The 60948-nt window shown below is 37.2% G+C and overlaps 2 protein-coding genes across 2 annotated transcripts in view; both read right to left on the bottom strand.

Moving 5' to 3' along the window:
- Positions 1–20089, bottom strand: part of LOC136248569 (E-selectin-like) — a 21859-nt gene extending 1770 nt beyond the window's left edge. Inside the window, exons 1-5 of the mRNA XM_066040337.1 lie at positions 19966–20089; positions 13429–13559; positions 9382–9873; positions 8736–8930; positions 6782–6967 (exon numbers count right to left, since the gene is read on the bottom strand). Coding sequence (XP_065896409.1) covers positions 6782–6967; positions 8736–8930; positions 9382–9873; positions 13429–13498 — 943 coding nt within the window. The 5' untranslated portion in view covers positions 13499–13559; positions 19966–20089. The remainder of the gene's footprint in view (positions 1–6781; positions 6968–8735; positions 8931–9381; positions 9874–13428; positions 13560–19965) is intronic.
- Positions 20090–25757: 5668 nt separating this feature from the next.
- Positions 25758–60677, bottom strand: LOC136248570 (P-selectin-like). Its single transcript, XM_066040338.1, has 11 exons — positions 60557–60677; positions 50536–51024; positions 49777–49971; positions 49544–49729; positions 49298–49486; positions 42052–42435; positions 41617–41988; positions 41198–41560; positions 40958–41146; positions 31667–31834; positions 25758–26404 (listed from the first exon to the last, which is right to left on the bottom strand). Exons 1-11 carry the CDS (start codon positions 60675–60677, stop codon positions 25911–25913), a joined length of 3150 nt encoding a protein of 1049 aa, XP_065896410.1. The 3' UTR covers positions 25758–25910.
- Positions 60678–60948: the final 271 nt, after the last annotated feature.

Here is a 60948-nt window from a genome sequence, read left to right on the forward strand (position 1 = left end):
GGTCTTGGCACCAAATTCACCTGAATTGTTGTTGTTAAATTTTTTTATCATTAACCTACCATCACAGCCATTTCTTGGCTGCCACCTTTGATTTCACATCTTTTTTCATCCTGGCCTTTTTGGGGGCTGCACCTTTTTTTACAGCTTAGCTGTTTTTTATTAGATATCACTTCTTTTTGTATTTGCATACACCTAAGACATCTTATGGCCGGTATCGGAGTTATTTTAACCTGTGTCTTTGTCTTTACTACAGAGAAAGAAGAAAGACATTCAAGAGTACTTTTTTGTATTAACTATTTTTAATTTTATCAGTAATTATAAAAATTTTGAATTATTATACGTGACCTAATTTTAGTGAATTGACACTCCAGTGGATAAATCCTGGGCATTATCGTGTTCCCCTATTCATAGGGAGTTCACACATCCTTGTTTCATCTTCATACACAGGTGGGTTTCTGAGTTATGGACATTTGTTTACGTTGTGGTGACAAAAGAGTTTACAATGATTTTTCTTGAATGAATTTGCCTTCCTTCCGGATCACAGAAGAATACCTCTGGCAAAAACTATACCTTGGTGGATTCACAAATTCACAGCAAATACAATGAGCAAAGATTCAACTTCGTACACCATTGTATCAGTAAGTTATGAAGGTTTATGTAAGCGCCTGTAGATTATTTTCTCGATGGCTTCTGTACATATTGATTTATTCGTTCGTCTGGCTGTCTACTGCTGTATTTCCCACACTGCATATCTTATGAAGCTGAAACTTGGCCAATCCATTCCTCTGTTCCTGTAGACAACCCATTCCTTTGTCCCTGTAGACAACAAAGAACCAATAAAATGAATTTTGATAAATGTGTGTATATCAACGGTTTTCTAAAATTAGGTCACATATGCCATTTCTTTTCTACAGGATAACTTGTTTGTAGCTGATCTCCACTGCGTGACTTGAAATGTAGCTAACTATCTACGGGATGATTTGTTTGTAGCTGAACTCTCTACACGATAACTTATTCAGCTGATTTCTCTACAGGATGACTTGTTTAAAGCTGAACTCTCTACACGGTGACTAGTCATTCTATCTGATCTCTCTACAGGGTGACTTGTTTCTGACTAATCTTTCAACAGGGTGATTTGTTTCAAGCTGATCTTTTTACAGGGTGGTTTGTTTCTAGCTGATCTCTCTACAGGGTGACTTGTTTCTAACTGATCCTTCTATAGGGTGATTTGTTTCAAGCTGATCTTTTTACAGGGTGATTGAAATGTAGCTAATTTCACCACAGGGTGACTTGTTTCTAGCAGGTGATTTTTTCTCTACAGGGTGACTTCTTACTGGCTGAAATCTCTACAGGGTGACTTATTTCTACCAGATCTCTCTACAGGGTGATTTGTTTCGAGCTGATCTCTCTACAGGGTGACTTCAAATGTAGTTGAACCCTTTGCAGGATAACTTGCTTCTAGCTGATCTCTCTACTGAAAGAGTTTGTTTGTAGCTGAACTCTCTACAGGGTTGCTTATTTCTATAGTATGTTCACATTGAGCTGAATCCTCAAAAACATTTAATAACTCATGGATGCAATTACTCATGATCTTGAAATTTGGCTCATTTGTAGTACTGCTTGACCCGCTAAAAATATTTCAAATCTTTTTGTTCAAATGTTTGACATAACATTTACGGCCAATCAAAATTTTCACAACACATTTCCTATGGGGAGGCCATATATGTACAGTGTCCATTACAGCCCTTTCCCGAACTTGTAATGGAGTCAAACCGTATTTGTCTGTTGTTGACACCTTTGCTGTTACCAATAATCATCTGGTTGGCTGAAATGTTAACTCTGTCGAGAAAAAATCCACATTAATTTTTAGCTGTTTTTCAGGATTCAGCTCAACGTGAACATACTATAGCTGAACCACTCTATGAAATGTAGCTGAATTCTCTTTAGGTGGTTTGCTTTTAGCTGATCTCTCTACGGGTGACTTTTTTCCAGCTGAACTGTCTACAGGGTAACTTATTTCTAGCTGATTTCTCTACAGAATGGTTTATTTCTAGCTGATCTCTACAGGGTGAATTGTTTCTAGCTAATTTCTTTACAGGGTGACTTTTTTTCTTCCAGATCTCTCTACAGGGTAATTTGTGTTGAGCTGATCTCCCCACAGAGTGATTTGTTTCTAGCTAATCTGTACAGGGTGAAATTTTTCTAGCCGATTTCTCAACAGTTTCCAGCTGAACTCTCTACAGGGTGACTTGTTTCTGGCTGATCTCTCTACAGGGTGATTTGAAATGTAGCTTATCTCTTTACAAGGTTACCTGATCTCTCTACATGGTGACTTCTAATGGATTTGAACTCTTTGCAGGATAATTGGCTTCTAGCTGATCTTTCTACTAAAAGAGTTTGTTTGTAGCTGAATTCTCCACAGGATTGCTTATTTCTAGGGTTGCTTATTAGCCTGTGGCCAGCTTTGTAGTTCTTTTACTTGTCTTTTTCTGTAGAAAGGAGAGACATCAAGACCTGGAATTCTATGGATACTTTTTTATAATGATGCATTTTTACAAAAATCACATGTCCTCTCTCCTACAGGTAGACTACTTTGTAGCAGAAATCTCCATAAGGTAACGTGTTTGTAGCTGAGTCTACAGGGTGATTTGTTTGTAGCTGAACTCTCTATAGGTTGACTTGTTTGTAGTTGAACTCTCTCCAGGGTGACTTATTTGTAACTGAACTCTCTTTACAGGGTGATTGTTTGTAGCTGAACTCTCTCCAGGGTGACTTATTTGTAACTGAACTCACTACAGGGTGACTTGTTTGTAGTTGAACTCTCTACAGGGTGACTTATTTCTAACTGAACTCTGATTTGTTTGTAACTAAACTCTCTCCAGGGTGACTTGTTTGTAGCTGAACTCTCTCCAGGGTGACTTATTTGTAACTGAACTCACTACAGGGTGACTTGTTTGTAGTTGAACTCTCACCAGGGTGACTTGTTTGTAGCTGAACTCTGTGACTATTTTTGTAACTGAACTCACTACAGGGTGACTTGTTCATAGTTTAACTCTCTCCAGGGTGACTTATTTGTAACTGAACTCACTACAGGGTGACTTGTTTGTAGGTGAACTATCTACAGGGTGACTAGTTTCTACCAGATCTCTCTACAGGGTGATATGTTTCGAGCTGATCTCTCTACAGGGTGATTTTAAATGTAGCTTATCTCTTTACAAGGTTACTTGATCTCTCTACAGGGTGACTTCAAATGTATTTGAACTCTTTGCAATGATAACTTGCTTCCAGCTGATCTTTCTACTGATAGAGTTTACTGTAGCTGAGCTCTCCACAGGGTTGCTTATTTCTAGCTGAAACACTCTACGAAATGTAGCTGAATTCTCTATGGGTGACTTGTTTCTAGCTGATCTTTCTACGGGTGGCTTGTTTCCGGCTGAACTCTCTACAGGGTGACTTGAGTCTACCTGATCTCTCTACAGGGAGATATGTTTCTAGCTGATCTAGTTGAAGGGTGACTTGTTGTTAGCTGAACTCTCTACATGGTGACTTTACTGTAGATGAACGTTCTAATAGAGTGACTTATTGTGCAACTGAATGTTCTATTAGGGTGACTGCACTATTAGAGTATTTCGATCGTGCACTTCTTACACCTATTTCACTTTCATAGTGTAGCTCAGTGGATTTTTAATCTGATTCCTTGTAAACCACTGAAAGGTCATTCTAAAATGATTTGTCTACCTCTCTACCTGATTTCAGCTGATTCCGTTAACTAGTTTACCTGGTAGTTTACCTGGTAGGTGTGGCAAGTATTACATTTTTATTAACAAAACTCGATCGTAGTCTCGCGTGGCCAGACCGCTATTTCAGTGCAGGGGCTTATCGATTAGAGATTATAAGCGCCCGTGCAGAAAAGGGTCTGGTCCAGTTTGCATAGGCAAGTCGTCCTCAGCACCTTCGTCAACACTTGGAGTGCTGATCATAGGTACGTCATCTGACATTCACAATTATCCATATACGGCATTCAAACGAGTAGGCCAATGACGTAGTGACCAATGGGATGACGTGGCCCCAATCAACACCCAACACCACGTTGTTGATTCTGTGAATGACTTGCCTATATGAACTGGACCAGACCCTTTTCTGCGTGGGCGCTTATAATCTCTAATCGATAAGCCCCTGCACTGAAATAGCGGCCTGGCCACGCAAGACTAACTCGATCGCGCGCATTTAACATATGGTTGGTGTTTTTATTATAACTTCATGACTATTAGTGCGATTTCTTTCAAACCACAAAAGGTTTGCACTATGAAGGTTACTCCATGTACAGACCGATTTTCAAGTCATTCCTTCAAATGGTTTACCCTGTGGTTGTGACAAAAAATCCCTATCAAATTTTTCGAAAATTGCGTATAACTCCCTTGTTCTTTATCCGATGTGTATGAAAATTGGACTGTAAACGTGCTTTACTACGTTCTTACAGCCCTCCAAATTTGAGAAAAATCGACTAAAAACATTCTGGAGTTATAGCGATTTTTCTAAGTGTTGCAAAAAGAATAATAAGAAGAAAAATATTAAGAAACTAAGACGAACGTTGAAGGCACATATCTCAGTGATGGCTTGGCAGATTCAGTTCAAATTTGAAACTGGAGGTGTCCCACACCGAGAGAATTACCACAGCAGAAATGGTTAATTTCCGGTCAGGCACTATCGAGCTACAGATGCATGAAAACAGCATATTCCTGGTTCCTGTAAAATACACACTTGCCTGTAGTCTACTTGGCCGCACGACACACGATACGTGTGTCTTGATTGTAATGCTGATGCATTGTCATGTATGCCCAGTGATATGTGTATGATGAGTGTCCAGTGTCTCATATTCTTCCTACAGTTGTGGTAGGTAGTCGATCACAGGAATATATTAAGAACTGTCAGATGAACGAGGAATTGGTTGGCCCAATTTATCAGGCAAAGATTGCAGAAGTTAAACCCAGTGAGCAGAGCACTAAAGGAAGAGATCCCAAGTATTCTAGGTTGTTGCAGATATGGAATCAGCTTGTCATTGAGAATGAATTACTGTGGAGGGTGTTTGAGGATAATGATGGCACTGGGTGCATATATCAACTGGTAATTCCTGGTATTTTGAAGTCTGGAGTGCTGCTTGATATTCATGAAGGTATCTTGGGTGGTAATTTAGGGATAGATAAGTCACTGGGGAAATTGAGGGAAAGGTTTTATTGGCCTGGGCAATATAATGATGTGAAAAAATGGTGTTCTACGTGTGTGAGTTGTGCTACTAGGAAGTCAGGCAGGCCAACTAGGAGAGGTCCACTCCAGCCTGTTGTTGTGGGGTACCCATTGCAGTTAGTGGCGGTGGATATTTTAGGACCCTGCCAGAGACGAGTGGGGGTAACTCTTATATCTTGGTGGCTGAAGATTATTTTGCTAGGTGGTTAGAAGCCTGGCCAATTCCTAATCAAGAGACAAAGACTATAGCTGAGAAATTGTTAAATGAAACGTTCTTTCATTTTTCATTACCTGACCAGATTCTATCCAATCAAGGACGACAATTTGAAAGTGGAGTGATGCAGGAATTGTGTTAATCTTTGCAATGATTGATTCAAACTAATTTAGTGCCACATAGCTATACTTCTTTACCAACCTATCTGAACATGTTTACTACTGTTTTTAAAGCTTTGAGTTACCTCAGTGTGACAATTATGTAGCTACACTACTGAGTACTGAATAGCAGTAACTAAAGCTATTCATAAGTGCAATGTCCTCCATCATATTATGTAACCTTTTATTTTGTATGTGAATGGTGAATGTACACAGTATGCCTTTAAATTGGTTTACCAGATGTCTACAATACTGCAAATGTTTGTACAGTTTAGTTATAGTCATGGATTGGACACTGTGTATAATTTGACCCTGAAGCAGTCAGATGTCCCTTGAATGGAATGGGTGATGGTGACAAATCAAATGTTATTGCTTTTTTTGACGAATTTAAGTAAAGAATGAAACTGAAACCATGCAATTTTGTAGATGAAAGTACTTGTGGCATGTCAAGCCAAGTAGCACAAGTCGTGCTACCTAAAATTGAATGTCAAAGAGTAAAAAAAGAGAGTGCAATGAAAACACTGACAGTGAAAATACAAAACACAGAAATGATCAAGACACATGGTAGTGTGTCGTGCAGCCAAGAAAGCTGATGCACCACACTGTGAGTATATTGACAGGAAGAAGCATTTTTCATGCGTGCATAGCTCCATGACCCCTTCTCCAAAACACACCATTTTTGCATTATAGCTGTCCGCCAGGTAGGGGACGCCACACAGCAAATTGATTAAGATATGGGCTTTCAAAATTTTGATTTAATTTTCTTCAATTTTTTCTTCCTAAACTGTAGGGGGCCGGCTATGAGAAATTTGATTTATTTTTGCACACTTAGCAAAAATTGATATAAAAATGCAAATATGTCATAAATATACATAATTACCATAAATCAGTGACCTTAAACTTGCCAATTCTACTAAAAATGGGACTACTGTTTTCATCAATGTCTAACTAATTTAGGCCATAGCTAGCTGTTTCATCTTGAAAGCTGTTTGTTACATGGTAACAATAAGGAATACAGCATTATTCCCATATGCTGCCAGTATGTAATTGCATGCTTTTGTTTCACTCCATGCAGAGATACAGATCTATTATGATGACAACATGGGATTTTATTGTGGTAAGCAGCCAATTAAATAGGTTATATAAGAATGAACACTTTACATACCTCTTCTACACACATCCTCACTACCACTCCAGCTCCCATTACTCTGACAGGTCCTAGGGTTACTACTAGTTAGCTCATAACCAGGGTTACATACAAGATGACAAATATCTTCATAAGAGGTTACTCCATGACTTCCTGAATTACACCTGTATGTTCCATTGGGACTTGTAAGTGAAGGACATTGAACTAGAATATATACAACATGTATCATTTACACCATGTATCCATATTCTTTCTCAGGGCCGTAACCAGGATTTCTCAAGGCGTGGGGGGGAGTTTCACTTTGATACAGTAGGAAATCACAGCAGCGGTGGTCTGGAAGCAACCCCCAGATACTGACAATGCCATAATATTACATTTCTCTCAACTGAATGTACACACTAATGATGCCAATGAGCTAGTGTGTGTGTGTGTGTGTGTGTGTGTGTGTGTGTGTGTGTGTGTGTGTGTGTGTGTGTGTGTGTGTGTGTGTGTGTGTGTGTGTGTGTGTGTGTGTGTGTGTGTGTGTGTGTGTGTGTGTGTGTGTGTGTGTGTGTGTGTGTGTGTGTGTGTGTGTGTGTGTGTGTGTGTGTGTGTGTGTGTGTGTGTGTGTGTGTGTGTGTGTGTGTGTGTGTGTGTGTGTGTGTGTGTGTGTGTGTGTGTGTGTGTGTGTGTGTGTGTGTGTGTGTGTGTGTGTGTGTGTGTGTGTGTGTGTGTGTGTGTGTGTGTGTGTGTGTGTGTGTGTGTGTGTGTGTGTGTGTGTGACTTCTGGCACCCTTTCCATTCCCACGCAAGTTCTTTCATACAACCATACCAGCGGTCACATGTGTCTGAGGGTACACATGCATTACTAACTAAAATAGTGGGTATAAAATAATGATAAAAGTAGTCAGATCCACCCACACTTCATAATTCCTAGCCATAAATATCCTCTTGGAAGCTAGGATACTTTGGTAGGTAGCATCATCTAAACATTTTCTTACAGATGACTTGAAGATATGTAGTTATGGCAGAAATATAAAATTCAGGAAATTTCCAATAGAGGCCAGTTGGTATGATTGATTTTTATTTGGTTTTATCTTGAAGCTGAGACCATATGTGACCGGATCTGCAAAAGCCCTACAGAATTGTGCAAGCCAAAATTTAAATACTTGCATATTAAATTTAAAAATGTTGAATTTTTTTTGAATACTTTGTTCTTACTGAAGAAGGGTCTAACAATAAAAACCTGGATATTATCTTCTTTGTCTACTCAAGAGGAACTCAAAAATCTTTGTTTCATTACAGTAGACACAAGGACACGTAAGTTATGGATGTTTGTTTACATCATGTTGAAACAGTAGTACTTTCTGCACTAATTTCGCCTTTGTATGCAGCGAAAAAAAGTGACACAAGGAAGAACTTACAAGTAATCGATCCCCCATACTCATGGAAAATATGATGGAGCAAATTTCAACTCTGTGTGTTCTTCTGCTCATAAGTTACGACCATTTTAGCAAGCACCTGTAATTTATTTTCCCTATACTTGCTGTACAAATCGATTTTTCTGTTGTTGCTACTTTGTAGGGCTGTAACTCCCAAAGTTATTTGCATATGAGGTTGAAACATTGCCCTTGGCTAAACAGATTATAAACATAATACAATGAACAAGAATTGGAAAATGAGTGATTGTGTCAGGTTTTCACAGATCCAGTCACATATTATAGTATAATACATTGGATTGTTCTATTAGAGTATAACAATAGTTTATAAGCAGCATTTTAGCTCCATCAGATTTTAAGGCACATAGGGATAAAATTGGCCCTACTCAAGTTAGCCAATTGAGAGTACATAGCTTTAGTGCCCAACTGCACCTCTTTTTTCTGCAAATAAGCATGCCTCATCTGTCAGCTTGTCAAATGCTGTTTGTAACCTTAAGCCAGAAGGGGGTCATCCAAATGCCTCAAAACCCCTAGTCACAGCCCTAATTTCTTACCTCTTCTACACACATCATCACTACCACTCCAACTCCCATTACTCTGACAGATCCTAGTGTCACTATCAGTTAGCTCATAACCAGTGTTACATATGAAACTACAAGTGTCTCCCTCATAACCCACTCCTATTCTACCAGAACTACATGATGTTATCTCTCCATTGGATGGTGTTGATAGGTTGTCACATCGGATGTCTACGTACAATAAACCAAAAGAAAATTAATATCATTACGATATAATTATTAAGGTCTGATCCACCAGTGCAATAATAACAGTGAAATATTATTTGGCAAATATGCTAGTTTCTCATACCAAGAGTACATAATAAAAATAGGAAGGGAGAGTGTCTAACTGCCAATACAGCCTGTACAAAATCACTGCGTATTATTGAAAAGACCATGATCTTTGAACAAATCAACACTTTTACTGACTATAGAGATCTGTTGATAGGTGTTGAGTGCTGTTGATAGGTGTTGAATAAAGTAAAGCCTTTGCTCTACCAATGTGTGGATGCTCTATAATACGCAGTGATTTTGGCTGAAGGTGTCCTAGTTAGACACTCTCCCTCCCTATTTTTATTATGTACTCTTGCTCATACTAATGACTTTCTGTTAAACAAAATATTATTACAATGTATGTACTTACCAAATTGCAGTTCAAATAGTGGTTGTCTATTAGCTTCTACATAATCCACATTATTTATATCAATTGTAGTCTCAGGACCTGTGGCATTGTTACTGTAAGATGTGTATTCACTGTTCTCAATATCCCATATAATGCGGTTAGGAGTTGATGATTGGTAATATCCTATCACATCTCCAGGTTGAAAGTCAGCTGGATGACTAACTGTAAAGTTGGTAAGATAGTAACCGCTATGGCCACCAATTAAGGATCCATCTGAAAGTTGAACTTGAACAACTCTATTGTACACACTTGATCCAGGTGAAATAGGACGCCATATTTGAAATAGTGGTAAATTATCAGAGAGAAAACCACCAAAGTTCATACTGACTGTGACACCAGTTATTCTAACAACACAATTAATGTTAGCATTGGGGACAATTACTTGTCTACCAAATTTACTAGTATGACTTCCTCGCTGATTAACATCAGGATTGTCAACACATCTCTGTCCTCCTGAAAAAGAATTATCATAAAATATCACATGAGATTGAAACTATATGTAGTACAATAAACAATATTAATTTAAAAATGAAGTAGGGTTCTGGCGGTAAAAAGTAGTGAAACAAGAGAAGATGGTAACTATGAAGGAAAATCCCTATTTGGCTTTGTAGCAATGTGTGAAATGCCAAAGTAGGCCACACCGTTACAATGATTTTCCCTCATAGCTACCGTCGTCTCTTGTTTCACTACTTTTTATTGCTGGAACCCTACTTCATTTTTAAATTAACTATAGTTTGTTAACTTTTGTGACTGCTGTATTAGAGTATCTTGATCTAGCTACTCAGCTATGCAGTAAATTATCTGATTGTTTAAGGGAGCATGCCCTATTGCAATTGTTTTATATTAACTGCTACCTGATACTAGTAGGGATACTAAGGGATCCCCTTGAAAATTTCATGCTCCGCCAAAAATTCTGCCTTTAAAAATCATCCTAGAGACATTTTACGCCACGAAAATCACCTTTACGGAATAGCACTAATCAATATAATATATAATACAGCATTAAATATAACAAAACACTTACAGGTGGCTGGATCCAAAGCTCAAATTTTAGTCTGCCTCACTGCTTGACTGCCTGCTGGCCTGCCAGCCTGACCACAGTCGCAAGGCTAGCGGCTAAATGAAGCAGCGCACAGCCACCATTTTGCACCACAATACCAAACTCATCAGTGGAATGTGCCTTTTGGGGTTCCAACGAGTGTAGGCTCTCTGTACCTTATCTTTTCTTTTATCTTCAATCAGGCTGCTTGTCTTCTTCTTCATCCAACGAAACCATATCAAGGCGTTAATTTTCAATATCAACACTTTCTTTCAGCAACATAATTATATAGACACCACAGAATTATTTCAGAGCTGGATTTCAGAAGTGCTTCAGTCCTGGCGCTACTATAAGACTAGATATGTGCAAGTTCACGATTGGGATCCCGTTCATGATAGATTTGCCACCACGCCCATCAATTAAAATCTAGGTGGACTAATAGTGATAGAGTACAGAGACCACACCTCTTAACAATCTAGCTGTTTACTTAACAGTAAACAGAATGACTCCACCCCCTTATAGCTGCACACCTCTTGGCGTCATTGTTACTCTAATACAACAGTCACTCTAATACAACAGTCGCTCTAATACAACAGAAATATATGATATTCTAATAGAACAGTCACAAGCTACATTGTAGCTAGCTGTGCCACAACAAAAACCTAGTATTTTTTAATGAAATAGGGATCTATGCAACAAAAGTAGTGAAACAAGAGATGAATGATGATATTACAACATAGCTCAGTGGGAAAGTCCCTACTGTGGCATTGAGCAAAATCTATTTATTTATTAAGGCTTTATAGCACAAGTGCTAAAGGTCTGTAGGACACCTGGTCCTACAGCCTGTTTAATTGTTATGTGCCAAAGTAGGGACTTTCCCACTGAGCTATGCTGTGATACCATCGCACATAGATCCCTACTTCATTTTTAAATTTACAATTATTAAAGAAATATTTATGAATATGCTCCTTCAAAGAAATTATCAATACAGAAAATTGTCACCTTTGTATGGTTTCTTGACATGAAGAAGATGAGAATTTAATTGAAGATGAAAGGAATAGCAAAATATGCACAGAAGGTAAACATTTGTCCGAACTACAAAAGGCACATCCCACCCATGAGTTTGTTGTTGTGGTGTAAAATGGTGGCCATGCACTGCTTTGTTTGGCCTCTAGCCTTGCCACTGTGATCAGTGAGGCAGGCAGGCAGGCAGGCAGGCAGGCAGGCAGGCAGGCAGGCAGGCAGGCAGGCAGGCAGGCAGGCAGGCAGGCAGGCAGGCAGGCAGGCAGGCAGGCAGGCAGGCAGGCAGGCAGGCAGGCAGGCAGGCAGGCAGGCAGGCAGGCAGGCAGGCAGGCAGGCAGGCAGGCAGGCAGGCAGGCAGGCAGGCAGGCAGGCAGGCAGGCAGGCAGGCAGGCAGGCAGGCAGGCAGGCAGGCAGGCAGGCAGGCAGGCAGGCAGGCAGGCAGGCAGGCAGGCAGGCAGGCAGGCAGGCAGGCAGGCAGGCAGTTGTAACAGGCTGTGGCCAGCAGATTATTAGTCTATTCAGCTTCAGCAGCTGCAGTACCACTGGAGGGCTGGTGTCAAAGGCTGTAGTATGTACTTGGGTAATATGATTATGTTTTGTGGTAACCACTAAGATAAACAGTGATGGATCAGGCCCTAGCCCACTTGTCTGACTAGCAACTTTGATTGAGATCAGTGTACAATTTCACAGAATTGGCTTTACTAGCTCTACTTTTAATGGAGTATGCACAAGTATAATTGTAGAGACCTACAATCGGGTATCGGTTAACTATTGGTAAAACAGGGTAAAAATATATCGGATATCGGTTTTCCCTAAAAAGTGGGAATTGGTACAACTCTAGTAATTTTATTCCGAAGTTATGATAATAGGAATTCAAGAGTAGTACAAAGGATCATAACTTTGGGCTGACTTCAAATAAAACCAAGTTGTTTCTTTCAACAAGACCTTTACCTTGGTACTGTGATTTAGCAAGTTAAGTAATCCCCTCAGGGAATAAAGACAGAAATAATATTTTCTGTGAAAAAATGGCCATAAAAGTCACCAAAAGTCAAATCTGTGATGGTACTAAAGTATGTCATGTAGTTTCGTGTTTCCCAACCCCAAAAAAAGAGTCTGGGGAAACTGTATACAAAAGGTTTGAGCTCTGGAATGTTTCTGAGTTACGTTACTGCTATGTTTACATCATGATAACATTGATTTAACCAGATCTACTTACAGCAACAAGCTACTTTATTTGTACAAGATTAAAATGAACCCAATAGAAATGATGGGTTTGTATGGCCGTTTTTACCATAATTTTAAGCAGTAAAGTTGATGGAAGTGATTACCATTAGCCATGAATCCTTTGAAATGTATGCATTACATAATCAATGTGACATGGAATGATCTGATTGGATCTGCCAACATTCTGGCAATGTTAAACATAGATCAGCACATCTATAGTTGGTTCACATTCACCTGACCTGGCTCTTGTTTTTCATGCTACATGTGTCAGCTGCCCAAACATTCAGTATTACAGTGAAGCCCTTTAAACACTGGAACGGAATTTTTAGTAAAAAAAAAAATGCTTTGATATAAGCAAGAGCAAGTGAGTTATGAGTTTTTAGGTGTGCAAACATGTTTACAACATAAAAACATGTTTGTAACCATTGGGAGTAAAATATGTTCATCTCTTTGACTACCTTTTTGTAGGGCCAGGTGAACACAAACTGACTATATACCAGAGAACACAGTTAAGTGTGGATAATTACAAGTAATGAATAGAAATTGGTTTGAATACTCTGTTACAGTACTGTGTATTCTGTTGGTTTTTCCAGCTGAAATACAACATGTCCTAAACCTGGTTGTGTGATTCATGCATTTAAGCTGTAGGGAACCACTCTTCATGAGCAGAGCTAATTCCCTCCCATGGCCCTGATATAGATACATCACATATTAAATCAAACCTGATATGGAGACATGATTCGTCATCACAAGGATCATAATCACTCTACTACACCAAGCAACCAGAAACATGATTGATGAACATGTGATGCTTGCAGTATTCAGGTATTAAATGAATGAGGACATTGCACATCTGTAATAAAAGAAATCATATGAACTTGTAAACCATTATAATTACTTTTGGTATGATGAAAAGAAACGTCAGTGGTTTTATAAACCCCTTTCTGAAACTTCAGTGTTACCTTAAAGTACAAAACATTATCAAGCTTGTCACCTTCCTATCTATAAGTGGAATATCCTCTGCTAATCACATATAAACTACTGATACAGTGCTCATACTGTTCCATTACAGAGTGTCTCAACATGCTAAAAGCACGGTGACATATACCTAACTGTACTTTTATGTCAGACTATTTGATATGTGGGTCTACTATGATTTTGACATGAAGTTTAAAACCACGCACACATAGGTGTACCTAATATAATTGTACATAAATGTTCTTACTTCATAACCAATAATTGTCACAGGCTACAAATAAGGTGATCCTTTACAAAGAATCATGCATTTATCCTTGGTATCTATATATTTATTCACGTATATATATGCTTTTGTGGGGTGATATTTGATTACTTGTATTATAGACAATAAGTACACAGAAAAATTTGGAATTTTCAAAGGGACCATAGCACATCGATAAAAAGTACTGAAACAAGCTGGGATAGTGCACGATATTAAATCACAGTAAAACAATAAGAAGTGTTATATCCCTACTGTGCATTTCCATTATGGTATCTTGGAGCACAGTAGGGATATAACACTTCGTATTGTTTTATTGTGATTTAATATCGTGCACTGCTCCAGCTTGTTTCAGTACTTTTTATCGATGTGCTATGGTCCCTACTCTAGTTGAAAATTCCAAATTTTTCTGTGTACTTGTTTGTTAACTTTTTTTGTAAATAATTATTATGACTGGTGAACCCACGCATACTGTGAATGAAATGGCGCCGCACACTCCAGCTATATCAATCATCATCTGAAAAGTGAAGTATCCATTACGCTTTGTTGTCAACTATGTTCAACCAGTTACATAACATTTCGGATCAAGAACTGTTCAAAAAGCACCTCTACAGTCCATATGCATACCGAAACAAAGAAATGGTGCCGCGCACCCCAGTTATATCAATTATCATCTGAAAAGTGAAGTATCCATTATGCTTCGTTGTCAGCTATGTTCAACTCGTTACACAGCAGTACGAATCAAGAACTGTTCAAAAAGCACCTCTATATAATCAAAATGGCCAATATGAAAAATACAGACAATTTCCGTTACGAACGGAAGCCATCATGTGCTACCGCCAAATCAATACTTTTCGCTGTCAGCAAAGATGAATGGGACACAAAGGAGGACACTGGTAAGTCCTTGAAGAATGCATTGTACATCCAAAAGGCACCTCTCGGGCCGAAGCAACGTTGAACAGTGAAAAAACCAAGCCCGTAGCCTTAGCCGTAATCGAGTTACAGTATGCTGGTCTGAAGACATCAGTCAATCAGTTACTTACTCAGTCAGTAGAAAATTCCATTAAATAAATTTTTTTTTAATTCTGTAGCAACTTGTTGAAAGTGTTTCGGGTCAATCTGAAGGCTTGTTTGGACTTAGTTTTACCTAACCAATACTGCCTCATTGTCATCAGGGAAAATTGAGGCTGATTTATGGGTGATGCTATTTCGTGAGCCACGCCTACTCCTTGTGGTCCCTATTATACAGTACCATTGTACTGTATGATGCAAATATCAAACTAAAATTAAGTTTGAAACATTGATTGAAAATTACAATGCCTGCAGCAATAATATAGGTAATTTTGTAAAGGTGATATTATGTGTCATAAATTAGCACAAGAGTAATTAAGAATCTTACATTAACAGGGATCAAAGAAAATAGCTACAAGTGCTGTCCCAACTTTTGATACAAACAGTCAGCATCATATAGTAGCTATCATGTAAGTTCACTGCCTATACTTTTACATTGACACACACACACACACACACACACACACACACACACACACACACACACACACACACACACACACACACACACACACACACACACACACACACACACACACACACACACACACACACACACACACACACACACACACACACACACACACACACACACACACACACACACACACACACACACACACACACACACACACACACACACACACACACACACACACACACACACACACACACACACACACACACACACACACACACACACACACACACACACACACACACACACACACACACACACACACACACACACACACACACACACACACACACACACACACACACACACACACACACACACACACACACACACACACACACACACACACACACACACACACACACACACACACACACACACACACACACACACACACACACACACACACACACACACACACACACACACACACACACACACACACACACACACACGCATATATAACCATGCAGTCTTCGATGATTTCTGTAGTAAGGGGAAAGAAAAGTTAAACAATTGCAAAAAGAAAGTGATATCCGCATAAAAACAGCCAAACTGTGAAAAAGGTGCAGTCTGGGTGAAGCTGTACATTATCATCATTGTAGCCATTTTTTGGCCGCCACCTTTTGATATCACAACTTTTTCACCCAGACTGCACCTTTTTCACAGCTTGGCTGTTTTTGTGTGGATATCACTTCTTTTTGCAATTGCAAGTTCCAAAGCCAGCCTATGGTTGGCCTTGATACTTCCTTTTAACTTTTCTTTCCCTTTACTTCAGGAATCATCAAAGACTACATACACATATACAAATACATAATATGTGACCGGATCTGCGAAAACAGGACATAATCGCATTTTTTCCGAATTCCTGTTTATTGAATATTTATAATCTATGTAACCAAGTGTACCCACTGGCAAAATTTCAGCTTCATATGCCAAACACTCTGGGAGTTACAGCCCTACAAAGTAGCAACTACAGAAAAATCGATTTGTACAGCAAGTATAGGGAGAATAAATTACAGGCGTTTACAAAAAAGGTTGTAACTTACCAACAGATCGAGGTACAGAGCTAAACGTTTCACCATCGTGTTCACCATGAACAGGGGAATAAATTGCTGGGTAAGTTGTTCCTTTATTCACCCTTCCTCACTGCATACAAAGGCGAAATTCTTAAAGAAAAATCGATCACGTACGATCGCTTCAACATGACGTAAACAAACACTCATAACTTACATGTCCTTGGGTCTACTGTAACGAAACAAAGATTTTCCAACTCCTCTTGAGCAGGCGAATAAGTTGATATCCAGGTTTTTATTGTTAGTCCCTTCCTTTACTAAACAAGAGGGGTTTAAAAAATTTACAGAATTACGCAAGTATTTCACCCAATGAATTCAATGCTTTATACTGTAAATTTAGGCTTGTGTGATTATGTCCCTTTTTCGCAGATCCAGTCACATATGCATATGTATAGTACAGCCTTAATTGCTATTTACATACTTATCAAGCCTTTTGAGCTAATGAATACAAACTTTCGTTTAGTATTAAATTATCATGATCGTGGCAAAGTACGCATCTTTATATTAGCTTGAAGTATCAAAATTAACACAAAATATAACCTATGTCTATTCTATGACACATGTTACTAGATTACATCTGTCATGGCTCAACATATGTATCTTTTCAGAGATATGGTGCCTTAGAGGAGGTTCTTCATTATTCTCCTAATTAGGACAACAGAGTACCACAAAAGACAGAATGTGTACAACATACTTAATGATGCTGATAATCATCATTGGACATATACAGTTACTTTTAACTAACAACACTAAAATTTCCATACATTATAATTTTTCATGGAAATTAGTGGCAGGGAAACACAAATTTGAATACAGTCAGTACAAGGAGCATTGCAAAAGATATCTATTTGATTCTGTAACCATATGTGGAAGATGAACCTGACTCTACTGAGCCTTGTAGAAAGTTCTAGCATGCACGATCAATTTACCATGTAATTGAACCACTACAAGCATTAACAACAACCTACATATATACAGGTCTTTTATAGTACATTGCTACTTCAATTTGATTATTTGTTTGATGGGTGAAATCTTAAGAGTATAGGGTTGGTAGGTTGGCATATAAATATGAAATCAGTACAAAAGGGATACAAAATATATAAGTAGCGGGTGTAGTTGATAAAGTTACACTAGCTCGTTTGTAGTCATAGTGTGTTATGAAAGGGTGAACAGCAGTTACGTGTATTGAAAAGAAAATACTAGGCAAGTACTCAAGAGTAGGTCAGTTGGACAGAGTATAGAGTGGGTCAGTTGGACAGAGTGGGTCAGAGTATATTAGTTTTAGCACCTATAAAAATTAACTTTGAAAACAGTGGGTCAGTTGGACAGTTAGAATACTAATCAAGTTGACATGTTAGGCCTTTTAAAATGAACCTTTGGTGACTTAACATGCCACATGAATATTGCTAGGATACTATATAGCTTCATTGATCACTAGAGCATATGGTCACTTCCTTATAGGGGTAATTACACTTCTTCCAAGTGCTAACCAATATTACAAACCTATAAGCCACTTAATTGCCATGAATTTATTTCTCAAATGGCTTCTCCATGATGCATAGAAAAGAGCACCACAACCTTGCCATATATGTATAACAACATTGCACCTTCAACAATCATTATAACAAATTACATATCTCCAAAAGGTGCTAAATTTGGATAAAATAGTTGTAATAGCAATATCTTAAACAATTTTTGTAGCCTCCTTTCAAAACAATGATTTCAAGAATTACTCTTGATTTGATGTTTTATTTATGACAGTTATACTACTGACCTGGATGACTAACTGAACCAGACAGTAATCTGGGACCAATCCAGTTCTGAAATCTGACCTTGGTTAATAAAACAGGCATTCATCAAGAGTTACATTTTGTACACAATGTTTGTAGCATAATGGATACAATGTCACAATGTTAGCAAGAGCATACATTATAGCAGGCTTCAACCTCTGTAGCTAAATATTAGTACTAAATAATTATTTTACCAGATATTTATTGAAATATAAATGTTTTTACAGGATGATGGTGATAATGTCATGTTGCTTTAAGACAAAATATCCAGGAAGACAAAACAAAACATCCAGGAAGACAAAACAAAACATCAAAAAACCAAATAACAACTGATAATGGATACCTAGACTCAAGGGTACACAGATGCTAGTAAGACAACTGGAACCCTGGCAAGGTATATACATACATGACAGTTAATTAGCAGCATTCAGTTCAGAAATGTCCCACAATTCACATGATTATGCATTAAATGTCCTGTATGAACAAGATATTACATCACCATTTAAATAATACACAAATGTGAGAACTGAATTGGAAGGTATAAGCCAAGAAAATTCAGTGTGACCAGATTTTACAAAACTGAAACTTGAAAACATTAGGCAAAATCAAACTAATACTACCCTACACTATCATGCAATTGATTTTGACACTCAGCATTACTCAACTTGCTGGAGGCTGGTTTTAAGAGACGTCTTTTCTGAGTGGTGTGGTAAACTCAAATGGCAGTTTCTGGCTTTACAAGAATCAGTCGCGTACTGGTGGATAGTTGGTTAAACGTTTCCTATGTTGATTTTGCTGCATATTAACCACTAACAAGCCAGCATAGTCATGCACACTCTCATGCCTATACTTCAATCAGGTCTGCCTCCATTTTGAAGTCTATATTTTTCCTACCCCACCTGATCCCACCCTCTATTCCTTTTTGAGCACTTGTAATGCTACTTTGCTTGCCCAACTGTTCCTCTTGTGTAACTTTCACATGCATGCTCACTATCCTTGGCATGTCTAATGAAATCTTTTTTCAAAACTTCTTATGTGCGATTTAGATCGTAAATCCACTCACTCAATTATGAAAACATAACCAGATACAAATCTAGCTACCATTTAAAGATGAAGAAGCCATAGTTAGTGTACCTCCTACATTGCAGTGGGTTGACAACACCTGCTGAAAAAAATCAATATAACTTCCTGTATGATACAATATTCCAGGTATCGTATTCATACCACTTGCCATATTATTTTGTTGAGGTGCATATAGCACTAAATGTGGCACTAGCAAGTTACAGCCCCACTCTGAGTCCCTACACAGTGCCCACTTTGATCTCCGATCCCTTCTACAAATAGGTAACGACTGGTGCAGCTCTAACTATAGCAAAAAACAAAAACAAACAAAAACGTTTTTAAAAAAGTAACTAGCACGTTCTTCAAGTAGGCAAGACGTATAGTCACGGGTCTGCTAGCTACGTAGATTAAACAAGTAGCGGTAATTTCATCGCCGAGATACTACTAGTGCTGAGTATCAGCGAGACGATCAACGAGCAGTCGAGTCGACGGTATGGTTGTATATGCGTACACACAGTTACACTATACATCACTAAGACACTCACACAGAGATTCTAGTAGTATACAAGCAATTGACCCGCTGAACTCTCTCTATCTTCAAGTACGTGTTCACTGGAATCTTTTTCTCTGTTGAGTCTGCTCGGATCACGTTATCTGCCAATGATGTCATTATCAGTGATATGAGATCAACAACACAATTACAGTATAAAGCAAGGCAAACTTGATTGATTGTTTCTCATCCCCACCCGCATCCCTTTTTATGCCACCGCCTTTAATTGCATTATTGCTGTTATCAGTCATGTGCACAAGAAGGCTTACTATCAATTTACAGCACAGTAAATATCACTTGCACCTCAAAAAAACGGTGGTAAAAAAATAAGTACCAGTTCTTAAAAGGCTTTATCTAATATTACAGCTTGATTTGGAGTATTTTCTTTAATAATGAATAATGGAAAATGACCATGGAAATCTGCATGGAAATCTGGATTCAGTTTGTGGATAAGAAACAAGTAATCAAGTTTGCCTGGCCTAAAGGGCAGAGTTAGAGGGTACATATGAATCACCCTTCACTCCTTCCTCCAAAGTTTACTATGTGCTAGCTACAAACCTATATAAAGATGAGCTACAGTACAGGTGCTGAGTGAGGCATTGGTTTGCCCAATGATAGTGAGTGCCCGTTCAATTGCAAGGACACACCATAATTTAGTTTCTTTATGTTCATCATCAGTGATAATTCTCTCTCTGTCTAGGCATCTCTCATCATCAATTGCATCTTAACTGAGCACACCGGCAATAAAGAGTGAGAAGAGAAGAGATAATTCCCCCTTACAAATCAGTTAAGTACCTATTAATAATGTTTTCCAGTAACTTCATAATCAATCATATTGTATATACAATACACTGTATGTATGTTACACATGTGCATTAATCCTCAAACTGAGGCTGCACATTTTTGGAAACAAAAAATAAATCAATAAATCTCTTATTTCAACATGCACATAAAAGCTGCTAAAGATCAAAATGTTTTAATAGAACAGTCACTAATATAACATCATCATTAAAACTTTTCTAAGCTTTAAGGAACAAAGACCAGTGTGTATGCTGCTGGATTGCTGAAATTTAACCTCTTATTCTTTATCTGCATGTGCACTACTATCTCATCATCGCACCCGCAAACATGCATCCTGCCATATATATTAATTGCTTAAAATTCTGTACCATGAATTGCATGATCGACATCAATTTTCTTGAATTACTCTGCTAAAACATAAATTCTAGTCAAATTTAAGTATCTATAAAGTTAACAGAGCTATAGTATTTGGGGGCTGTGCTCAAGCTCCACATTTTAAATAGCTTTAGAACAAATTACAATTAGAAGTTAGAACAAATAAAATGTGACCACTGTGTACCAGTATATCAGGAGAAATAGGGGGGCAGACGGGGCAATTCAGCCTCCCCCATTCCCACACTTTTAAAGTGCAGGGGCAGTGCCCCCTCATTTTTTCCATATCCCAATTGCTAAAGTAAAGCAACTGTTGTAGTCATTAGCCAACTTGCTTTGCCCTAATTTACTAGAATTTGTGCTAAAGGTTATGCAAGAATGGGATACTGCATGAATCAGTGCTGGGAGTGCACAAGATTGAGATACTCACTGCTATGTGACAAAATGTTCATCCAGATTTATTTCACTGGACTTTTGTAATTAAGCCTCCAATAAAACACTGTTTCAACACACTGTATCACAGATTCACAGAGGTGGAACAAATTGCCAAATGACCTTTTTTCATCTTCCAACTTCCCACTTTCCCAGCCACTATTTATGATCATTGTTAATTATAATAATTATGACTAGTAGTTGTACTTTGTAATCAGCTTGTTATGTGCACGTCTTGTTTAGTTTTGTTTTTCTTTGTAGTTGCAGTTGTATACTTATTCCTTTGTTGGTTTTTGTATTGTGTATGTATGTATGTTCACTCTGGTAAGGAAGAATGGCTGTGCCGATCACTGTGAGGTTAAATCAATAATCAATCAATACTTTAATAGAACAGTCAACTAACTATTCTAATAGAACATTCCGTGGAATCATATATATGAGTTGGTTCTGCTATGCAATTAATTCAATCTGTCTCCATTAACACATATCTATACATAATCAAGAGCATGAGTCTGACTGAAATGCCTTCATTTACTGCTGTATCTACAGTATCTTAATATAGTCATTATTGTAATATTATAGGAGTATCCTATTTGAATATATTCACATGTACCACTGAAAATACTCTCAGATTCAATCTCAAAGCATTCAAATCTCCCGTGGAGGCATGCCCCTGATCCCCTAGTATTGGCATGCCTTGCATGCTGATGTGCTAAGTCACACACTAAATAATTTTAAAACACTTTGCCCCCCCAATCCCCCACTTTTGAGTACTGTTCTCCGTCCCTGTCTCTATACTTGTACATATGTAGCATTTGAAAGTAAATATAGGTCTATATAATAAAGCAACTTAAACTTAAACGATAAAATCACTTTAAATTCTGACTATCCAAAAGAGATCCTTTGCAATAACCACAGTGTGAATCAGAAATTCCTAACCATATATAATTATACACTTCCCAGCCCCGATGAAACTAAATTGAAAAGTCTTTGAAAAACAGTTGCTGCATAGATTATTGTTGGTTGCAGCTTCATCAGGCTAAATATCCTACAGCTTCTGAAGGTTGCCCTTGAATTCAACTTTTAACTCAAAGCATTTATGCCCTTTGTTATAGTATTATACCACTGCCAGCTAGAAATATTGATTTCACTCAGTTAAAGTGGCTTAGCTATAATGCTTATGCTTATTCAATAAAGTTCAGTCAAAATTATTAAATATGCTAAATCTGAAAAAAAATCCTGTGGGGACATGTCTCCAGACCTCATGCTCTACCTCTTGTGTGTGCTTCTAACTAGCTACTAGTTGTATCAACCAGCTACAGTTGACACACTCTTCTTAGCTCCAAGCCTCCCACTATAGATGCCCCTAGCTTAGCCTATATATATATGTGCTGGCTTAATTTTGAGCATAATAGGTGCTTTGAAGCATCAAGCGTAATGCTAGCATAATAGGTAGAATAAATAGCCCATACTGTAGTTTGTTGTCTGTAAAAATGCATGTATAGCTGGACAACACACTCAATATAGTCATTTACTTTAAAAAGCAGTGAGGTATGACATAATAGATAGATAGATGACAACAATGTATAATTTTTTATAATCAAAGTTATCCATATAGCTAGAACGTGCAAGTTTGTTAGTAAAACATGGATACTGAGGCAAAAATTCAAGCATAATAGGCAACATTTTGAGCACTTCAGCATAGCATAATAAGTAAGTTTAAAGCATAAAATAGGCTGGTGCCTACAATCAGATAGGTAACTGACATTATATACCTATACTAAAAACAAGAGGCCCGGGGTCAGGGGTATGATATACTGTAGGCTCTTTATTTTAATAACGTACTTAGCTTTGTGCAGTGGTGTGTATGAAGTAACTGGAGTAGGTAGCCATATGGAAAATGATGCTTCTTGACTTGCTGGGTAAACATTTTCACAATCTGATTCACAAAATTATTCCTTCCAAAACTGGTATTACAGTAAATCTGTAATAATGCTTGAAGTATGTTAGTAAGGTTAAATTCACTGGCAAATCTATAGAGTTAGGAAATTTGATTTTATAGAGTTAGGAAGTTCATTATATAGGCTAGTAAAGGTAATGAGTATCAGAGGTTTGTATGATCAGTTAAGATGTATATCTCTAAAGCCAAAATGTTAATTCAAAGTTTTGAATTGAAGTGTTGTGGAAAGTTTAAAACGCATTTCAAAACTTCTATATATACTCAAAGGCACGAAAGCAAAGTTGGTTAGCAATTAAATTTGAGCATACAGTCTCCTTTTAGGGTTGTACCACATGGACAATCCTTTTCGAATATCCATAGTTTGGGAATTTCCATTTCTGCTTTCCCTTGTACTGTAAATACACCAAGACTCCTGCTCCTACAATTGCATTGTATATAATTTATCCCTTAACAAGTGATCATGAATTCATGATTTACCACTGGGAAACATTGATTTAACAGGAGGTGACAATAATTATTATATACAGTGTATACATCATAAAGAAGCAATTCTTCATGACATAGTGTGTGTGTGTGTGCGTGTGTGTGTGTGTGTGTGTGTGTGTGTGTGTGTGTGTGTGTGTGTGTGTGTGTGTGTGTGTGTGTGTGTGTGTGTGTGTGTGTGTGTGTGTGTGTATACCTGCAAATCTGGAAATGTGGGAACCAACCACACACCATCACATAACTTGTTATATTCACATAAAAATTGGAACACCTTCATTTATAGCAGTATATAATAGCATGATTGATTGATTGCGTGTTTTTTGTATAGTACTGTATACGTAGATTGCAGTTTTCATCACATATAGCTATTATAAGTGAAGGGTAGTTAGTTCGAACAAACATATGGAAATATTGGAACCAACACCAAGTCAGGTCTGCTAAGGGTGGAGGAAAGATTGGTTGGTAAGAGTCAGCATAGAGTTCAAAAATGTCAGGTAAGTGCTGTTGGAGTCCGTGAAAGAGAACTTGTAGGACTGAATCATGTCTCCAGGTATACCTGCCTTGATCAAGAGCATCAGGACATCCAGTCAAGATATGGTTTGTTGTGGGCTGGGGAGCTTGACAAAGGGAACATTTAGGGCTACTAATGATGTTCCACCTAGCCAGGTTCATAGAAGTTAGTAGAATATCACAACCAGCACGTAGCAAGAAAGATGGCTGTTTCTCAGGGAGGCCATATATCAATCTCTTCCATAAAGGACAAGCTTGCTCCAGAGTGACAATGTCTAAACATTTATTCTGAACAGTTAATGTCTCGAATTTTGATTCCCAATAATCAATGCGAGTATGACGTAAATCATGATGTGCATGGTTCTTGAATGTAGCAGAGTGAACATTGGCAACTGAAGCCTTTGCAGCAGATAAAGAGTTAAGGACAGTGGGAAAGACAGACTTTTGGCTAGTACAGAATATCGCAGCTCTACAATCAGTGGGTTAACTGACCGCTCAACAGCCAGAATATATGACAGCTTAGCTGACTGCTTCTGAATCAGATGAGGTAAAAAAGGGAGATTCAACACATCTGGGTGAAAAACAGTTCCAGGAGTGGAGGTTCAACCAACTCTTCACAAATTTCAATATAGATGACTGTGTTGAAGTAATAGATGACACAGTAAGCCTCTCAACAGCCAAATGAAAATGTAGAACAGAAGACACAAAGTTTTTCAAAATCCATATCTTAGGGTTTGGCCCTTGGTTCTTGTGTTTTCACTGATTATGAGTTTATGACTATGTATATTATAGCTATCCAGTAAATTTTTGTATACAAGCTGTGTTATATACTACAATGAATGTCCAAGGTCAATGCCAGAAATTACAGTGGTTCTCCTGGCACATTACTCCAGCTTAGCCCTTGGTTTCTCACATATTATTCACATGAAATCTCTAGCCAAATTGTCTGCATAATCATGCACTAATGGTATGTAAGTAAATGATTTAATAATAAAATGAGTATATTTAATTTTATTATCATTTAATTATATGGTTATTCATTAGTTGTTTATTACAACTTTGAACATAGTGGAGTACATGTATCATGGGACAAATCATCTGCTGTTGACGTCATGTCCTGTAATTTTCACTTACGTACGTACATCTCTCTACATTGAGTACTTATGTGTTCATGATTAGGGTGGCTGTCTACACATATACTTTTAGTTAGCCAGTATACCCAACATTAAATCCAAGTTATATAAGTACATTGTACAGTACTTATGTTGCAAATTTCTATAATTAATACACTTTGGTAACTATATAAATGATACCAAAGTAATTCTAAAATATGCAAAACACAACTTCCGATTTTGATACTGTGTATAAAATGAATGTATGGTTCATTTAGTAGATAAAATGTAATCATCATCATCATCATAGTAATCAGCAATTTGTGGTTTTGATTTATCATAAGCTGGATTAGGAGCAATGGCAACATCAGAGCCTGGAGTAGTTTTGGTGTTAGTTCCCATCCTTTTAGCAACTTCATAAGATGGATTGGGCTTAATGATAACATCACAACCCATGTTACTATTTCCCTCTCCTTTGATTACTCCATATGATGGGTTAGATTCCATATTAACATCATCTTCTCTGTTATGCTGTGATGGGTGTTTAGTGAACTCAGTGGCCATTGGTTGCACATATTCATACTGATCTTCAGCTATTTTACTGTTTGGTTTGTTCACACCATAAGATGGGTTAGGTTGTATAGCAACATCTGAACTTGTGTATAACTCATATGATGGATTATTCATCCTGATAGTATCCTCACGATGTAATTGAAGTAAAACTATTTCACTGTACTGTTCTTCTTTGGTTTTCTTGTCTCCACCTGTGCATGCATGGATATTCAACTGGTAAATGTCTCATGTTGAAGATGATGTAATAGAGCAGTCAAACTGCTCTAATAATGCCAAAGTAACTATATGCAGTAGTTGTTAAGTTGAGCAGGTTGATGCTGTGCCACTTCTAACAACTGGGGAGTGGGCACCCATTCAGTTTCTAGTAAATACCGTATAGCGGGAAATTTCTGGAGGGTATAATTTTCGGATAAGTGATCATTGTGAACTATTTCGGAAATAGATTTTCGGATAAACACCACAATCAGCACTTGACGGAAATATACGGAATTGTGCTCTGGCAAGGCAGGTGAAGACTTCTGTGCATCATCAGGTCATGGATTACGAGTTGGACTTCACGTAATGCCTAATAGTGACACTAATCCCGTAAACAGCTGCTTTCTTCACTATTTCCACCTTCTCTTCTCCTGTGTAGCTACACCCGATATTCACCACATGGTTTCCCATTTTCCTGCTTCCACTGGCATATCTCCATCATTCTGGTGATGCCTTAATTGGCAAAAGCAAGTGCAGAACTAGGGGTTGTCAACAGGTAAATAAGAAATACTGGTATCGCCACTCTGTTTACACACCTTGAAGTACTTGAGAGAAGCGCTATGTCAACTCACGATTTTTACCTAAAATTAATGTAGACTACGTATGAATATTAAAACAATTTCGGAAAATTTATTTTCGGAAATTATTTAGTTTTCCGAAATATCCGAAAATTACACCCTCCGGAAATTTCCCGCTATACAGTATTACTTAGAAAAGGAAATGCTTTAACCTTTGGGAAATAACACAGACCTCAGGGGAGGTTATTGAAATGGCTGGAGTCCCTATGGTAATGCCAATATAACTCATTTTGAGTTAATAACTCCTCATGACAAACCTTGCTGTGGCTGATTTACATAGCTATCATATACAAAGAAGTTATGATTACTACACGATTATACATACATTATTGGTCAAGTAGAACAGGATTTACAGAGACATTTAAGGGTGAGGATATTGTTGTTACCTCCTTGCCCAATCAGAAAAAAAATCAATATTTTAGGCACGAGCAGTCCAGTACAAATAACAACATGTATCAGTCATGCAGCATTCAATCAGGAAGACTTTAAAATGGAAATTATGCTATTAGAATTTTCAGAGTAAATTTCTCCATGTCCTACTGAGCAATACTGATTATGAATTACGATAGTTAGACAGCTAGTGACCTTCAGCTCATAATATCTGTGTAAGTATAGAAATTCTTTTAAAATGAAGTAGGAATCCAGCAACTAAAGGTTGTGAAACAAGAGATATGAATGATGGTAGCTATTACAACATAGGTTTGTGGAAAATCCCTACATAAATGGCTACATTGGTATATTTGTTCAATGCCAAAGCCATGTAGGGATTTTCTCACCAAGCTATGTTGAAATAGCTACTACCATTATCTTGTTGATAATTTTTATCACTGGTTTTTTGCACTAGTCTGTTTATTTTAGTGCTATAGTATAGCTATAATAATACACATGTGGCTGTGACTACTTTTTATATGCCTGTCCTGAGTGAGCTATGCATTATGTTGTTCTCTATAGCAATACTGCAGCTGATTGCAACTAGACAATTAAGCCATCCCTGATCATTAAGGTGTTGGCATGTGTTCTGATCATTTATGGGCAATATCATGCCATGTGATTGTTATATAAGTGCAGCCTTACAGTAGTATAAATGCTTCAAATAGTTTTGTGACATCTAAATACATTCCTCTAAGAAAAGTATCGACATGGAAAATTAATGCATTGGCATGGTTTCTTTACATGCAGAAAAAAATGAGGATTCAATTGAAGACAAAAAAGAAGGCAGACACTTTTTGGAACCAGAAAAGGTACATGCCACACATGAGTTTGTTATTGTGGCATGAAATGGTGGCTATGCACTGCTTCATTAATTTTGTCTCTAGCCTTGCAACTGTGATCAGGCAGGCTGGAAGGTAGACAGACCAAAAATCAGAATATTGGTAAATCTTTTTAATATTTAAGGTTAAGGGATAGCAAACCCACATGTACACTATAAATCATTTTTCATGATTTAGGGTTTTGATTTTTCTTACTCCAACGTTACCAAATATTTAGGCATTCTTAACTTCTCATTAATTGACAAAAGTTGTCATGGAAACATGAGTTGTCCTCATGCCAATTAGTGAAAACTATAAGCAAAAATCAGATCAATGAAGAACCATGGGAACTTACAAACAATTCTAAGGTTTGAAGAACATCACTTGTGAGGGACTGACAAGAGGATTTGTGAATAATGTGTATAGTTGCTGAAATATGGCAACAATATGGCCTAAAACAAGACACTGTGGTCACAAAATTAATTTTTAAATTTATATCACAAGCACTTGAAACATTATTTCTTACAAATGGCTCTGCCAGGACCTAGACAAGAAGCCAAACTAGTTGTTTGTTTATACAAAATGTTAACAACTTGTTTCACAGCCCTGATTTTTGGTTCAAGAAAATATCGCCATTAATGAGAAAAACTATAGCATGCGTCTATTGTTAAGTGTGTTGTTTTTATGTTATCTTGTATTGTTACGTGTGTTTTCTTGTACTTTGTAACTGTCCAGTCAGCAGCTATTATTTTCCCAACAATTTGTAAAAGTATCATTTAAATAGACAAAAGTAAAAGTGATAGTATAAGGATTCTCTCTCAAAATGAATGGCACCCATCATAATGCTGCCGCACTATAAATATCATATGCAAAGAAAATCACCTTCTTAGTGCATCTAACATCAAATCCAGCATTAAAAACTAGAAGACTTGTACAGAAGCCTGAATATTAAGGTTACAGGATAGTGAGCAACTGTGGAACAAAATTATTATTACATAATTAAGGCGGACTTAGTGTTATTGTATTGTGTATCAGCTAGTAACAGGCTTAAAGCAATGCAGAATTATTAAATTTTATAAACTTTGATCTTAGCATTTTAAATTAATGCTCTCTCAGGAAATATTGTTTACTCACAAATGATTGTACAGATCAATAATTATTTGTAACTGTTTTATAGTTATTATAGTTACATTACTTTGTGTTTTCTCATACAAAATCTCTAGACAAAGTCACTGACTGCTTAACAATATACATGGGACATGTTGTTTTTTTTTCAATTTATGTTAGCCTATGTCTGTCCATCATGCTACTTATTCACCAGTCTCTCCACAATTAATGCTCATAATGAAGAGCTCATAATCTGGATATTCATCGTGAGCTTCTCCGTGCTTCCATTTGTCCACTAGAGTGCAATGATGGCCACAATGAAAAGAAAACTTGCGTTATATTCCTTTGAAAACCACAGGATAAACTGTTCTAGTAGTAGAGCACCTGACTTGTGTGTAGGAAGGTGTGGATTCAAATCCAGCTGGCAGTATAATTTTTTTCTAACCATACCTTTTTTGTACACATTCTTTTAAAATGATCATGCACTCATCTGCTATGCCTCCCTCAGGAGGCATAGCAGATCAGCGAGCTTTCTTTATAAATACAATGTGAAAATTATTGTTGGTTTACATTTTGTACAAGATATGATGTTATACTCAACCCACAATCAACTATCTATCTACTAGTACAAGTATAAGGAAAAATTAGGAATTTTAAGTTTGAATAGGGATCATAGAAAAAAGAGGGAAACAAGGGAGGTCACCTACACCTGCAGATATACTAGTGAACATTTAATCCCTTTCTGTGATCCCTAATTGAATTTAAAATTCCTACTTTTTCCATATACTTGTTTGTTAACTATTTTTTGTAACATTATTATGACTGGTGAACCTGCGCATACCACATCAAAAGAAAAGATGGTGCCAAAGTTAATGTTTTTGTCTGAATGCATGCCATAGCTATCAATAATTGACTCAAAAGTGAAGTGGCCATTACGCTTCACTTTCAGCTATGTTCAGCCCATTACACAATGCTACAAATGAACAAATGAAGGACAGCAGGAGAAGCACCTCTGCAATCACCACAAAAAATATGGACGATTCGTGTGTCCCATGCAACTATCAATTACTGACTTGCAGCATTACAAATGAAGACGCCTCTGCAATCAATCCAGTCATCACGGAACATAAAGATGATTCCCATTCACAAACAGGAAGCCATACATCATGCTACTGTGAATTGACACCTTAGACTGTCAGCAAAAAGAAATGGGCCACAAAGGAGGACAAAGGTAAGTCCATGATGCGTGCATTTTACGTACTGTGGTATGCCAAAAGACACATCTAGGGATGAAGCGATGTTGAACAGTAAAAAAATCAAGCCCATAGCCTTAGCCGTTATCAAGTTATGCTTGTCTGAAGGTATCAGGAAGGAAGTTAGTCAGTTAGTAGAAAATTCCATTGAGTATTTAAAAAAAAAGTTTTGTAGCTACCTATTTGAAGCATTTAGGATCATACCGAAGGTACTTTGGGCTGACCAATACTGCCAAGGTGCCAGGATGGAGTATAAAGCTGGTTTTCGGGTGATATTTTTTTGGCCAGAAAACCCCGAATCTCCTAATAATACAGTATTACCATACTGTATTATACTACTGCACTGTATGATAAAAAATACATCCCACCATTTTCTAAGTCAGTTATAGACAAGGTTATAATCAAGCTGAGTTCAATTCCTGTCTAGGTCATAACCTTTTCTTTTTTTACTGAACTTTTCCATGTACCTTTTGGTTTTCTGTGCATCCATATAATTGTTTATCCACTAGCTAACAGTTTTTCAGCAATGGTACATAGACTGTCTTACATCATTAATGTGACCATAAAGGAAACCGGCCTCATTACTAAGGTTGCTCAACAAATCAGTGTTTAGTTGCTGCAGCATTTGATTTTACGTTTGAGTACTATAACCAGCGAGTATATTTATATACATTCAGATTTTGAAAACATAACAGCTACATACTTAAATCAATTGTATATGTATAGATCAGGACTTTATATACTGTGATGTACACTGGCTATATGGTTATAATATAATAGAGTTATACATCAGTGAAAGGTACGCATATATTGACATAACTCTCTATATAGTGCCAATAATTGCAGCTGGTGTATAGCTAAATAAGCTGTTAAGACATTGTAAGTTTTGGTAAGTAAGTTGGACACTGAGTATGAATGTATTGCATGAAAGATCAAAAAGTGAGATATCACTGTACACACCCACAGTCACTTACATTTATATAAAAGGTACAATAATTAGTAATGCTTACCATTAGATGTTGGGTTAGTTTTAATAGGATATGATTTATTCTGATGTGATCGCCTCACATAAAGCAATACAAGTAGCACCACTGTAGCTATACTTACAAAACCCACAATTCCTCCTACTGCTCCACCAATAGCAGCACCATATGACCCTTCACTACTACCATTAACTCCTAAAACAAATTTACACAACATGTATTTCAAGTACTTAATCAAATGGTAAACACAAGTTACATTACTCTAAAACTTGCAATCTCATTAACATAGAATGTTAACAATGTGTGAGCAATATGTACGTACCATATCAGTATTTGTACAACTGCATTATTTGCAATATTCAAGATTGGTGGAGCATACCAAAGTTTCTTGTTGTTGTCGTTGTTGTTGTCATGTGTGTGTGTGTGTGTGTGTGTGTGTGTGTGTGTGTGTGTGTGTGTGTGTGTGTGTGTGTGTGTGTGTGTGTGTGTGTGTGTGTGTGTGTGTGTGTGTGTGTGTGTGTGTGTGTGTAGCGGATAGTTTGGAAATGAAGGTTACACAATGAAGTTAGAAGTTAGACTATTCTATTATATAGTGGTCGCATACCACATCAAAAGAAAGAAATGATTCCAGTTATATCAGTTATCATTTGAAAAGTGAAGTATCCATTACGCTTCGTTGTCGGCTATGTTCAACCCTTTACACAGCAGTACAAATCAACAACTGTTTGAAAGCACCTCTGCAATCAAAGTAGCCACTATGAAAAATATAGACAATTTCCATTACAAAGGGAAGCCATCACATCCTACCACCAAATTGATACTTTTCGCTGTCAGCAAAGATGAATGGGACACAAAGGAGGACACTGGTAAGTCCATGAAGAATGCATTGTACATACTGAGGTATGCCAAAAGGCACATGTCTGGCTGAAGTGATGTCGAACAGTGAAAAACTCAAGCCCGTAGCCTTAGCTGTTATCAAGCTACGTTTGTCTGAAGGCACCAGTCAGTCAGTTACTCAGTCAGCCAGTCAGTCAGTCAGTCAGTTAGTAGAAAATTCTGTTTAAGGTTACGGGATACCATAAACCCAGATGTACGCTATAAACCATTTTTCATGATTTAGGGTTTTGATTTTTCTTAATCCATTATTATCAAATATTTATGCATTCTTAACTTCTCACATGGAATTCAACTTGTCATGGAAACATGAATTGTCCCCATGCCAATTAGTGTAAACTATGAACCAAAAATCAGATCAATGAAGAACCATGAGAACTTACTAACAATTCTAAGGTTTGAAGAACATCACTTGTGAGGGATTAACAAGAGGATTTGTGAATAATGTGCTGAAATATGGCAATAACGTGGCCTAAAACAAGACACTGTGGTCACAAAATTAATTTTTAAATTCATATCACAAGCACTAGAAACATTATTTCTTGGAAATGGCTCCGTCAGGACCTAGACAAGAAGCCAAACTAGTAGTTTGTTTAAACAAAATGTTAACAACTTATTTGACAGTTCTGATTTTTAGTTCAGGAAAATATCACCATTATTGAGCAAAACTCCACATGTGCTTACAGGTGCGCCAGTTGCTAAGTGTGTTGTTTCTATGTTATCTTGTACTGTTACGTGTGTTTTCTTGTACCTTGTATCTGTCCAGTCAGCATGCTATTTTTCTCCCAACAATTTAAGCCTGCTACCCAGCTGATACACAACACAACACCAAGCCTGCCTTAATTATGTCATAAAAATTTTGTTTGACAGTTGCTCACTATCCCATAACCTTAACAAAAAAATTCTGTAGCAACTTGTTGAAAGCATTTCAGGCCAATCTGAAAACTAGTTTGGGCTTAGTTTTACCTAACCAATACTGCCTCATCCTTGTCAGGTAAAATTGAGGCTGGTTTTTGGGTGATGTTTATTTTTCGTGGGCCACACCCAAACCTTTGTGGTTCCTACTATACAGTGCTATCATACTGATCTTCCAGAGTGATTTCTTTACAAATATTCATCACTACCTTGACTAAATAACCTAGCAAGTGTTAAAAAAATATTATGTAAATATGTAGCCACAGGAATTAAAAGTTCCACAAAGCAGTCACATGATGCACATGCATAGTTAAAGCATTCATGGCATCAACAAGCAATAAACCCAAGTTTTCATCACACACTGGACACCAAACAATTCACAAACAGCATGAATTGCCCCTCCATGCCAGCCCTTACTCCAACCATTAATATGCGCCACACATCCTCCACCACTACTACTTTTCATTACAAGTATGCCAGATACTTGCATGATCCCTTCTCAAAAGCACACAAATTTTTGCATTGTATCCACTGGCTACTTTTGGCACCTCACATTCCAAATTTCAGCAAAATGTCTCTGTGCATTTGTAAAATACAAGCCCTCAAAGTTAGGATTAATTTTGTTGTTTTTTTTCCAGGGCCTATAGTTCTCATTTTTTGCACACACTTTACAAAAAAAGTAGCTATAAAATGCAAATGTGCAATCAAATTGCTGTGATGTTCGACGTATATTTAGTATGTATTGAGGTGAATAGTCTGGTGCATGCAAATCTGATAAATATGCACTAAGTTATGGATAAATATTTGCGTAGAAAGACCAAATTGTGCCATGTTTGCAGGGTAAACCCCCTAAGAGAATGGCTTGATATTGGTCTGTGCATAGGTTAATCATTGTAGCTCAAACTGTTTGCAGTTTAAAAGAAATTGCAATGAGAGTTACAGAATTACAAAGAAAAACCAACATAATGTAAAATCATGAGATCAAAATGCTTTAATAGAACAGACATCGAGTAGTAAAAAGTGCACAAAAATTTACATTAAGCTTAAATCAGGGACCTCCATATCTAACTCATAAACCCTTAACCACTGAATCAATGTTGTCAGCTGCTCACCTCACTTAATTTCTAAATTATAAAATGTGATTAGGATGCACGACTTGGATTTTGCCATGAAAACCACTCAGACGGAGAGAATTTTGTTATCTTTGCCATCCTACGAGTTGAAAAACGTTGGGCTAAGGTGAGAACGAGTGCTATAGCTTATTCACTGATCGTTTCTGCATGTTTTCGAATATGGACATGCTCCCATCATGAAGCTACCGTTCTGCATGGAGTAACTACTCTACAAGTAAGCTTACCTATCTAGGCCTTTGGTGAACTACATAATTTTTCTATGAACAATTCAATAACACTGATTAAAACATTAAACTCGCTTAACCGAAATTCTCCATGATATTTCTAACATATGTCCATTCATCGTAACCGAACGTAATTAGAACATACTAGCTGCTGACCCATAATGGAAAATTTTAGGCATGCTTATATAATACATCCAGTGGTTATTGGTTTGGGTGATTGATCACCCTGTACAGGCTATCAGCCTAATAAGTGCTAACTTGGTGTTACATATTAGCTGTAACATGGCCTTTGCCTGATATGTATGCCCTCTGCCCTCGGGCATACATATCAGGCAAAGCCCTCATGCCCACGTTACAACTATTACATACATACATACATACATATATATATATCTAATCCAAAACAGCCAAGCTGTAAAAAAAGTGTGCGGCCCTCAGAAAGGCTATGGTGAAAAAAGATGTGAAATCCAAGGTGGCGGCCAAGAAATGGCTGTGATGGTAGGTTAATGGTAAAAATTTTAATAATGACAATTCAGGTAAATTTTGTAAAGTGGCACAAAAATTCACCTGAATTGTCGTTATTAAAATTTTTACCATTAACCTACCATCACAGCCATTTCTTGGCCGCCACCTTGGATTTCACATCTTTTTTCACCATAGCCTTTCTGAGGGCCGCACACTTTTTTTACAGCTTGGCTGTTATGGATTAGATTTCATTTCTTTTTGTATTTGTATACCCCAAAGCCGGCCTATGGCCAGCTTTGGGACTTTTTTAACCTATGTTTTTTTTCTTTACTACAGGAAGAAGAAAAGATGAAGTAGATGTACTTTAAATATTTTATCAGTAAATGTACAAATTATATATATAATACATATGTGACCGGATTTGCGAAAGGGGTCTTCCACACACATCCAATTTGCCAACTTTGACAATTGATAACTTCAGATTGGAAAGAGCTATTGCCTTGAAATTTGGGCAGTGGTGAGCACCACTATAGCTGAATACATGGTGAAATTTTCAGGTTAATATGTTACTTGAACACTGAGTTATGGTCTCCAACGTTTACAGAATTGGATGTGTGTGGAAGACCCCTTTTCGCAAATCCGGTCAAATATATTGATTACAGAAATCTCCATGGTGGTTTCTTTGTAACTGAACACTCTACAAGGTGACTTCTTCTAATTGCTCTCTCTACAGGGTGAATTGTTTGTAGCTGAACGATCTACAAGGTAACTTCTTCTAGCTGATCTCTCTACAGGGTGATGTGTTTGTAGCTGAATTCTGTACAGGTGATTTGTTTGCAGCTGAGATCTTTACAGAATGGTTTCTTTGTAGCTGAACTCTCTAAAAGGTAACTTCTTCTAACTGATCTTTCTACAGGGCAATTTGTTTCTGGCAGAATTTTCTACAGGGTGATTTCTTTGCAGCTGAACTCTCTACATGGTGGTTTCTTTGTAGCTGAACTATCTACAAGGTAACTTCTTATAGCTGATCTCTCTACAGGGTGATTTGTTCGTAGCTGAATTCTGTACAGGTGATTTGTTTGCAGCTGAGCTCTTTACAAAATGGTTTCTTTGTAGCTGAACTCTCTCCAAGGTAACTTCTTCTAACTGATCTTTCTACAGGGTGATTTGTTTGTAGCTGAACTATCTACAAGGTAATTTCTTCTAGCTGATCTCTCTACAGGGTGATTTGTTTGTAGCTGAATTCTGTACAGGTGATTTATTTGCAGCTGAGCTCTTTAAAGAATGGTTTCTTTGTAGCTGAACTCTCTACAGGATGATTTGTTTGTAGCTGAGTTCTCTACAGGGTGTTTGTTTGCAGCTGAATTCTCTACATGGTGGTTTCTTTATAGCTGAACTCTCTACAAGGTGACTTCTTCTAGCTGATCTCTGTACAGGGTGATTTGTTTGTAGCTGAACTCTCTACAGGTGATTTGTTTGTAGCTGAACTCTCTACAAGGTGATACTTCTAGGTGATCTCTCTACAAGATTCCTTGTTTCTAACTGAACTCTCAACAGGGTGATCTGTTCATAGCTGAACTTTCTACTGGGTGATTTGTTTGCAGCTAAACTCTCTAAATGGTGGTTTCTTTGTAGCTGAACTCTCTACAAGGTAATTTCTTCTAGCTGAACTCTCTACAGGGTGACTTGTTTCTAGCTGATCTCTCTACAGGGTGATCTGTTCATAGCTGAACTTTCTACAGGATGATTTATTTGCAGCTGAACTCTCTACAAGGTGAATTCTTCTAGCTGAATTCTCTACAGAGTGATTGATTCTTTGCAGCTGAACTCTCTACATGGTGGTTTCTTTGTAACTGAACTCTCTACAGGGTGATTTGTTTGTAGCTGAACTCTCTACAGGGTGATCTGTTCGTAGCTGAACTCCCTATAAGGTAACTTCTTCTAGCTAATCTTTCTACAGGGCGATTTGTTTGTAGTTGAGTTCTCTACAGGGTGATTTGTTTGCAGCTGAACTCTCTACATGGTAGTTTCTTTGTAGCTGAACTCTCTACAATGTGACTTCTTCTAGCTGAACTCTCTACAAGGTGACTTGTTTCTAGCTAAACTCTCTACAGATGATTTGTTTGCAGCTGAACTCTCTACATGGTGGTTTCTTTGTAACTGAACTCTCTGCAAGGTGACTTCTTCTAGCTGATCTCTCTACAGGGAGATTTGTTTGTAGCTTAACTCTCTACATGATGGTTTCTTTGTAGCTGAACTCTCTACAAGGTAATTTCTTCTAGCTGATCTCTCTACAGGACGATTTGTTTGTAGCTGAACTCTCTACATGATGGTTTCTTTGTAGCTGAACTCTCTACAAGGTGATTTCTTCTATAGCTGATCTTTCTACAGGGTGATTTGTTTGTAGCTGAACTCTATACATGATGGTTTCTTTGTAGCTGAACTCTCTACAAGGTGATTTCTTCTATAGCTGATCTTTCTACAGGGTGATTTGTTTGTAGCTGAACTCTCTACATGATGGTTTCTTTGTAGCTGAACTCTCTACAAGGTAACTTCTTCTAGCTGATCTCTTTACAGGACAATTTGTTTGTAGCTGAACTCTCACATGATTGTTTCTTTGAAGCTGAACTCTCTACAAGGTGATTTCTTCTAGCTGATCTTTCTACAGGGTGATTTGTTTGTAGCAGAACTCTCTACAAGGAAACTTCTTCTAGCTGATCTCTCTACAGGGAGATTTGTTTGTAGCTGAACTCTCTACACGTGATTTGTTTGCAGCTGAATTCTCTACATGATGGTTTCTTTGTAGCTGAACTCTCTACAAGGTAACTTATTCTAGCTGATCTCTTTACAGGGTGAATTGTTTGTAGCTGAACGATCTACAAGGTAACTTCTTCTAACTGATCTCTCTACAGGATGATTTGTTTGTAGCTGAACTATCTACAAGGTAACTTCTTCTAGCTGATCTCTCTACAGGGTGATTTGTTTGTACCTGAATTCTGTATAGGTGATTTGTTTGCAGCTGAGCTCTTTACAGAATGGTTTCTTTGTAGCTGAACTCTCTACAAGGTAACTTCTTCTAGCTGATGTATCTACAGGGTCACTAGTTTGTAGCTGAATTCTCTACATGGTGGTATCTTTGTAACTGAACTATCTACAAGGTGACATCTTCTAGCTGATCTTTCAACAGGGTGATTTGTTTGTAACTAAACTCTCTACAAGAAAACTTCTTCTAACTGATGTCTGAACAGGGTGAATTGTTTGTAGCTGAACTCTCTACAGGGTGATTTGTTTGTAGCTGATCTCTATACTGGTTACTTATTTCTAGCTGATCTCTTGAATTCTCTTCAGGGTGACTGCTCTATTAGGATGACTGCTCTATTAGAGTATCTCGATCTCGCACTTGCTACACCAAGTTAGATTTCGTGTTATAACTCCGTGGCTTTAAGTCTGATTCTTCTACACCATTGAAGAGCCTTTCTAAGATGATAACTCCATCTGTACAGCGATTTTCAAAGCATTACCCCAAGCGGTTTACCTGGTAGGCGTGGCAAGCAGTCGTTTTTTATTAGCTAATCTCGATTGCGTAATTGTTACACACTGTTGGTTTTTTCGTTGTATCTTCCTGGTTTTTAGCTCGATTTCTTTCAAACCACAAAAGGTTTGAGGTTCAATAGTTAACCTATTCACCCACCGATTTTCAGCTTCTTCCCATTCGCGGTTTACCCTGTAGGCGTGACAACATATTGGTGTTATTTTTCGTGAATAATCGCTCATAACTCTTTGCCTGTTTATCGTATTCCAGCCTAAGTTGGTACAGAGATGCGCCTTTATACCCCCCTTCTGTGTGCCAAATTTCAAGGCGATCGGATAAGGCGTTCGCGTTTTATAGCAGTTTTTGTAAGTGTGCGAAAAGAGGAAGAAAAATAAGAAGAAAAAAAAAACGAAGAAACTAAGCCAATTTTTGAAGTCGCATATCTCGGGAACGCTTGAAGCGATTTCGCTCAAATTTGGAATGTGGAGTGCTGAAGGTGGAGGGAGTGTCCACAGCAAAATTCGTGTTGTTTCATCAAGGCAGCACAGAGCTACGGAGGTGCGAAAATTGTGTTTTCTTTCTTCCTGTCAATATACTCACGGGGTTGCGCGCCGGCTTCTTGGGCCGCACGACACACTACCGTGTGTCTTGATAAAGAACTTTGTGTGGGAGGATCAAAGCAAAAAAGTGTTCTATATTTGCCATACAAGCACAAATGTTCTATATTGGGCAGTTATATAACACTTTAATTAACCCTCTCACCGCCACAACCACCATATGGCGGTTTCGATTATAAATGCCCATAGCATCACATTCTAAATGTTCTGTAACTTCAGTCGAGCGTTTTAGTAGCCCCTACGCTTATCCTGTAGTGGGCACACCCTTAAGTGAACAGGAACAGGGATAACCGGTCTCTCGCGCACTATTGCGTGGTTAGATGATGCAATCGCGTACTTTCGGAACGTTGATAACAAGCATTGTAGAAAATTCTTCGACGTGATAATGGCACTACTTATAAAGAGAAACAGTAAGGAGAAGGACTATATAGGTTGGAGTGGCTTATTGCTACTTTTATACGCCTCAAAACAGTGACCTCATGCTTGTATGCACATGTGCACTTGCTCAAATGCTGGAAAACCAGACTTAGAGGTAATCACTTCAACTGTAAACAGGTTAGTGATGTTCTTTGTATTATGCTAGCCAGTAAAGTAGTGAAATTGCACGTTTGGTTTCACCTATATTGATTTTCGTACTTTAAAGTTATATAATAGATTTGTGGTTGCTCTTGTGTAAACAACAACTTCATAATCAAATTCCTTGTTCTATAGCAAGTAATTTAATATATAGTTTTATAGGATTATATAGTATGGTGTGTAAGTTATAGCAGTTTAGAAGCAGTAGATGAAACCTCTACAAATTTGGCGGTGAGGGGGTTAATTAATAGACCACAGTTCTATATTAGGTAGTTATAGAACTGCCAGGTCTATTTTGCAGGCTGATAGCCTACTTTGAGTGAGTAATCACTCATTCTGGCCAGTACAACCAATCGACCAAGCCAGTGTAGGCTGACAGCCTGACTGCGCTGGCTGACCAGTAAACCCAACCAGTAACAGCAAAACCACTGGATTTAATTTATAGACACACTTGAAGATTTTGATGATGGTTGCTTGTGGTCAGCAGCAGTACGTTTTGTTCACATAAACGGATGAGTCCTAAGAATATCACGGAAATATGCTTATTATAGTACCACAATCGAAAACTTTTAGTAGTTGAGAAGACGGACTAGACTCACAAAACGACTGATGAAGGTGCAGCACAGTGCAACACAGGTGAAACACAGGCGCAATACCTATTCTAGCGATGATAACACTACTCCGTGAGTTTTTAATTGTTTCATGTGTGTTGTGTGTACCTCAAGTTGACAGTTTTCTATACCAGATAAAGCACTGTCTTCGTTTGTGCTATACGGGAAATATAGCACTCAAAGAGTGGTCTTGAGACGAAATATAACACTTGGCTTCGCCTTGTGCTATATTTGTCTCTCGTCCACTCTTTTCGTGCTATATTTCCCATATAGCTATCACTCGTGGCAGTGCTTTATCTAATACATATATATATATATATATATTATCTACATTGAGTGTATAAAACATACCTCTTCTACACACATCATCACTACCACTCCAGCTCCCATCACTCTGACAGGTCCTAGTGTCAGTATCAGATAGCTCATAACCAGTGTTACATGTGAAACTACAAGTGTCTTCATAGGAAGGAACTTCATCATCTCCCAGTGAACAAGTCATCATTCCATTATTAGGATCAGTAAGTGATGAACAATTCACTATATATAGGAATAAAGATTAGCTATCAAAAGGGGAAATGATGTGTTTACCTCTCTGACAAGATGTAGTTCCCCTCCATCCTACCGTATTATCCACATCAGTCACATCACATGTGTAGGATCCTCCTGCTCCAGTGTAGCCATCAACACAGACAGTAGTACATGTTGACTGGTACTGCGAGTCACATGGTAACTGTAGTTGTGAGTTATCAAGAGGTGATGATGTGGAACAATTTAATACTACACATATTGGATCTCCTCCACTCCAACTTTGATCAGCTAAACAAGTTCCATTATTAGATCCTTGTAATTCATAACCTCCATTGCAGGAAAATGTACAAGTGTCCTCAAACACACCAGTAGTAGTTTTATTTGGACACTGAAGTGTTCCATTTGTTAGTGGAGGACATTGAACTGTGTAAATATCAATGAATGCCTAAAATAATAATAATAGCAAACTTTGAACAAACCTCTCTCACACATCACTTCTACTCCACCTATTACCCAGTCAACCATGGTAGGGTCACTTGTTACATTACACAAGTAAGTAACATCATCTCCAGTAAAACCTTCATCACATGATAGTGTACATTGTGACTGATACACTAGACTACATGATGGTGATGGTATGACACCATCTGGTAGTGTTGATGTGGTACAGTTAAGTGGCACACAAGATGGTAGTCCTCCACTCCAACTTTGGTTAGCTAAACAAGTCCCACTATTAGATCCTTGTAATTCATAACCTCCATTGCAGGAAAATGTACAAGTGTCCTCAAGCAAACCAATACTAGTTCCATTTGGACACTGAAGTGATCCATTTGTTAGCAGAGGACACTGAACTGTGTAAATAACAGGATATACATATAAAAGTACAGCTAAAATATAGTAAACCTTGAACTAACCTCTCTCACACATCACATCTACTCCACCTATTGGTACCCAGTCAACCATGGTAGGGTCACTTGTTACATTACACAAGTAAGTGACACTGGTCACAGTGTTCCTAGTGTAGCCTTCATTACATGATGCTACACATGTTGACTGGTACTGTGTGTCACATGGTAACTGTAGTTGTGAGTTATCAAGAGGTGGTGATGTGGAACAATTTAATACTACACATATTGGACCTCCTCCACTCCAACTTTGATCAGCTAAACAAGTCCCACTATTAGGTCCTTGTAATTCATAACCTCCATTGCAGGAAAATGTACAAGTGTCCTCAAACACACCAGTAGTAGTTCCATTTGTACACTGAAGAGTTCCATTTGTTAGCGGAGGACATTGAACTGTAAGTATAGACAATGAACTTCACACTGCTAATGTTGTGACTGAATGACTAGATAACAACAGACTACTCTATTAACTTTTTGAATGCTCTACTAGAGTTTCTCAATCTAAAAAGTTCTTCATTGATTTGTTTTTATTAATCCAACTGCATGCATTGGTTGCCTCAATATGCAGCTATACACCACTCATTGTGCAGCAACTTATTGACTGACTACAAAAGTTTTAGTGGTCGTAATCTATGTAGCCAATATATAGTGTGTATATCATAAAAGCACCATATAAAATCTTCTCTATGCTTTAACTAGCTTTGCAGCAACACAGAGGTTAACAAGTCGATGTAGTGATGCTTTTAAAAAACTATTTGCACCAATTTTATATTATTCCTTAATCAGTCACATTAGTTATTAACTAAAATATGTGACCCGCTGAGCAAAAACTGGCTGTTTTTGCAAAATTCTATTTTGCTATAAAAATGTATTGAAGTAAAAATACGTGTGCTATATAAAAAGTTACTCATGGTGTAATCACTTTGAAGCTCAAATCAATAAAACCTATACACCACTAGATTCTCCTGTTCATTGGGAGTAAGAAAATTTTTGTTTCATGTTTGTACAGCGTACGGTATGTGAGTTATGGGCGCTTATTTACAATGCGGTAGAAATAAAGTTTACCATTGTCATTTTATTGCTGGAATGGCCTACTTCTTTGTTCACACAGAGACGCACAGGAAAGCACTATACCTTAATCAATGTACATGAACAGACTGAGTCAAACTCCATCTTCGTAGTTTGTTTTAGTCTTATGTTATGATTCATTAAATAAGTGCCTGTAATTAATTTGCCATATTGTTACTGTACAAATCAAGTTTATTACTGTTCCATCTAGCGCTACAACTCCAAGACTATATTCCTCACAAAAGGCTGAAACTTTGGATAATTATAAGGGGGTTTCACTGGTTTCCAGAAACCAGTCAGCTTTTTTAAAGATGAACAAATAATTAAAATAATAAGCAAAATTTAAGTCTATAATGAGGTTATTACCAAACTATAGTAACTTCTAGTGATCACACTACATAAACTGCTTCTCTCCAGCACAAAATTATCCATGTGTTAAGTGCCTCTACAAATAATTATCGAATAAGCTATTACTGTATAGACTAAATATTTTGAGGGAGAATTTTTCAAGGTTGAGCAATGTTGCTAAAAATAAATTTTTTTGCAGATTTGCTAACACTCCTAAAATGTTTTATAAAATTTTCGCTGGTAACTCCCAAAACCGTGAAATCAGCAAAAAATTTCCCCTCGAAATGTTTAGTCTATATGGCATCTCTTTTGTAGCACATTAAATCTAGTCTCATGTGGCCAGACCCTACTCTTCGGTATGACGCTTATCGATTGATAATTAATTATAAGTGCCTAGCACCTAGCTGTGAGAGGCTAGGCGCTTATAATTATCAATTGATAAGTGCCATGCAAAGAGTAGGGTCTTGCCATGCGAGACTACATCAAATCTTTCTTTATAGATGTAGAGCTGTGAAACAATTATAAAGGGTGTATTTATCTAAAATAGCTGTAACTAAAATGGATCCTGCCACTGATGGGCTTTTCTGCCTTAGAGTTGGAAATCAGTCAGCAAATTTCCTAGAAACGACCCTGTTTGGCTGTCCACTCCTTTGTTGTTACTATAGATAACAGAGAAGCAATAAAATGGAATTTGAGTAATGTGCAAAAATAGCTGATTTTTGCTCAGTGGGTAACCTATTTTAGTTAAGTAATATCTGTTATGTAATAAATGTGACCAGATCTGCAAAAACCTGACACAATTGTGCAATCCTATAAAGCATTGAATACAAATGGGTGGAATACTTGTGTATTATTAAAAAAATTCTGTAATTTTCTTAAATGCTTTGTTCTTTGTGAAGAAAGGGCCTAACAACAAAAACCTGGATATCATCATATTTGCCTATATACTCAAGAGAAGTTTGAAAATCTTTATTTCATTGCAATGGACCCAAGAATACGCAAGTTATGGGTGTTTGTTTTCATCACATCAAAACAATAGTACACAATTGATTTTTCTGCACTTATTTAGCTTTGCATGTAGTGAAGGGTGATACAAGGAAAAACTTACTCAGTAATCAATTACCCTATTCATGGTGAGCACGATGGTGCAAATTGCAACTCTGTACGTCATTGTGTTCATAAGTTACAGCTGTTTTAGTAAGCACCTGTAATTTATTTTCTGAATACTTCTGTACAAATTGATTTTTCTGCTTTTACTAATTTATAGGTCTGTAACTCACAAAGATATTGGCATATGAGGCTGAAACGTTTCCAAAGCATACACTTGGTTAAGTAGATTGTAAATATTTAATAAATAGGTATTTGAGAAACACATGGTTGTGTCGGGTTTTTGCACATATACATACAACAATCCAATTTGTAACTTCAATGTATTTCATAATTTATTAATTATTTTGTAATTACATTAATTACATTGTTATTCACAGCTAAGGAAGCATAACTTAACCACTTTAAGCCACAAATTATGTGCAGAAGAATCTTCTTAACTGTTTTATTGCTAGTAATTAAATTAGTACAAATGTTTCTTAAAGTCTGGTTCTTCTGTTTATAAACAAAAGCCAGCATATACAAATACAAAAAGAAACAATATCTAATCCAAGCTGTGAATAAGGGAGAGGCCTTCCAAAAATAGGCTAGTATGAGAAAGATAAGGTATCAACGGTGGTAGCCAGGAAATAACTACAATGACATTAAGCCGATTAATTTGTAATGTCACAAATTATAGGATGGTATAATATTATTGCAGCCATTTCTTGGCTGTCACCTTTGATATCACATCTATCTTTTACACAGGTTTTTTACTTCTTGGTGTTTGTTCTATTAGAGTATCTTGATTGCGCTTGTTTCACATACTTGGTTTTTGCTTTATATCCCCTTAGCTAATTGTCTCAGTGCTTTCAAATCACAAAAGGTTTGTGCTATATATAATGGTTAGTCAATCTGCATACTGGGTTTGCATGACAACAAAATCGCTTTGAAAATTGCTCATAACGTTTACCAATCTGTTCACAACTTAAAAGATAAATGCGCTGTCATACAATAAGAAGGAGTGTATATCATAGATGGCTGGACCACTTTAGCTCAAATTTGGTTTGGATGATGTCCCATCCTGAGGGATTTTGCACAAAAAAATACCCTGTTTCTACTCAGCTGTTGCATGAAAATCATGTTTCTTGAAGGTCTGACAGCAACATGTACTGCATGCACAGCCTTTGGATTACCTAACTTAACAAGCAGGAACTTAAACATTACTTGACCTACAGTAGCTAACAATGAGGTGAAACAGAAAATGGGAGGAAAATGGAAAAAATGCCTCCTACCCCAGGATTTGAACTGATGTCTAGTCAGGCACCACACTCAGCCTCCTCCAGGAAGGACGGATTTTCTTCCTTTTAACCTACGTAAGTGTTTATTTACTATCATGTGTCCTGACCTGATGAGTAAAGTGCTCTCAAAAATGGAACCTAACTTTCTTCTTGTTTATTTGAACAGACAAATTCATATTTATGAGTGCTAGCATCACCTCTTTCATTTTTGTTTCAGAAATCAATGAGTACAGGTACCTTGCCTAGAGATTGGGTATGTGCCAATATTGTGCCTGTCTTTAAGCGTGATGATAAACATGTTCCTAGCAACTATCGACCTATCAGTTTAACATCTATTGTTATCAAGACTATGGAACGTATAATCCATTCTGAACTAACTGCAGTTTTAGAATCTAATAACTTGATTAGTGCTCAACAATTTGGCTTCCGTAACCATCATTCAACCACTCATCTCTTACTTGAGGCTGTACATGATTGGGCTGGAGTCTTAGAATGCCGTGATTGTTGCCACTGCTTATTCTTAGATTTTGCAAAGGCATTTGATAGTGTGCCTCACCATCGGCTTTTGTTAAAACTGCAGGCCCTGGGTATATCTGGTGAATTGCTTGGTTGGGTTAACTGTTTTCTTACCACACGTTCTCAGAGGGTTGTTGTAAATGGTCAGTTTTCAGAGTGGCTCCCTGTGGCGTCCGGAGTTCCTCAGGGCTCCATTTTAGGTCCTCTGTTCTTCATCTTATATATTGATGATATTAGACACGTTGTCAAGCATTCGTCAATTAGATCTTTTGCTGATGATATTTCACTCTATTCTCGGGTGTCGTGTTATGATGATTGTTTAAAGTTACAGGAGGATTTGTCAAGTGTCTATAATTGGTCTTTGAAGTGGCATCCTAAATTAAATCCAAAGAAGTGTGAAGCAGTTAACATCACTAATAAACGCCATCCAATCAACTTTGAGTACTTTATTGGATCTCATCCAATTCCATGGTCACAGAAAGTTAAATATCTTGGCATTGTAATCAGCTCAAAACTTAGGTGGAATGATCATTGTTGATATGTAGTCAGTAAAGCTACTAAGTGCCTGAACCGTATACGCCGTGCTATGTTTGGTTGTACCCAAGCAGCTAAAGTTAGTGCTTACAAAGCACTGGTTAGACCCTACCTTGAATATGCTTGCGTAGTGTGGGCGCCGTACACAGCACAGGATATTAGTTTGCTGGAATCAGTGCAGAATAGAGCTGCACGCTGGATTAAAAGCTTTTGAGATGCAGCTGCTCAAAAATGGTCTAAGTCGTCGTCGGTTTGCATCAGTTAACTGGGATGGCCTTCACTTAAAACACATCGAAGCTATATATCTATCTGGACCCTCTACTCCATTTATCATAAAAGAACTGCCATCAATTTCTCAAGGTATTTTCATTTTAACACATTGGCTACGAAGTCACATACTTTGACATTAAATCTTGCATCGTCAACTATCAACGCATTTCGGCACTCATTTTTTGTGACCACACCTTTTCTTTGGAACTCAATTCCTTTTGAAATTTTATCTCAAAGGACTGCTGGCAGTTTTAAGACTAGGTTAAAACATTATCTTTTTTTGTAATTAGGTTTATTGATTTTGTAATTATTAAGTAGTTCATGTTCCTTTTGTATTTGTTTGTGTGTAATTGTACATGTGAATGTATGTTCTGTGTTGGGGATCACCTTGTACAGGCAGTATTGCCTTTTGTGTTACCCATCTTTGGAAAAATTGATAATAATAATAATAATAATAGTAGCATAGTCAACAAAATAAATTTTTTTCCTTGTTAGTGGTGGAGGTGTTGTAATGAAGTTTGAAACCAAATGATTTGCCATTGTTTGAAGATGTAGTCAAGGACTACAGTAGAACATGGTGCCAGAGAGCTCAAAGGTACACTACAAAGTGTAGTTTTGCAATCGGAAACATAGTTATATGAAATAATATACCGCTGTTCTTCATTTCTAACTTTAACACATTATTCTTGGTAACCTAGAAGGCTTGCTCCTTGTTTTTCAGTTGCTAAATATCCTTACAACCTGACAGGAAGGCCATTCAGAAACTCTGTAGAGAATTGCTACAGCCATATTTCAACTTAAAAGAAGAAACAACTTCTGAACAAAGGTTTCCTGAGTGGAAATTTATTACAGACTTCATTCAGTCTTTATTTCTCACATACTGGCTGCTTTTACCATTGAACGGTTTTGCTCACATGGATGCATACAGACAAACATAGATAGGTAAACACACACACATACACACGCACACGCACACACACACACACACACACACACACACACACACACACACACACACACACACACACACACACACACACACACACACACACACACACACAAGTAAAGCCAAAAGCATACATAGTCCATGGTAGCTGTGAGAAATACAAACAATACAGCTATTGCCTACCAGTGTACCAGCACTGGAATGTCTGTGCACCACTCAGGCCCTTGAGCCTTGTGCAGGCAAATCCTCCTGGAGCAGGGTTAGTAACTGCAGGAGGACTGTCCAGGTCTCATGGAGAAAGGTCATAGATTCCAAAGTTCCACAATGACTCCAACACTGCTAAGTGAGACAACATACGCACACGCACGCATGCACACACACATGCATGCACGCACACACACACGCACGCACACACACATGCACACACACAGAGAAAAAAAGCCTTCAACTGCCATGCTAGCTGGTCACGCCTACCCAGTGAACCAGCACTGGGACACCTTCAGGTGCTAGGAGTCAGTGCAGGAAAACCCTCCTGGGGCAGGACTAGTAACCTGCAGGAGGCTATACCATGTCCCACAGGTGGGTACCCGAAGTCCCACTTGGACCTTCCCCCTGTGTGAGACATGGAGAGTTGGCATTTGCTTCCCCAGTTAATACCAGGTACCAATTGATGTAACAGCTGAGTGGGCTGCTTTTCCAGTTGACACAAGGCCACCAGTAGACTGGAGCAATGTGAGTAAAGTTTCTTGCTCAAGGAAACAACAACAACAACAACAACACTGACTTGGCTTAACAAAGCATCGAATTGGAAACCTTATGATTACCAGGCTGATGTTCTAGCCACTTGGCTATGCTGCCCAACACACACACACACACACACACACACACACACACACACACACACACACACACACACACAAACACACAGATGCATGCACGCACACACCTACACTTTTTGGAAAATGATAAATCATAATGTCTCCAATATCACAACATTGTCATGTCAATTATGATGATAATGCATTGTGATTACTTAGTTTTCTGTTAATAAAAATTATCTATATACGAAACAGATTAGCTGTAGAATAAAAGCACAACCATATGGCATACAATGAACAGCTTTATAAAAGCTTAAAATTAATGGTTAATGTAGAGGAAAATTCCTCCACCATTTCAATGTATTTACCTCTTCTACACACATCATCACTACTACTCCAACTCCCATAACTCTGACAGGTCCTAGTGTCACTACTAGTTAGCTCATAACCAGTGTTACATGTGAAACTACAAGTGTCTTCATAGGAAGGAACTCCATCATCTCCCAGTGAACAAGTGATTGTTCCATTATTAGGATCAGTAAGTGATGGACAATGAACTAATTAACAACAAATTCATATACTATGAAATCTAATTTAGTAGTTTGTAGCTGTACCTCTACTACAAGTATTAATAGTGCCACTCCAACTTCCATCACTCTGACAGGTCCTAGTATCGCTACTAATTAGCTCATAACCAGTGTTACATACAAGATGACATATATCTTCATAAGAGGTTACTCCATCACCTCCTAAATTACACCTGTACATTCCATTGAGACTTGTCAGTGATGGACAGTGAACTATGTAACACATGTCATTTTCAGTGTGAACCAATGTCCTTGCTTACCTCTTCTGCACACATCATCACTACCACTCCAGCTCCCATCACTCTGACAGGTCCTAGTGTCACTACCAGTTAGCTCATAACCAGTGTTACATGTGAAACTACAAGTGTCTCCCTCATAACCCATTCCTTCTCTACCAGTACTACATGATGTTATCTCGCCATTGGATGGTGTTGATAGGTTTTCACATCGAATATCTGCAGTATAAACAGTGTTAAACTACAATTGCAAAATTCTTTTACAGAGGTGTAGGAAGCATGGGTGCCACATAAATATTTCTAAAAAGAATCAAAAATCACTCATCCTTCCTTTTCTAACTTGACAGTTATTCTGTCTACCTTGCTCTGGCTTCAACCATAGTCCATAGGCTTAAACAAAGGTGCGGTACAAGTGCATTAATACAAGTCCGATTGAGATACTCTAATAGAGCAGTAAGTTAAGAGTAGCATTACTATAAGCAGAAATTTCAGTTATAATTATTGTCTTTATTCTACACAGAGTTGCTGATTCCATCCTTCAGTACCATATTTAATGTGACTAGAAATTCTTTTGAGATAAAAAACAAGTTGATCTTAGTAGTAGTACTGCACCCATAAGTTAAATATCTTTCTACGCCCCTATTTTAATCATCAAGCATGTATGTACTTACTTGTATTAAGGTACCTATGGTAGAGAATTCACATAAATATCATTTGCCATAATTATTTTGTCAAAGGTTAGATTAATAGAATTACTTGTTGCTTTTATTGTGATGCACTCACCAAATTGTAGTTCAATTAGTGGCTGTCTGTTGGTTTCCACATTATCCACATTATTAATGTCAATTGTAGTACCAGAACTGTTAACATTGTTACTGTATGAAGTGTATCCACTAGTCTGAATGTTCCATATCACACGACGAGGTTGAGGTGGCTGATAATATCCAATTACATCATCAGATTGAAAGTCCATTGAAACATTAGTTGAAACATTGATATAAAAGTAAGCTGGAAGACCTACTGATATTCCCATTGAAAGTTCCACTTGAGAAATGTTGTTATACACACTTGACCCTGGTGATGATGGACGCCATACTTGGATCATTGGAAAATCATTTGTGAAAACACCAACAAAATCCATACTGACTGCAATACCAGTTATTCTACCAGTACAATTAATCCTAGCACTGGGAACAATCACTTGTCTACCACTATTAATCTTATCAGTTCCTCGCTGGTTAACTTCAGGATTATCAATACAACTATGTCCACCTAAAATATAAACAAATGTCTAAATAGTACATCTAAGTTTAAAGTAAGATTTTCCAAAGTGTGCTTTATGTTTCATTGCAATGAAGCACACTTAGCATGAATGTGACACAATCCAAAATATACACTAATTTTTGACAGTATTACTTATGTACCCTATTGTTTACAGTTACAACCATCATTTGTCCATCACTACATAGTTCTGAGAAAGCTACATTTTAGGTTCCTTTCTTACAAATTTGTTATAATATAAGTGGGAATTATCACATTACATGTCATAATAAGCTGTATTTATTCAAAATTAATTTAGGATATATAAAATATAGCTGAATGATAAAGGTTCAATGTAAAAATTTCAATTAGTTGTATATTAACATTCATTCTTGGCTGCTTCAGATATCAGCTGTTTCAATTGCCAGTTACTTATATTTTCATGAGTGCACCTATTTTACAGCCAAGGTATTCTTTTATGGATTAAAATTTTGGAAATTGCACTAAGATTGTTTCTTGGCCACTCCAGATATCAGCTCTTTAGGTTACCAGTTATTTTTGCTTTTATGAGGTCCTTCTTGACAAATGAGCTGTTTTACATTGGGTTACATGTACTTGTAGTTTCTCGGACATGCCTTTTTTACAGCGAAGGTGTTTTGGTGTGGATACTAATCAACAGGCTGCAACACTAGTGTAGCTGAACTATTAACACACAGCTAGCTAGCATATTACTTTATTCTAATTTTCAGCGACATAATTCACAATACAGACTATTGAAAACAATGTACTTGTATATTTTAAACAATTGTTTAGATTTATTTCACAAGCATGATGGATGGTGACATGATGAATGCTTACCAGCAGTGATCTCACTTAGTTAACTGCTACAATTTAGCAAGTGTTGTGTGTTAGGTCACTGCAGGGAAATGCCATCCTTGTCTCAATAACTGCATCATTATTTCCCTACGTAGGTGTTCTTATTTTGTGTAACATTAGATCAACTGTCATAACTGCATTGACAATAATAAAAGTGTGCAGATTTTCTAGGTCACATTGAATTAATAAAAAGGTATCAACGTAAAGATGCTTGAAGGATATGGAGGTAAACCAACAGATAATTGAGCAATAAAACTGGATGTTAAAATGAAGCATCCAATTTCTTATAGGAACAATCAAAATGCACTCTATAATAAGACATCTCAATATTCAAAACTTTTTACTGATATAATTATGCTGGTTACTCTTACCCTGAACTCTGCTCTGGCAATTATCTCATTATTGTACAGAACATATGATGTTGAGATTCTGAGCCTTACATTTCCCAGTACATGGAATAGCAATTTATACCAAGCAGATATTTGGATACGTATGCAAAACATTAAGATGTTGAGTTTCTGATTCTTAGTAGAGCCTCACATTTTCCAGGCCTCATAGTGTAGAATAGCATCCTGATAGCTAGATACATAGTCGCATTGTTATCAAGCAGAGCAGATTACAACTATAGTCTTTGTTGATCTGATGTTATCTCAGATCAAAGTCAAAGTTGATCTGACATGATCTGACACCATATGACAATGCATGTGCAAAGCAGCAGCATGTGTAAGCATGCCAAGCTAGAAGGATCTAGGACACGCCCCCATCAGAAAATTTTGATGAAATATGAGCCCTCAATATTCGGCATAATTTCTCTTGCTTTGGGGGTCTAGGGGGGCTTAGATTATTCTCTTTTCCCACTTTACAAAAACTATTATAAAATGCAAATGTATAGCTCAATTTTCTTGAGCTTTGGTGCACTTTAAGAATGTACTGCAACAAAACCACGTAGCTACCAAGTTTGGTGCAAATTTGATAAATAGTCATAGAGCTATGGACAATTATTTGTTGTCATGCTTATACAGGGTAAACTGCTTATGGGAATAACTTTAAAAATCAGCATGCATATAGGTGACTGGATCTGCGAAAACCTGGCATAATTGTGCAAGCCTGACTTAGTTTTCAGTATACAAGCCATTGATTGCAATGGGTAAAATATTTGCGTAATAGAAAAAATCATAAAATTTTTAAATGTTTTGTCTAATGATAAAAACATAGATATCATCTTATTTGCCTACTCAAGGGGCATTCGAAAATCTTTGTTTCATTGCAGTAGACTGAAGGAAACATGAGTTATGGGTGTTTGCATCAAAGTGATGGTATGCGATTGATCATTCTTCACTGTCTCTGCATGTAGTAAAGAAAGATGATAGAAGAAAAACCTTACCCAGTAATTTATGGCAAACATGATAATACAAGTTGAAACTCTGTACTGCATTGTGCTTGTAAGTTACACCTACGTTTGTAAGCACCTGTATTTTATTTTCCCAATGCTTGCTGTACAAATCAATCTTATGTAATGGCAACAATTCCATTAACACAGGATTGGGCAGAGTTTGCTTCTCTACCCACAGTCTGAGTGAGGCAAAGACTTTCTTTATTTGAAATGCTGTATTTGTAAAAAAAATTCAATTATTAACACATCATTTGGCAATTGATCTTTCTGTTGTTGCTACTTTGTAGAGCTGTAACTCCAAGAGCTGTTGGCATATTAGGCTGAAACTTGGCCAGATAATACACTTAGCTAAGCAGATTATAAATATTCAATAATAAAGAATTGAAAAATGTGCCATTATGCTGAGTTTGCGCAGGTCCAGTTACATTATTATTATTAATCATCATAGCTCAAATCTTTTGTGGTTTAAAGAAATCGCATTGACAGCTATGGAGTTACAAGGCAAAATCTAGACAACTGTAAATTGCGGGGTAGAGATACCCTAATCAGTCACTATGAGGTAAATGAACTTACCAGCATTTGAACCTGGAACTAGGGCTGAGCAATAGTATCGATAGTGCGATATATCGCAATAGTAAATCACTACCGTTATCACGATAGTAGGGATATCACTATCGTGATAGTTATGATAAGCTCAGATCTGCATTAAAATGGTATTAACAACTCTTCTATACTGTTTTACAGTTAGTATTACCAGCTTTCTTATAAAGGAGTGGCCTGTAAAAGATTTATCAAAAGTCCATATTCATCGTCCACCCACGCAGTTAATTAACAAATGTCCTGTGCATGCAAAATAACTTTCTATATGACTGCAAATCATAGCTATACAACTAAGACTTTGTCAAGAGCAAAGTGTTTCATAAACTATCGGGATAGTATTCACTATCGTGATATTTAATGAGTAACTATCGTGATAGTAAAATTTTTACTATCGCTCAGCACTACCTGGAACCTCCATATCGAGCACCCAAATCCTTAACCACTGAGCCGTTGCTATCACGGCTGTTAACTCCTCACTTAATTTAATGAAAATTTTAGTTACAATCCTTCAAAAATAATCAACCAATAGATTGTTCTAGAACATTCTATGTAAGTTCTATTCGAAATCCTCAAAAATTGTGTGCTCTATTAGAGTAGTAGTACTAGTGCCGTTGCAAATTTGATCTTTGGTGATCTTTAAGGCCATTTTCCCAACAATTTGATCATTTCTGTCTTTGAAGCATTAATTTAACATTGCACCAAACATAAAGAGCTTGCTGAATGAAAACCTTTAGTTTTTATTTGAAGTTAATAAGTGATTTCATTCCAAAGTTATGATCATTTATATTACCCATGAATTTTGACATAATTTACATCCCCAGGGTAATTTACATCCAAAGGGTAGGTAAAATCAAAGAATTTTGCAACTAATAAAAGTGATCATAACTTCAAAATGGAATTACCTATTAACTTCAAATAAAAACCAAGTTGTTTAGTTCAACATTATTTTGGCACCATGTTTCAACATGTCAATTAATGCCTCAGGGAGATAAGGACAGAAATGGACAAATTTCTGTGTAAAAGTGGTCACCAAATTATAAAGGTAAAATCTGCAATTAAGCACTGGCTTATTATGCTCAAAATTTTACCTATTATGCTTTTGAGTAGTGCTCAAAAATCAAGCCTATTATGCTCAAAATTATGCTTTCAAAATCAAGATTACGCTCAAGAAATGACTATTTTATTAGTGTTTCCTGACTGCTGTATTAGGGTAAGTGACTGCTCTATTAGAGTATCTCAATCTTATTTTGCAAAGTGTACTAAAAATGGTTAATTAAGTTATTTTACTTTCTAAATATGCTAATGCATGTTGGCAGTGATAATTTGCTTTCTTTTTGGTGCACGTATTTGTGCTTTTTAATTAAATTTTTAAATGTCATCCCTATTATGCTAGCATTATGCTTGATGCTTAGCATTATGCTTGATGCTTTGAATATCTATTATGTTTTAAATTATATAATAGTTATACGGGCACAATGTGGAGTCTATGAAATTTATAAACCCGAAGGCCTGGGCTGTAGCGCACGAGCGAAGCGAGGGCGCTACTAAGGGCCTGAGGGTTTATAAATTTCATAGACTCCACATTGTGCCCGTATAACTACTTTAGACTCTATTTCACATTACACTCAGATTACTTACCTCATCCATGGCTGACTCTGCTGTAGGCTCGGCAACAGCGGATAGTTTTCTTGCGATAATACTAGCACTATGGCAACTATGCGTCCTCATGTGACAAAATAATAACGCTCGTGTAAATCACTGCACGTGAACAATGCATAGTGATTGGATAAACCTAGATTTTGAGCATGTGTTATATTGTGCCTGAAGGCATGGATTATATTAGAAAACAAGGTGGAGTATATGAGATTTATTACCCACCCAAAACAGCCTAAATAGAGTCTAAGCCAGCATTATCAGCCTGGGCCTATCTGTGATGCCACTATATCAAAATGAGGATACTATTTATGTGAAAAGTTTTAGCTTTTATGAAAAAGTACATGAATTGACTAATTTTGGGGGCTACCCTGCTATACTGCCAGAGTAGACACAAGTAATCAAATCTCTGCCATACAATACCATTGTACTTCTCTGGTATTCCATCGAATCGAAGTTGATATTATAGCCATTTTGGTACTGATTGGCAGGGTAGTACACTACAATTAAGACCTGTACTATCGCTAATCATCCTCATCATAATCATCATAATAAGTGCTACACTAGCAAAACTTGTGACAACAGGCTGGAAATCATATTCTAGCATAAGAGGTGCAGGATTTGCTTTGTTAAAAGTTGAAAAACTGCAACTTATCATATTTAGCAGAAATTCTGATAATATAGTTGTAATAGTTCATTGTATCTGTAGAACAATGATTTGTATAAAACCAAGCCTCAAAGCCAGTTTATGGTTGGCTTTGGGGAATACAAAAAAGTGAAATCCATGAAATAACAGCCAAACTGTATAAAAGAGCGTGGCCTTTAAAAGCATGGGTGAAAAAAGTTGTGAAATCAAAGGTGGCTGCCATGAATTTCAGTGCTGGGTCATTGTAAAGCATAAAATCTTAAAGGCTGTAATGATGTAATTGCCAAATGAGTTTGGATAATAAGGAGATCACCGTAGATATGTATACTATACATATGTATAGTATACAAGTGCAAGGAAAACTTTATACTAAATTAGGGATTAAATGTCTACTTGTATATCTTCAGGTGACCTTCCTGCACTTTTTCTATGAACTTAAAATTCCTAATTTATTTTTTATAGCATATCCATGTAAGCTGTATAAAAGGGTGTGGCCTTCAAAATCCTGGTGAAAAAAGTTGTGAAATCAAAGGTGCTTGGCGGCCATGAAATGGCTACAATGATGTTAATGATTAGGGATCATAGAAAAAAGTACAGTAAAGCAAGGGAGATTGCCTACACATGAAGATATATTAGTAGACTTTTAATCACTAATTTAGTATAAATATTTCCTTGATGGGATGTTCATATAATTTATGGTTGGAATCAACAGTCCTACATGGAGTTAGCTAGGTCATATGCAGTACTTACAAGAGAAACATTGATGTTAAAGCCTTTGCTAGTTCTAAGATTCTAATGGTGTGAACCTTTTAAGCAACTTATTACTATTCAACTTTACACTAGGATAGGGACCCGCCGATTATGCTCATAATTTTACCTATTATGCTATGCTGCACTGCTCAAAAATTCACCTATTATGCTTAAATTAATGCTCAATATTTACCTATTATGCTCGATTATGCTCAATGTCCATGCTTTAGTTCATATGCTTTGCTACTAGTTTAACACTGTATAGAAAGAAAAAAATGAGTGGCTGGAACACAAATAATAAATTCTTGCTGCATGCCTGCATGTAAGAGAAAAGATCGATATACTCTAATAGAACAGTCAGTTTGATGATTGTTCTATTAGAGTTACTGACTGCTCTATTAGAGTATATCGATCTTATTTTGCAATTGTCATTTTTCCAGCAAGAATTTACACTATCGTACAAATATTTAACCTATTATGCTGGCATTATGCTCAATGCTATTATGCCAGCATAATCGGCGGGTCCCTACACTAGGAAGTCCAATACATTGCTATTATGCCAGCATAATCGGCGGGTCCCTACACTAGGAAGTCCAATACATTGAACAGCTAGCAAATACCATCACCTTCTGCTGCTAGATACATTTCTTCTGTACACCAAATGCAATTACGGCTTACCTACAAAGGTCATCGTCATAATCATATAGCCCACAACTACTGGGTAACTTTGAGAACCCAGTAACATGACTGATGTGTAGCTATGCCTACAATAAAATAAACAAAAAAATTTGAAGTGTGGAAATTTGCTTAATTAAATATGAGCAGCATCTCACAGCATAAAAATACTATGGATGCCATGACATAGAAATGTTTATGTCATATGTCACAGGGATTTATGTAACGATATATCATATGTCACAAAATAACTTGCTCTAGAAAAATCTAACAAAACATGTTTTCTCTTTGGTGAATTTCCACAATACTTCTATACTTTCAAGAGTATAATATATGTGACCGGCCCTGCGAAAACAGGACACATGGGTACATAAAAATGCCTACTTTTCCAAACTTTGATTCGCCATAACTTTGTATTCCATTATTGCTTGGCAATGAAATTTTCAGCACTTATTAAACAGTTAGTTGGCTGTAAAGTATAAGTTAAAGAATAAGAATATCCTATCCCAGAACTGAGACATGAGAAGGTATGTGTCAGGGTGTAGTTTGTGCCCACATGCCCTACTTTCACAGGCCTGGTCACATATGTAGCTTTCAGTCCCAATATTCAATTTTGTACACAAAAGTAGCAAAATTTGTGTGTTATTTCTTTCCTTGTACATTACCCTATGTTACTTATTTACATACATACGTACAGTTGCTAAGGAGAGTTGTAAAGGGTAAATAAGTGGAATCTTGCACTAGTTGTAAAGGTTAATAGAGCTAGCCATACTGAAATAGCAACCGGCACCACATAATACTATGTGCCAAAAACAGCCCAGCTGTAAAAAAAGGCGAGGCCAAGAATGCACAAGTACATGTTCATGGAGTAACTACAACCAAAAGACATGATATCAAAATCTGGCCAAGAAAGCATTTACAATATAGGCATTTTTATGCATTCATTTTCTATATATGCTTCACATTATCACATCCAGCTAGCTGTACATGTGTGCTTGCAATATAAACAAACAATACTACTGAGATGATAAAAGATGATTACACTGCATTGTTACCAAAATTAATTTAACTAAAAATTTACAATTGGTTTCTACTTGGCCATCTTTTTATTTTAATATAGCTACAGTGCAAAAAGATGGCCAAGTAGAAACAAATTGTAAATTTTTAGTTAAATTAATTTTGGTAACAATGCAGTGTAATCAGTGCCAGATCAATCTGGTGTTGTGTGTGACAAAGAGTGGAAAGTATTTGCCACCACAGCTAATTTATGCCGGGAAGACAAGCAAGTGCATTCTTATAGTGAATTTCCCTTCTGACTGGCATGTAACTTGCACTCAAAATCGCTGGGAAAATGAAGTCACCATGTGCACATTGCAGTACATTGACAAAATCCTGCTGCCATACGTTAACAAGACCAGGAAAGGTTTAAGCTTTCCCATCAGTCACAGTTGTCTTGTGATCTTTGAAAGATTCAAGGCACAATTCACCCCTACTGTTTTGCAAGCCCTCAAAGAAAATCACATACCTGTGGCTCTAGTTCCAGCCAAATGTATGAATAGACTGCAACCCCTTGATATCTCCATAAATAAGTCTGTGAAGCAGTTTCTAAGAGGAGAGTTTCATGATTGGTACGCCAGCCAGACTTGTAGCCAAATACATACCAACGAAAAGATACAACCAGTGTACCTACATCTAACCATAGTGAAGCCACTGGGTGCTGCTTGGATTATTTGGCTCTAGATCATTTGTGACTTCATCCTGAATTTGCTATTAACGGTTTTCGCCAAGCTGGACTGTTGTAAATCTTCATAACTCAAATTAGACAATTAATTATTTTGATGTGCTGTACTTACTGGTACTTTTTTGATTATTGTATTGGATCTTTTGTAGATGCATGCATTATGATATTGTAATGCTCATACTTCATCAATGACAAATAATTTATTATGAACTCTAATATTCATAGCTACAATAAAATTATACTAATTGTCTAAATGTTTATAATTTGATATGCTTAAAGTACATTCACTAATCTGTGAAAGGAAAGCTAGACACACCTAATCCATAAAAGGAAAGCTAGTCATGGGTTTCCTTTCGAAACAATCAGCATGATAACCTTGTAGCAGCACCATCTGATCAACTCCTGCACAACTACACAGCACTTAATGGAAGCCTAGCAACTATTAGACAACCATAGGTCAAGAAGCCAAAATTTTAATAACAGAAGCCATCCAAGCAGGAAGTCATTCAACGGCATAACATGAACTCAGTGTACACATCACTTTAGGTCATTTTGCTATTGTGTTGCTTAGTAACTTGTTCTGTATAAATGTGTTGTACCCTTGTACTTTTATCAGTTGTGCTCAAGCTATACCCAAGTGGTTGTCCAGTCATTGAAAACGCTCCTTCAACGGCACAACCACTTGCCCATTGGCTCCTTGTCACAACCACTAATCTTCTCTTCATCAAACACAATTTGACTTGGATTTGGATTTTGTTTAAGTACTATTGCCACTATTGCAAACAATCCCCAATTGCTAGAAACTACTGACTGCTTTTGCACAGGAGTGATTTTCATCTTAGGAGCTTCAAATGTTTGTAATCATGGTTTTAACTATGTCATCTACCAAATCAAACACTGAATAGACTATAACATTACGACTGGAATTCTGCTCAAATGCTGTGACCCAATGACAAGCATGCAGTGGATTATTTATAAGCCTGTTTATAGCCTGGTTGACAATGACTTGTATTGCTGCAAAGTAGAACTGAACAATCCAGTACTAATGTTGATCAGTTAGGAAGAAACTGAGAGATTGTAAAGTTTCTTTGTCAGTTATCAGTAAGGTTGACCTACCAAATTGTACCCAAATAGAATCTTCCAGCTTTATTTTAGCAGTACATCTGGCTTCATCTGTTAGTCTGGTAGGGTGACAGAAACTACAGCTAACAACTGAGGCTTCCCCAGCCCAGAGCTTCGTGTTCAGTACACACTGCAATGTTGTCTACTTTGCTAGCTGTAGCAGCATCAGCAGGCATAGGCATTGGCTCTCGTGGCACATTGTTAGGCATGAGGAATCAGTCTGCCTGGTGGTGCATTTATAGGTGTAGACATCGGCTCTGGTGGTGCATTCTGAACCAATGACTTGATCTTATCTATTATCTTCTTACCACCCTTGAAGATTAATTAGCAAGGAACCTCCAATCTACCCAGTTCAAGATCAGCAGAATACCGATGGCATACAAGTAATCCTACCACACCTTTGCATTAAAAGGTTACAAGGAGTAGAGATTTGTCTATGGATGTGGCCCACAACTCCAATACTTGGTTTTATAATGGAAA

This window comes from Dysidea avara, chromosome 3 (assembly GCF_963678975.1).
Source record: "Dysidea avara chromosome 3, odDysAvar1.4, whole genome shotgun sequence".
Classification (NCBI taxonomy): Eukaryota; Metazoa; Porifera; class Demospongiae; order Dictyoceratida; family Dysideidae; genus Dysidea; species Dysidea avara.

What these genes read in the sequence shown, in the direction of transcription:
- LOC136248570 (XM_066040338.1), bottom strand. Translation starts at nt 60,677, where the DNA reads ATGCCTAACAATGTGCCACGAGAGCCAATGCCTATGCCTGCTGATGCT. An exon ending in TGATGATGTGTGTAGAAGAG is followed by an intron (nt 42,436 to 49,297) that starts GTAAATACATTG and finishes CTATACTTACAG; the next exon opens with TTCAATGTCCTCCGCTAACA. An exon ending in AACTACATCTTGTCAGAGAG is followed by an intron (nt 41,147 to 41,197) that starts GTAAACACATCA and finishes TCCTATATATAG; the next exon opens with TGAATTGTTCATCACTTACT.